General features: G+C 41.2%; 1 protein-coding gene across 1 annotated transcript; it reads left to right on the top strand.

Annotated features, from left to right (window-relative positions):
• Window positions 1-9642: 9642 nt before the first annotated feature.
• On the top strand, window positions 9643-63573 carry URB1 (URB1 ribosome biogenesis homolog). Its single transcript, XM_037376343.1, has 39 exons — window positions 9643-9800; window positions 10132-10271; window positions 11641-11792; window positions 13857-13989; window positions 16428-16524; window positions 17971-18056; window positions 19782-19907; window positions 20684-20814; window positions 21954-22149; window positions 23339-23476; window positions 23858-24031; window positions 24603-24750; window positions 27286-27408; window positions 29550-29662; window positions 30854-30973; window positions 34315-34431; window positions 35098-35236; window positions 36057-36227; window positions 37445-37641; window positions 38207-38431; window positions 38957-39136; window positions 40178-41030; window positions 42242-42443; window positions 42652-42829; window positions 43993-44051; window positions 44799-44992; window positions 46694-46804; window positions 46896-46959; window positions 48733-48904; window positions 49479-49581; window positions 53903-54063; window positions 54428-54539; window positions 55516-55622; window positions 56131-56274; window positions 57036-57145; window positions 58320-58496; window positions 59382-59623; window positions 61160-61762; window positions 62389-63573. Exons 1-39 carry the CDS (start codon window positions 9674-9676, stop codon window positions 62592-62594), a joined length of 6831 nt encoding a protein of 2276 aa, XP_037232240.1. The 5' UTR covers window positions 9643-9673; the 3' UTR covers window positions 62595-63573.
• The last annotated feature ends 2070 nt before the right edge of the window (window positions 63574-65643 follow it).

The raw sequence follows: 65643 nt of genomic DNA, 5'->3' as shown, positions 1-65643 counted from the left end.
ATTGTTACAACCTGCTAAGCCACCTTCAAATATAATTCAGAGCTCCTTTTAAGGTATGGGGGAACAAAGAGAATAAATCAGGACACACATTTCCTAGCTCCTGTAAGAGCTGCCCTCAGGAAAGAGAGCCTAAAAGCAACACTGGAAACAGGGCATGCAAAGCGTCTTCTGCCCTGGGGCTGTGCTTGGGTACAAAGTGGGTAGCAAGAACATCTTGCTCTTAACATCCTGGCAAGCATGTTCACACTGATTTTTCTCCTGAAAAAAAATCAACCATGGGTGAGTATGATGACGGAATCAAACTAATGTTGTTAATTCTGTTCCTCTCCTCCTGCTCCAACTGAAGTTGGATAGCATCCAGATTTGAATTTCCAAACTTTGGCACTTCTTTCTGGAGGTTACACTGAACTTTGACCAGTTTGAACTTCATGTTTGAATCTGAATCCACTTTCTTTCCTCACACTCTCCCTCTTCACACACAACAACAACTGGATAACACATACATTATAATCATGCTTGCTTAGTCTTGGACAGATAAGAGCAAACCAGATTTCACATGCACCTGCCTGAGGTCAGGGACATGCCATCGATTTTTACTAAACTTGGATAAATGGGATCAAAGATGCCAAAAGAACAGGATAAAATGGAATAGCTCTGAAGCATCTTCAACGGCAAACATGGATGGGAAGAGAGAACAGTAGCTCTGCCAGGTGTGCAAAAGCCTTCCTTCTGGCTGCTTCAGATACGGACAGTGTTTGCTTCTGAACTGAACCATTACCCTGTGCCTTCTGGCTGTGGTACCGGAAGGAGACTTGCAGGAGTCTTCTGCCAACTTCTCTCATCACTCCCCTTGATCTTGCCATACCTGGTCATTTAATCGAACATTTTCTGAACTTGCTGTCACAGGTTAGTTCCACCAAAGGCAGAAATTAATCCCAGGGGAATGTTGTAAGTAGCACTGATTTTTACCCTGCCATAAAAGATAGCATTTGGGGGCCATACTCGGATCCTCTAGAAAGGTGTTTAGATGACTACAGTGAACTTACTTGTCTACCCTAACTTCATACCTACCACGTCTACCATAACTACATATCTACCATAACTTCAAGTGAGTGCAGTCAGATGATCTGTGGCGTCACAATGCAAGACCCTCATGCCCTTATGCAGTCAATGGAAGTATAATCTCACATTCAGGCCACCTGCTATAGGTCTAACAGGTTCACCTCCTCCTCTCTGAACTGCTCATTGATCCCTGAAATATAAATGTCAATGATGGCAAGTCAGCCTGACGTATGTGACTCTGAGTAGACAACAAATCTGTGAAAAGTACACAATCAATGCAGAAGAATACATAAAACATCAAAAATCACTGAGAAATACCCTGTACTCATGCTTGAAAGGCTTTGAATCAAGTCTTATAATCGGAAGACCCCATGGGACTGTTTGCCTTATGAGAACTTGTGAATCTTCTCTTTCCAATGAGATAACATTGTTTTGTTCTATTCCTGCGGTGCTGTAAGGAAAAGACCATCCAGTGGTGGAGCCTGGTATGCTTTTGGCACCATGCAGGTATAACCTAAAGGCAAAGACGGTTTTCAAGTGGAATGACTGAACTGGGAGAGGTTCAAAACATTGTAGGTAACCTCCAGGGAGGTGAAGCAGTGAGAGCTGAATAACAACACTAGAGGCAGCTGACTGCTCCTATGTGTAGGAATCTGTGTTTTAGGAAAGCCTTCCTATGGGGGAAAGCAACTTATGGACATTGCTGCCAACAAGAATTGAAGACATGTTTTCAGTAAAATGGCACTGACAAACACCACCTCTCTCCATGGGGGCTACTTCGCTATTCAACGTTAACCTAAAATCTGTAATGTTTTTGGTAATCCCTGCTATTCCCTGCTACGGGTAGTGCTTAAATTGTAAACTTGGAGACAGCAGTGTAAAACACAAAGCTAAGAAGGAAGAAAGTATTACCCTGATGTACAGAATGTGTTTCTTTGCCATAGCCTTGAAAGCAGCTTCTACAAGCTGGCAATGTTCAGTAGTTGGAAGACAAAATAACTAATCCAGACATGTTCAGCATGTAGAATCTCTCAGCCTTGGCCTTTCCTTATAAGCAACATGAGTGAAGTTCATTTTTTCACCAAACAAAAAATGAAAGGCTGTAAGTTAGAATCCAGGCTAGATACCATGTCTGTTTCAAACAGTTTCTCTCTTTTGAACCTGGGGAGAAGAGAAATAATTTCACAATGTCAAAAATGCAGGAACTGTGGTGTTTCATGGAAGCTTTGCAAGAGCAAAGTCAGAATCTGCTTTCCCAATTTCTTTTTTCTCCATATCATTCATTTTCCTCCAAATTTCAGACAAACTGCCAGTATGAAACTCATATCATGGCTTGATGTATGGAAATTCAAATAAAAGTAGTGCTGTCAGTTAGGAAATAAACAATGTGAAATAATAGAAGATAGTTGAGTTAGATGGCCTAATTTTTTCTATTAGTCAAAAAAATCAAAAGATCTATAGCACAGTAACAAAAATAATTGGAAATATATAACCTCAGAAATACTTTTTCACATATATATTAATACATATATACACACACAACCATACATCTCCCCACTACACCTTCTAGCGCTTTTTCTTTCTCTTGTCTTCCCAGTAAATTCATTGGAAGCTGATACATGTAATTTTCATTCTCTTCCCCCAAAATAATAAGTTTACTAATTTTCTCTTTGGCTTTTGGGGTTAAAAACCAAAAAAATCTAAGTACAGAACCCCAGGCTTTTCCCACATTTTTAAATGCTTTATATTCCTCCATTCTGACACAGATGAAATCTAGAAGACAGTTCAAACAAGTGGGCTGCTATCCTTTCTCTGTTTCTATGGAAATGAGTGTCAGAGCCATTAAAACAAAGCACAGGCTTTACAGTAATCACTATATGGCAATTATTTGAAATAACATAGCAGTTTCTTCCCAATTCAACTCCTATTTCTATGGATACAAGAATTAAGACAGTGGTAGAGAAGCCTTTCTTGTATGTTTTGAATTCTAAATGTGTTTTGGATGCTCTAAGTTCTCACGGGGTGCTACATATTTTAAGTTCCAACAAGATCTTCAAGTGTGCAGTAATTCTGCAAGGACCAAGTTGGGAAACATTCTCATGCATATAAGTAGAAGTCTGAATGAATACAGAGCACAGAACCTCACCCAGCAGGTTTAGAAGGAGGGAAATTATTTGTTATTTTCTGCCTTTTTTTTACTCATTTCAGAGACAGCAAGGTTAGCTAACAAGTTTTGAGTTTTGTGGTCATAAGCTGCTTTCTGCATAGCCAACTCTTGGCCAAACTCATTATAACATCACAGAGACCCTGATCACTTCACAAAAAAGGAGGGTGTAACACATGAAGTTTGTAAAAGTCTCCTCGTGTTTTATTCCATCCAAATGACATCTGATTCCAGCTACCTCACCACATGTAGCAGGAAGGTCACTACTCACCCTCCTGCATGCTGCCAGTCTTACTGGCACCTCTCCTGTATACAGATTTTCTCTAGCAGTACACCTGGGCACTTGTATAGGCATGAATTAGGAGACATGCCCCATCTTAAAGAGCTTACTGCTGGAAACAAGAGAAAAAAGGATCTTAGGTGGAGAAAGAATAAGCACACCAAGAAAAAGCTTCTGGCTTTGTTGTTCTTGCCCTCTTAAAGCACATAAATCACCCCTGGTCACTTCCTGACACTAATCTGCAAAGACAGACTGGAAAAGACTGTGTGTCTTGCCTCTCAGTTTAAGAAGGACATTAGGACAGAGCTGTTGGGTGGACCACAATCTTGGAAATCAGCCTGTTTACTTGTGAAAGCGCCTTATTATAGGTTTATGAGCCTGTCTTTTGGCTTGTTGTTGTCACTTTTTCTCCTTTAATATGTATTTAGGTTAAGATTTTCCAAAATGACTAATGATCTTGTGTACTTAAAATTCAAGACAGCAGCTTTTTAAAGCCACAGAATCAATGTCAAAGCACTGAAAAAGCAATGGCTTTTCCAAAAGCCTTGGAAAATGAGGTCTCAAGGTCTCTCGAGTTAGGTGTGCAAAGGCATGCAAAACTGGCAGTGTTTCAGAAAAGAGTAGCCCATATCAATATCTCATCAGTGAGAGTTAAATGGTTTTGAGATCCAAACCTCACACTAATTCAACCTGAGCACCCCAAAATTAGAAGCAAATAACAAATTTTGAAAATAATAGTGCATTGTTTCCAAGTGCTTGCTTTTTCTCTCAGGACCATAAGGGTTCAGCACTAATTTCTGAAGAGATGTTCAGTGACTATATTAAACTACCTCAGGCTTGATGACGGTTGAAGATTGTTCCATGTGTAGAAGGTGGGAAGGATTTCAGAATGCATAGAAGATACCCTTTTTCCACCTCTGGATATAACTGTCCCATAGTGCCAAAGGTCCTGTTCTGTACATTGAACTAAAGAGTTTATTCAGTTTATTGCAAATAAATACCCACAGCTGCTTTCAGCTTATAGCTCTTCCCAGCCTGCTCACTGACCTTCCTGCTCTTCTGGCCTCTTCCCTTCTGTACTGATCTTTCCATCCATCTTCAGCATCTGGGCAAGCAGCCTGATTCCCGACTCATACCGCGCTCTGGCTCAAACCCCTGGTGCTAATGTATGTTTGTACTGCTGACGCCGCAGGTGAGTTAGGTCCTTTGATATCGATAGGGCTCTAGTGTAATGGTAGGGAAGATAAACTGTCATTAGTCAGGTTTTAAAATGCACTCCTTTAGCTATTCAGAGAAGTGCTGCTCCAGCTGAAATAACTAAGAGACTGGAGAAGGAGGGGTGATTTTGTTTTTTCAACAGCAAGAGCAAAAGTAAGTTGTGGTTTTACTAAATTGCTGTAACTGCTTATGCCAGAGTGGCATTGACATTGCAGGGCGGTTTCACTAGGGTTTATTGCCTCTGCCCAGCCTGCCCACTCAGTTCCTGAGTCTGTACACCATTCTTGACCATCACTGAGACCCCTTGTTTCTGAACTTCTGGAATTCAAGCTCTGCAATGTCTTTATCTCCAAGTGTATGAGCTGGCACTGGGCTGATCTGAGTGAGGACAGTGGGAGTGTGGGGCACAGAGCATTTGGACACGTGATGATGAAGAGCTGATAGTGTTGGGCTGTGTTGGGAGTTTTCCCTTCTTGCAAGGCTGTGTTGAGGAAGTGGTCCTGATGCTTAGCCCATCTCATGGCAGCATCCACCCTCTCTCCCTCTGTGATCCCGTGCCTTCAGGTGTCAAAGGCTGGAAAGAGGAAAGATCTGATAAACAGCTGTATCTCACACAGGAACTTTGAATTTTGGGAAAACTGAAGGAATCTTTTCTGTGAAATAATTCTGTAAACCGTGAAAGAACATTGAGAACAGCAGTTTTAAAGATGTGATTTTTGATGAAGTTCAGTTCCTAGGAATGCTTTCTATAATTAATTTATATATCAAATGAAAAAAACATGATAAGAAACTATTGCATTTCCTACATGCTCTGGACAAATGTTAGTGTGGAGTAGGGAATCACAGAACATGTATGGTCATTAAGTGATGGCCGTACTTAAGCACCACTGACAGCAGTGATGGTGCAGTGGTACTGTAACTGGCAGGGGCTCCAGTAAACCAAACAGCGGTTTTAAAGGTCAAGTCTGGTCTGGGTTTAGCATCGGCTGTTTAGGTATGGCTCTGTCAGCAGCCCTACTTATAGGGATAGTCACTCGTCTGTAGTGTGAGGTTGCAGGCCAGGAGGTCAGGCTGAATTTGGTAGGGCTCACCAGGACATGGTTAGGGAATGATGTAAAATCGTCTCAACTGACTTAAGCTTGAGGGCTGGCATAGAAAGTATTGCTGAGCTATAGCTAAAGGTTAGAGATAGGGGCTGGGTGAGCAGGACAGGAGCGTTTATGGCTGAAATCAGAAGATAGACCTTGATGAAGCTATTGGGTAAGAAGTGGCTTCATTTGCCAGGACAGATTTTGCCTTCAGGATTGCATGAGTGAGGATCCTAGAGTGAGGAATAACGTTCAGGTTTGGGAGGCAAGGGAAAACTAGGCAGGACTGCAGGGCTGGGGGATGTTACCTTGGACACTGTTCAAGCTGGTAAAGGCTTCAGAGGTAGGATTATGACTGATGCAGGAAAAGGTCACTTGGCCTAACTATTTCTGTTTGTATCTGGAACTGTTCATTGAACAAAGGCACGAGCTAAGGTTCATGTGAGGGATGGGGAATTATTTTTTGGACTTGCAAATGCCGAAGGGACGATGTGTATCTTGGATATGATTATATGTTCATCTGGCAAGAATCACAGAAGTATATTTCAATTTACTGAAAACTGGGAAGCTCAGAAATTAATACTTGACTCATTCACTGCTTACATCTGTTAATTGTGTAGGCATAACAGAACAGATGAAATTTGTCTAAGCTTGATGTCTCATTCTTTGATTGGGTCTCCATAATGGAGCTTGCCAAAGCACAGACTTGGGGGAGGAAAACTGTCATAGATACAACAGAGAAAGAAAAGGACAGGCTTCAAAGTACACTACAGCAAGAACATGGAAATAATCTGGCTTGAAGTGAAACTAAGTCTTCCTTACCATCCTCATTAAGGTCTATGACAGCTACTCAGGCAGCAAGAAGAAAGAATTGAATTTAAAGTTGTAATTAAAATAATTTTCAGTAGTATTTTGCAGCAATATTTTTATACTAGATGTTCTATGAGAAATGGTGTGATGACAGTGATCAGGCTTGTAAATCTGACAAACATGACTTTTACCTGGATGGTATCAGTATGGGTGCTTTAAGCCTTTTAAAAGCTGTGTGAAATAATATTTTTTTTTACTTCTACCAGCTCTAGTCTTCCTTTTCATCCTCTCAAAACCAAAACAACTCCCTCTTGAGAATGTGATTTACTTTCCATATTATGTGCCCCACAGTTTCTGGAATTGCAAATATATTTGTGTATCTGCATACCTTCAATTAATTTTCAAGAAAATGGTAAATTTGAAACAAAGGATTCCCCTCATCCAGAACAAACCATCAATAATGTCTTATGAAAGAACTGAACAATCTGTGCCTTTGCATAGATTTTGCTATACTATGGTGAATCTCAAATGAAACTGCCATCAAAACAAACAGAAAAATAGTTGAAATCTACTGAGTTAAAATTTAAGTATTTCTGGAAATATCATGAAATAGCAGAGTTTGGACTATGATGTAACTAGCATTAAGACACTTTCTAGACTTGTTTTTCTGTTACTTTAAAAAAGCCCTCATACCTAGTATCCAGTAATTCATATTTTCACATTGCCTTTTTTTTCCAGTCTCATGTAGTCCTTTTATTTTACCCTTTTATGCCTTTTAACTTCACCTTCTTTTATTTTACTGCACCGTCTGTTCTTAAAATACTACAGCATCTTCCATCAACCTTAAAGCATTTGTCCATTCTGAATCTTAGAATGGCTGTTAATGTTGCCCTCTTCTGGATCATTTTTTTTTTAACAGTATTTTGTGGAAAAAAAACCCCAACCAAAAAAAAACCCAACCCAAAACCCAGACACCAACAGTTTTAACAAAAACTTGTGTCAGGAAAAACAGAAAAATATTAATGTTGCTTTTATTTATTACTTGTAAATAGGAAAAAGAATCCATTTTGGATAGATCTCTAACTTGATTTTAATTTTCTTTTACTGACATAATAAAACAATTTCTTTCATCTTCCACTACTGTTTCAACTGTTGGCATTTCATATCTAACAGCTTATAAGAACAAGACTTCTTCCATTCCTCCTTATTGCTGCGCTTCTCCTGGAATAACTCTTGCTGAAAGCAAAACCTCCGGTTTCAATTTAAGCTTAGAGAACGATGCATTTGGCCACCTTGAGTAATGTGTTTCACAGGCTGAGGTGACCAGTACCCTCGTACAGTGTCTCATTATTTGCTTGTAATTGTTAGTATTTATGTAAGATGTTTTAACCAAATAAATTTAAAAATGTAATGGAAAGACAGCCTGTTAATTGGAAAGCAGTTTATTGCTATTGCTTTTGCAGATGACAATCGTTTTACCTTTTCCCTAGTATCTGAAGAAGTTTTCTCCTCCCCTGCCTCCTGGCACCCTGTGCTTTCCCCTGGCACTCCAAAGTTTGTGTCTCCTTGGTTCAGGACTGCATGGGACTGCAATCCTGTGAAACTGTGATGCCAGTGGAGACACAAATCTGCTTGACTTTTCAAGTGGTGATGGATGAGACTGTTGCAGGGTGCTGGAGATCTGCTTTTGAAGTCCCCCTAGTCCAAAAGCTTTTACCCCTCAGCAGTACCAGTCGGGACTGTGTGGCTGCACTTCAAATGAGATGACTGAAGCATCCTGAGAGAGAAATGGGAGGCAATAAAAGGTGTGGCAACTGTTTTTAACTCCTTTTGTCAACTTGGGCACTTACTGCTCTGACAATGAAACACACACCCATGCATCTGAAACAGCGTGGCCAACAAACTAAGGAAGGGATCGTGCCCCTGCACTCAGCACTGGTGAGGCCGCACCTGGCATGGCGTGTTCAGTGTTGGGCCCCTCACTGCAGGAAAGGCATTGAGGTGCTGGAGCGTGTCCAGAGATGGGCAACGGGGCTGGTGGAGGGTCTGGAGCACAAGGCTTATGAGGAGTGGCTGAGGGAACTGGGGTTGTTTAGCCTGGAGACAAGGAGGCTCAGGGGGGACCTTACCGCTCCCTACAGCTGCCTGGCAGGAGGCTGTAGCGAGGCAGGTGTCAGTCTCTTCACCCAGGTAACAAGTGACAGGACAGGAGGAAACGGCCTCAGGTTGCATCAGGGGAGGTTTGGATCAGGTGTTAGGAAGAATATCTTCGCTGAAAGCGTGGTCGGGTGTTGGAAGAGACAGGCCGCTCAGGGAGGCCTTTAAAAAAACACATAGAAGCGGTGCTTAGTGACATGGTTTAGTGGTGGACTTGGCAGTCCTGGGTTAGCGGTTGGACTTCATGACCTGAGAGGCCTTTTCCAACCTAAATGGTGGAACACGCAAAGGGGTAGTTTATGCTTTTATGCAGGTACACGTACGAAGTGGCTTTGCTTTTTGCCCCGGGGAACGAATGCCCCACGGGGGAGGCGGGGCGGTTGGCTGACAGGCAACAACCGCACCGCACAGGGCTGTTTCGGGCAAGGAGGCACCAACTGAAACGTGTGACAGGGTCGGGTCCATCCACAAAGGCGAGCGCCCAAGTGCCCGCGGCTCTCTCACAAAACTACCCCCGTGCCAGCGAGGGGGGGTGTTCGGAGCGGGGCCATTTTCCACCAGGAAAGCCCCGAAGGGCAGGCGGGGCAGCGTGCTCACTACGAGCCGCAAGGCAGCTGGGGCAGCGGCGGGAGGAGCGGCAAGGCCGGGCGGTCTCAAGCAGAGAGATCAGCCCGGGACGGGCGGGGGCTGGAGAGGCCGCTGCTGCAGCCGGGCCTCAGCTTCTGAGGGCGGGAGAGCCGCGGCCCCGCGCCGCCCCCTCCGCTCAGGGCCCGGGCGCCCCCGCCCCTCGCTGGCAGCGGGGAGGCGGCCCGTTCCGCTGCCGCTTCCTGCCGGGGCGCGGCGCCGCTACCAAGGCCGCTTCCGGGGCGGCCCTCGCGGGGCGGCGGTAGCACCATGGCGAAGCGCGGCAGCGTGTCCGCGGCCGGCCCACCGGCGGCCAAGCGAGCCTGTCTTGAGGAGGAGGAGTTCAACGGCGCCCGCTTCAAGGCGCTGCTGCGGGACCCCGCCACCGCCGGGAAGGGTGAGGGGCCGGGCCGGGCCGGGCGGGGGGCGGCCGGCGTGCCGGCCGGTGCAGCGCTGTGGCCGTGCCCGGCGGTGCGGTGCGGTCCTGAGGTAAAGGCGTGCTCCGCCGGCGCAGAGCGGCTCCGCGGGGACCCCGGAGACTTCTCCTGCCCCCGGAGCGACGTCGTGGGCATGACGGCGGTGATGATGGTGGCGATTGCGGTTACGGTACCGCGGGCACGTGCTGCTCCCGCGGGGCGTGGGCCCGCCGCCGACCGGGGCCCTGGGGGCAGCTCGTGGCCTGTCCCAGGCCGGGCGGTGGGTCCCTGCCTGAAACTCTCTCACCACAGGTCTGGAGACCTTCGTCTCTGTTGCTAAGACGCTGCCGTCACCTGAAATATATGATGTCGTGGAGGGATACCTTAAAATTTCCATGGAGTGTGCTGAAATATTCAAACTTCTGGATGGAGAAAGGAAACCTGAAAATGAAGTAAGTTTGCCGTGGGTGTTGTAGTTTAACACCTGTCACTGTGCATCCCGACTGGGAGAGGAACTGCTGAATAAATGCTTTGCAGCGTGAATAGCTCTGGTGATGTGGTATGGGTTGGTTTGTTGGTGTTTTTCCTCTCCCTGGATGTCACAGTGGCAGAAGCGCTGATCCAGTGGGAAATGCCCTTTTCAGTGCAAAGATGGTCCTGGATTAAATGATATGCACAACCAGTAGTCTTGCCAAAACCAAGCTCTTGAGGTTCTCTAAATGTTATCAAAAGACCATCTGTGAAATAAGAGGGTCAACAGAAGCAGTTAAGCAAACAAACAAAAAAACCTAGTCCAGTGAAAGTAATTATTTTTAGATAACTAGACGTCTCCCTCATCAATATTTCTAAGAAGCCACTGGTGGAGTTGACCTCATATTTCTCATCTGAGCTGGGCACAGTTTTTGCTCATCAGAACATGATGAATGAATTAAGGAATTATTTTTTTTCCACTGTGGGGGGAGCATTATTAACTTAAGTCTACTTACAACATAAAATTGGATAGTGTTCTTAACCCCTACTTGTTGGTCCTTGCCTTAAATTATCATTTTTGTCTGTGCGATGACAATCTTTGTTATGTTTGATGACATGCTTGCTTCAAGACCCTTTTACTAAGAGGGGCTAATACATGTCATGAATACAGTTCCAGTGCCATGTGGACTCTGGATTCATCTAGAAGGACTCAATTCAAGAGTGAAGGAGCTCAGATGGTTTTCTCCAGCACGTTTCATTGTGCACTTAATAGCAGTTGTCTCTTAAAGCATTGGTTCATTAGCCCTAGGCCTTGGTCTCCAGCTTGAAAAGGGCCTTTAAGATCCATCAGCCTGTACTGAGATTTGCAGTGCGGTCTGTGTTTGCATCCCCAGAAGCAGCTGTTGTGCATATGTAGATAAATCATGCATATGCATGCAGGTCTCAATTCACAGGTGAGGAGGGACCCTTTTTTACATTCAGTTTATTTGTATAGGATTTTACAGGCCTTCAGTCAGCACGTTGGCTTGGTTTTCTAGCAGAAGTTATCCCTTCCGACTACTGAATTGCATGAGTTAAGCAACTGAAAAGAGGAGTCAGCTGACCTCCTGTGGTTCTCTGGTCTTTCATGTAGTATCTGTATAGGGGCTTCCTTGAAAATTTGCACTTTCAGAACTAATCCAAGAAGCATTAATTTGGGGGTGAATTCAGAAGCTAATTCCACCTTCATATGTTCCTCTTGTGGTGGGGTTACTCTTTTTTTTTTTTTAACAGTTTACTACTGTTTGCTCAGCTAATCATTCAAACTGGACCTGACACTGACAGATACTAACGTATTTCTGTGTCTTTCAGATGCTGTTAATCTTTCAAGCTCTAGAAGCCATTTTACTGAGGACAGCCAGTGACCTCTCCCATTTTTCTGTTGTGGGAATGAACATAGTAAAAAAGTTGATTCATTCCTACATGAGATTGGTCTATGCTGCTTTGTATTCTGAAAATCACAGGTAAGGCTTCTCCATACTGTTTTGGAGAATCTCTTGTTAGCTGATCGCGAGGGGCTGTATGGCTCTTGCACACGTGTACAAGATGTTGCAATATTCAGGTTGACTTATTGCTAATAATCCACTTTTATTTAATTATGCTGATGACATTTAATAGAATAATTGCACATGAAAGTCTTTGCAAGGTGGAAGCTTTGGTACAAGACACAATCTAATGCTATATAATACTTCCCCGAGGCTGTTGTTTTCGTCAGTTGCGCCTGTCCTAGTGAGAGGTAAAGTGGATGGTACCTTGAGTCCTGTTATTTCAGTGCTGCTTGGTTTGTGAAGTGAAATGTACTACATGGAACAGATAGGAGCAGGCTTTCTCATAGCTCACAAGGCTGAGCAGTCTGTCTTGTGATGGCAAGAAGAGCTGCTCTTGAGTCTTTTATTTCCCTGTATTTTTTGTAGTCAGATTTCCATGTTTATAGTAGTTTGCTTTTTTTCTTTTAGAATGGGTTTTCCTCTGATTTTCCCTGTCTCTTCAGTCTAAGGCCATTTAACCTGATTGAAGCACTCATGTGTTACTTAGTCCAGTCTTAAACAACAATTTTTCATGCTCCATGGACAGGGTTTGAGAAGTTCCAAGTGCCAGAGACGTTTTAATACAAACATGGGAGGAAGAAGAAGGGAGAGAAAGAAACAGAGACTGGAAATCACTTGTCTAGAGCCAATGATTTGTCTTTCAGTCTTTGAACAGGCCAGAATTAGAAAAGCGTTTTCTGTTTTCCAGTTCTTGAGCACAACCATGCTTCCTGCACCACTCAGTTTATCTTATTGTAACAAGCATTTTGACTGTACATAGAATCTCAGATATGGGTTGATAGGTATATTTTAAGTAAATTTTGAAACTATGCAAGATCTGCACTACTTAAGCATTTAAAGGTCACTGCTTTTGGAGTAATCCTTCCAGAACCTGCATAGAGAAGGCTTCAGATTTCTGGTGATATTCTGATCTGCTTTTTTTGTGCTACCTTTTTGATGTGCAAAGGGATTTTATTGTGGTGGTATGTCCAAATGGGATCTCAGCTTTAATCTACGGCTTTCTTGCAGATTGTTCATGACTGCAACATGATGGACAGATTCCAAACCCCTTAATGGGTAGTGTAGTGGCTGTTCAGGTGATAGAGGTCTGCAGACTTGTACCTAACAGCTCTGTCATGTTCCCATTGAAATAAATGGCAAACTTTTAAGAATTTATGAGTTGTTAATTTTTGGCACTTTCTTCTTTTATCCTACTTTATAAGGTGAATATCCAGCCTCTCATTACAGCTTTATTTTTGGGAAGAATATAAATAGACATTCCCTTTTCCCTTCTTCCCTTTCCCCTTCTTCCCAGTTGCCATCACTGCCTGAAATTATGTTTTCTGTTATTTTAACTTCTCTTCTATTTTCTCAGGCAAATTTTCCCAGTGGTCAGTGAGCAAGAATCAAAACTGAGTGTAGATAATGGAATTGAGTTCATGACAAGGCCATGCTTCATACTTCAACTGAAGAAAACCTCTGTCACGTAGCTAAAACACAAAAAATGCAGTCTTCAGCCTATGCTGTGGCATCTGTAACTTCAGCATTGGCTGTAGCTCCTGTGGACCTGATTGTGGCAGCAGACACATAAACATTTGCAGGACTGGGGGCTCTGTCCAAGACACATGCTTGCAGAAATAGACTGTTCACAAAGACAACTAAAGTTCTTTGTGAATAGAGGAATGACCTTTGTGTTTGGCCTAAATCTGTGTTGTGATTGCCGTTAAAATGGTTGTTTACATATTTATCTAAAGCTCCCATCAACTGCAGTGAGAGCTTTGCAGGGATGCTTTCCTAATGGTTGTCTTGGTTGCTTGTGTTGGGACTGACTTAGAACTGCTTCATGCCTGAAACTCCTGAGGGCTTGGGTGGGTATTGGAGGTGGAGTGGGGTCATTTCTTTTACAGGAAAAAGGTCTAAATTTTAATATCTTGATTTGACTGGTTGTATAGCTGTCATCTTGGAAATAACCTGCAGGTTTTCCTCTGCATTTCATTTTAGGATGAGCCGACTGTGCCTTACCCTGTTGTCAGCAATGGTGGCTCAGGGGCCAGATTCAGCAAGGGATGTGTTTAGCCATTTCGATTTCAATAATAAATTTCTGCCTGGATTATTGAAAAAAAGATGTAAGAAGGTAAATCAAGTCACTGTGTGCCATGAAATGCTATGCCATGGCTCCCAACAGTTTTTTTCTGCCAAGTATTTAAAACTAAGCTGTTGCTGGTCTGCTGCATTTTTATCTGCGGTAACTTACCTCTTCCCTTCCTGTCCTGTGTCAGGCTGAAATGCTTCTTGATTGTTTCTAATTGGCAGCAGAACTGATCTGTGGGGAGAGAGCTTCCTGTCTACTTATATAAGAAATCTCCAGGGAATGTTTCTGAGTATCTGCAATAATGGGAGGGGTGGTATGCACCCTTGAGGTGGAGCTTGCTTCGTCTTCTATCCCATGCTGCTCTTTCTCATCTTGTCAGGGTGCTGAGCTTCTTAGGATAACCTTGTTTCTACAGTGCATTGTAGAATTACTGCAACACATTGAAGTGCCTTGACTGTTTCTAATAAGCTGTGGTGAAATATAAATGCATAGTTTCTGTGGGCTACCCTTTTAATGTCTGAAATGGAGTGAAAGTGATGGTAAGCTTTTGAAAACTATTCAGTGATATGTTTGAGAAGAGCTCAGTCTTTTTTCCAGTGCAAGGATTGGACTTTGGTCCCACTGAAATAAATGGAAGTTGGAGGTTCTGCAGTTGTTTTAATGGGGAGAAGATTTTGCCCAATACTAGTACAGTCAGAGTAATTGCATTTAAAAATATAACCAAGAGTTTTAAACAATCTTTTGGTGCAAATGCTGAAGGAGGGTTTGTGAGTGAGTAGAAAAACTCAGCTCTCTTTTTCCAAAAAGAACTTTATTTCTTGTTTCCTCTCCATTTGCTAAAAATAATCAGAGTTGACCTGAAGCAGTGTTTTAGAGCAAGAATATTTATAAGTTATTCCAAATACAAGTGTATGTATAGTAAGTCTGATATTTTCAATGCTGATAAATTGTTTCTAGGTTTTAAAGATGACTTGCAGAATGAGTGTGTACATTTGTGTTGGGTTTGTGCCATCTGCGGTAACAAATGAGACTTTATATATAAAGCAAACAAGTAGAAGGCAAAACCCCAAACACTTACCTTTTTCCCTGAAACCTTTTAGAATGTCAGATCTCATGTTTTTTGACCTTTCTGCAGAATTTGTCTTTAGGATTACCTCCACCCCTTAAATTTAAATGCTTGGATGTAGCCTTTGACCACAAACTTGTTAGAGTTTGTGTAGCTACTTGTAGCTAGTAACCTACAAGAAAGAAAGTTTCCAAAAATGGATTAAAGGTCTTGCTCAGCTTTCAGTGAAATGATGATATCACAACTGGCTATCAGAGGTGAATTTTTAATACAAAGATATCAGGCCCAAAGCTTACAGCAAAATCTTTTTTCTTTCTCTTTATTTATTCTTTCAACCCTTCATGAGTTGCTTCTGCCTTATGTTTAGGCTAGTCAGTATCTTCTTTCAGGCATTTTTACACACAATTCAATTTTGCGCAGTATGTTTCAAAAATTATAAATCGGGAGGGACTCTTTATCAGGGAAGGTAGTGATAGGATGAGGGGTAATGGTTTTAAACTGAAAGAGGGCAGATTTAGATTACATATAAGGAAGTAGTTCTTTACTGTGAGGGTGGTGAGGCACTGGCACAGGTTGCCCAGAGAAGCTGTGGATGCCCCATCCCTGGCAGTGTCCAAGGCCAGGCTGGACGGGGCTTTGAGCAACCTGGTCTGGTGGCAGGTGTCCCTGACCATAGTGGAAGGTTGGAACTAGATGATCTGTAAGGTCCGTTCCAACCCAAACCATTCTGTGACTTTTTGTTCATATTCTACGATCCTTCTCCAGGCGAAGTTTTCACTGCTTCCACTGTGCCAGAATTTGTAGTTTTATAACAATTAGCCCCTTTTTAAAGGGCCTTTTTTTAGCTGTTCTAAGTTTACCTGGGTAGCTCCATGCGCAGCTGTGATAGCTGAGAGACGTGTGTAATGTACTGTAGCTCCAAGATGGCAACAAGCTGCAAGATTCCCCAAGGCTGACGTTGCTCTGGAAGCCTATATAGTAAGAAATGGCAGCAGCGCTACTGTCATTACTGTTCTTGAGTATTTTTGTGAATTGTCCTGTGTACCCAGTAGTGCATCCAGAAGTGAGGATGTTGAGTGGTGTGTGTACAGGGTTTGGCAGGGAATTACTGTTAATGTTTTTTTAATTTATTTATAACCTATCTCACATATCGAGAATTGAAAAATATGTGAACTAGGATACCTTCCTTTTTAATGTTAACTAACAGACTGTGATCTGCTTAATGCATGAAGTTTCTTAAATGAATGTACTGTGGATGTACTACATGTAAGTGTGTGTGTGGCTGTGTCCAACATGTTTACATTATTTTTTAATTTACCTGTTTATGGTACTTAAAAGTATAATAAATTGTTGCGGTATTAATTTTGCAGTTGTGTACAATCTGTATGCTACTAGTGCCTCTCATCTTTTTTAGGGGAGAACTGATGTCCGTATGGCCTATATTCAGTTTGCTCTCTCCTTTTTAATTGCTGGTGACAATGCGATCTTGACACAGATGCTGGAACTAAAAGGTACTTCACAGTTGCTTGTGTTTCTTTTTTTAAGGCAGGGTCTTTTATAGATGATAATAAACATGAGGTAATGCAAATTGTAAATCAGTTAAACAGCACTAATAAGATAAAAAGTATTTCTAAGATATATTCTAAGATATTTCTAATCTTACTACCTGACAAGCTTTAAAACTTCTTCAGTATTCTAGTGAGTGCCTCTTCTTGAGAATAATGCTTGTTATTTGCAAACACTGCAAGAATAGAAAGCCATTGGTGACAAGGTAAATGTAATATAACTTTGAGGCCATAGAGTTAATAAGCAGAAAAAAATTCATGACCTCCGGCCTTGCTTGTAGCACAGTAACAGTGGATACGTTGCATTAATTTTTTTTTTTGAAGTTTTAAAGATTGTGTGTCCTTTCTATCCTCATGCAGGGCAATTGTTGTGTATTCCATTAGACTGCTCTTTGTCAGTGATTCAGGAGACCAGTGTAATGTCCTTTGCATCCCCTATGGAGGCATTACATGGGAGTGCAGTCCAAGAGTATTACACCAATATCTCTTAGAGAAGGAGTTCAAACTGGACTGACAAAGAAAAGACTCCAGAAAGTTGAATCCTACATATACGTATTAATACTTGATCCCTTATGTGCTGAAGATAATGTAAAACTTCTCTTGACTTTAGTGATTTGAAATCTACTGCTGATGTTTCTCAAGTTGTGAATTGCAACCCTTGGTAAGGTTTTGAAAGAATTCAGAAGGGATCTAGAAATACTTAAAAAAAAAATAAAAAAGTTGTCATTAGCCCACAGCAATTCATTTCTTCTACGGTGAGGGGAGAGAGAACAGGCCATAATTATTTACTTCTATTGTTTGTGCTACCCTGGGGGCTGTGGATTTCTTTTAATTGCTTGCAGTTGTTACGTTCTTTCAGGACAGGGAGTGGTAGCGCACACCTAGATCCAGTCAGAACAGCTGGCTTTCATTCCCATCTGAGATACTTAAGTTCTCTATAAACTGAAGTTCTCTAACTTTGGGATGCACAGGTGAGCCAAAAGATGATGCATGTAGTTGGAGATGTAACCTCCAAATACTTGAGAATCACTCAGCAGAACAACTGTGAGTCCTTCAATGGAAAGGCTAGGCATTTACTCGGGTTAAATACTGCATAGCACCTTGGGGCCTGAAATATATTTGAAATTGACAGATACTGTTGCAGTAAGTGTTAATAACCAAGTTGGCAAATCAGCTAGTTACAATAAGAGTAGGTTTGGCAGCATTACTTGCTCAACACTGTAGTTACAGACTTGCCACCCTTCTGAACTCTGATTGCAGCCTTTTGGTTCATTCTTAAATGTAACAGGTAAATAATCTGACATTGAAGAGAAATGGGTATGAATTCCCTGAAGCATTTCAGTATGAAAATAGCTTTCATGTTTTCACTTAACATTTGAAATGTCTTCTTAGATTTCATTCCGGATATTTTTCGCTCTGAAATAAAGGAAGACAAAGTTTCTACCATCAATCTTCTACTTTCCACACTGAGAACTAAGGTACGATATACCCCTGAAACTGCATTGTCTCGTTTTTTATTTTCTTTGTTGCTGGAAACAGTTTTGCAGTAATTTTTCATGAAACATACAACTCCTTAAGATGTTGGTACTGTGCTGCCGCTGCTGCTGAAAGTTTGCCAGTGTGTCCATTACTGATAATATTTGTTGGAGGTTGATAACTTGGCTGTGTTATTGTTTCAGGATCTAAGCTTGTTATACTTTTCCAATGCCCATTTTTAAAGGAAGTCACCAAAATGGTGAGGTCAGCTAGGTTTGAGTAGGTTTGTTAGCTCTGAGCTAGGTAATGACATGCAATCTTCTTTCCAGGAGAAGAAAGATTTTGTGTGATTTTAGTATGGGGACTGTGACATGAAAAGGGGTTCCTAGGAGCTATCTGGTTGCAGTCGAAGGGTGCGTGGTACCATTCCCCAAACAGTCTTGGTGGGGTTCTGTTGAGGCTGCATCCTGTGGTCCTGGTTAGCTGTTCTTTGGACTTGCTTACCGTTGGGATGGCAAGGTTTCTGCTGCAAGAGATAAATTTGGTCAAAGGTATTTCACGGTGGAGGAGAGAAAAAGGAAAGTCTTATAAAACTGTCTTCCCAAGATCAGAGAAGTTTCTGTGAAAAAGAAAGGGTACATTCCACCTATCACAAAGTACTACTGGAGAGGTAAGTCTGCCCCACCTTGAAGTTTTTTTTTTCTGGTTCTTTCATAGCAGACAGAAATAACCTTGTGATACAGAGTGCTGAGACCAAAAATTTGAAAGCGGGAATTGCTGAAAGGTGTGAGAGTTGGTTTACTCTCAACTGCCTTTCCTGTGCTCTGTTGTTTGTTAGCTTCAGAGTGTGGCTGTGCCTCTTTCACTGTGATGCACCGGCTTGTTGCTGCTGTGGGTACAGCAACTAACCCAGAGATTTATTTTATTTCTATAAGAATGTTTAAAAAAATATTTTTAGTTCCAGTATCTATGATTTTTGAACTTCTGTTTTGAATTACTGTAGTGAACTGTATCAATGCTGCACATGCTGTTGTATGATCAACTGAGAGAATGAAGAAAAAATAGTTTCAAATTTAGAGTGTAACTATAAGAGCCTGCCTCACACTCAGGCTGTTCACAACTGACAATCTAAAGCCAAAAATATTTTTTCATTGTTCTGTTGCAATAACCTTAGAAGAAGAAAAAAACCCATTTAAATGTAAAATAAACCTCCTTGAAACTGTTTTCTAAATTAAGCTTTTCCCATTGGCAATCATACGTCATGTATGGATATGTTGTTGATGAAATCTAACACACTGTATGACTCCTTCAGTTTAGCAAGGAAAATGAGAAGTAAAAAACTGCAGACAGGAGAATGCAGTAGAACTGTTGAGAAGTTCCTGCACTGTGTTTTCCTTTTCATTCAAACATCTTTTGTAGCAAGTTCTACTATCTGCCAGCAGGTTTCCATGATCCTAGTCTGTGGCTGTGCTACTCTAAATAGGTTCTGTGCTCTGTAGTTGAACTTGAAAGTCTGTCCTGTCAAGTACGTGCAGTGTGTAGAAGTTGATAGAGTCCTATGGCTTCATCATGGTCCTACGTGTGAAAACAGTGTTAACAGGACAGGCAGCTGTAGTGAGGAGAGTGAGCTGTGTGTGTATGAGAATGGTGTTGCTAATTTGCCATTATTTAGTGATAACTTGCCATAACTAGAATTGCTTGTGGTTTTTTTCTCTTGTTGTTTTCAGGTGATTCAAAATAAAAATATCACCAAAACCCAGAAGGTGCGCTTTTTTACTGCGGAAATGTTGATTCACATTGCGTCACTTTACCGGTGGAATGGGATTACTGATGTCAGCCCTGGGGATTTGAAGGTCTGGTAATTTATTTCTTTGTAACTCCTAGTCCTTGTCCTGCCTTTCCACCCCCTGCGCGGCCCCCCCCCCCCCCCCACCCCCGCCAGCTCTTGCAGCCCACAAGTTTTGAAACAGCTCACAGCTCCTGGTTGTGACTGTAATGGCACTGATGCCTCACCTTTCCTGGAAGTGTTGGAAGTGTTGGCATGTTCAGTGCATTGTCAGCTATCTGCCTTTCTTGCCTGATATTAAAGTTCCATCTTCTGCCAAACTGGCCCAAAAACCACACGCATGCTTGTTTCACATGCTTTATGCTGAAGGCTTCAGTGATTTTTTTTTTTTTTTTTTTTTTGTCTTTTGGAACTTCCTTATAGTGAACCTGGCTTGGATGGTTGAAAGTTGGTTATTTCAGATTAAATACTAGATCCTTGACTTCGAAGTCCCAGGGTAGCCCTGCCGTATTTAAATGTTTTATATCACTACTTTTCTTTAGCTTGACTTTTCTCTGTCTTTTACTGTCTGACGACTTAGCAAATGCCCTGAATCAGTAATGCTCTGCAGGTAGTACATTTGTACCTAAATTTTTGAGGTTTGCTTTCCTTGATACCAGAAGTATTGTAATATTTAATATGTCTAATACAGAAATGGAAACTTGTTAATCTGAACAAAAGCCAAGCTGTTTTAGCATTTCTGTAAAAGGAGCTTTTTAAAATCTGGAGTGAAATTGGTGGAAGATTTTCCTTCTGTGATACCAAAAGGCGTACGCCTTTTTTACTCCTTTTTGATTTTTATAGGTGCCTCAAGGTTCTGAAGAGGTGGGAAGGATGATGGTACGGGAACTTGTTCATAATTTCTTAATGGACCTCTGCTGCTCCCTGAAACATGGTATAACTTTCTATGATCCAAGTCTTGGAACTTCTGGCAAGTAAGTCACCAGATGGCTGAGATTGTATGTGAGTTTTGTGCTAGGAACAAGAGACACCTCAGTAGTTATCTTGTCTGCCCTTCCCTTTGCAAGTAACTTTACTGAGTTCTGCTTCCATCTCTTTCTTCTGTGGCATACGGAAGAAATACGTTGGGCTTTTTGTTGTTTTAATTTTTAACTTCCTAAGATCAAACTATTGGATCTCCTTATACCTCAGTGTACTAGAGTAGAGAGCGCTCTGCCTGTTTGTAGGAGCTTAGGTGAAGGTTGTGTTTCTCTGAGCCATATCTGAGTATAAATAAATAGAAAGTCTTTTGTGATTTTGAAGCATAGATACTTATTTTTTTTAATGTGACAATAAAACATCAAAACTGCAATGTTAACCAGATGGTGGTAAAATACCTAGTCTAATTTACATTTTGTAGAACCAGGTGTGGTTTATTCTAGGTTTTAGCAAAATGCTGACGTGGATTCCAGTAGTGCCAGAATTTGGCCTGCAACCCTAATCTGGAAGCATCTGTTTACCCTACTGTTTCTATTTGCTAACTATTTAAAATATATGTGCACTAAGATTATGACTGCTAGAAAAATAATTGAGACCCTTGTAATTCCATGGAGGGATTTTCTTTGGGTGGGTTTGTGCTTCATTACATTAGCTGGGCAAAGAAGATGATAGATTGTAGTAGCAGGTACTGATACTGAGCAGTGCTAGAGCAGGTTGTTTCTTGCTTTGAGCAAAATTTTAACTGGTATTTGTCTGGTATCTGCAGTATTCTTACTTTGTTTAGGGACATAGAGATGAACACTTTAAAAATAAAAAGTGGTGGAAGACCACAGAAAATACTTCCAAGTCTAATATTAAAGTTTTAATTCTACATTTGTACCTTTGTGAAGCTTGGTTTGAATATTTCTGAAACATTGTGGTTTTAATTAAAAGTAATTAAAGTTTGTCATGCAGGAAACATGGCAAATTGATGTTCTTACTTTTCTGAGTATAAACTCAGAAATTATACTAGCAGTGTGAGAGGTCTTGCCTTGAATTTATCCCAGCAACAGTTAGAGGAGTTGCAGAGTTAGCATCACATGTAAAGTATTGAAATAACTATTTCTTTCTGAAAGTGTGTTTTTGTCTTTAATAGAGGAGGAAATGTGGTGCTTCTGCACTTTCTGCTTGGTTTAAAAACTGCAACAGAAGATGAAATGGTTGCTGATCTCATGGTGAATATTCTTAAAGTATGCCCAGATTTATTGAGTAGATACTTTAAGGAGACCCAGTATTCCTTTGTTCCCAGACAGAAGTCTGCCTGGATGGACAATATGAAGTTACTCAAAAAGGTAAGAGTATGAATGATGCACACCACCTCTCCACAGAAATATGCAATTCCAGAACTTTCCTCTCCAAAAATCAAAAGTAGTTTTTGTTAAACAGTAGTGCAGAATTACACAAAATTGGAATAGGAAAGAAGAAATTTCCATATATTCCTATAGAAAATTTGTTACAGTTGTTGGGTACTGTGCAGTACAGAGCCAGGCCAGCCTGTGGTGTGGCCATGTTAGGTATAAACTAACTCTGAATTCATTTATTTATCTGGGGTCTTCTAGTGCCAAAGAACAAAATTTCATTGATTTTTAGAGGAACTAAGCTGAGGATCAGGGAGTAGGTTTTTTTGGTTTTGGTTCAGAAGCAGCTGTTCTGTATCAGAGGAAACTCACATGTCTGAAGATGTATTGTGTTCACAGCTGTAAATGCACGGTGCTTTAGAGTTTATTGAAATCACTGGAAAGCAGACAGGCATAATATTTCATAAATGATGATTTTAAAAACAAACTAGTCCAGCAGTGGGGAAGTTAGGTGACTGAGGTTTAAGTGAGCTAAACAGGAAGGACTTAATGGTTCTGAAATAACACCATCAATTACCGTGGGTATGTTAGGAAAGAAGCAACAGGATGCTGTTAAATGTTGAAGATGGTAAATGGAGGGGGGGAAAATGGCATCCTGTTTTCTGTGGGTGCTGAGGATAATGAGCCATGGCTCAAAGCCACAGCTGCTTTAAAAAGTGTATACATAGACTGAGTTGGATGGTCTTTCTGTAAAAAGCTATACTTAGAGCAGGAGGCTGTATAAACATTTAACTAAATGGAGAAAGAAGGAATTGGTATAAGAAACAGTGGAAAACATCGTGATAATGTTTTTTGAGTGGCAGCAGCATTGAAAGTCAGCTAGAACTTTGTCCTTTCTGAGTGTTCCTTGGCCTCTTTGTTTAGCTTAAAATGGGCAAGTAGGATCTGTAGTCTTGTTTGTTGAAAAGGGGTGGCCTTTAGCAGGGATGCAGGTCGCGTACAGGTGTTCCATTTAGTTGAATAGGAGTCTGGGGCGTGCTCTGTAGCATTGCTGTGTAGAAATTGGTGTTTAGTGCTGTCATTACTTTTGACAAGTCAGAATGTTTCTGTGAAATGCTCCCCAGAAGAAGCTGTTTTCTACTGGACTATATCAATGTTGATTAAATTGTTATTTTTATTTCAGATCTATGAGGCTCAACCAGAGATCTCCAATTCTTTTAAGACTTCAGAGTTTATTCCTCTTCCCAGGTTGCTTTCTATGGTGATGGTAACAACAGTCCCTGCAGTGTGCAATAAAATAATGTTCACCCAAGGACTAAATGTAAGAGTAGTCTATAGTATGTCAGTGGATTTTTCTGTCCCAGTTAATATAGTTTAAGTGTGTCATCATCCAAGAAGTTTTTTAAGTTGGTTGACTGCATACATTTTATATTGTCTGTCCCAGCATAAATCTGGCTTGGGGAAGCACTGGAAAATTAATTAAACCCCATCGATACTGCTTCCAAGAGCCATTCTCAAGCACCAGTTCTGCCAATGCTCACTAGTTGTTTAGGCTGGGAATCTGAAAACCTACAGATTCTTTCCTGCAAGCCAATGTTTAGGAAATAATTTGTTAACAAATTTTAGCATATATTCATAGTACAGATTATGTGCAAAGCGTAAGAGAAAGCACTGAAATGTCATTAATTCGACTTCCTTTTAGTTACCCAGCACAGTAGTGAAGCACAGCATACTGTCACTCGTATCAATGGTTCTGAGAAGAGCCTTGAAGAATATTGAGTACTGTTTGAATGAAGAAACTTGGCAAAAGTCAGAAATCTTTACGCTGTCAATGATGCAGGAATTTGTACAGCTGTACAGAGAAGCCATCAGCAAGGTACAAAATAAAAAAGAAAATTGGGGTCTAACATGAGTTGTTTTGCAGCAGGTAACTACTTCTCTGCACTTTTTTCCCCAGTGGTTGTAGCCTGGGAGCCATGAGATAGTAGTATCTTTGGGCAAGGGGAGGGGAAGACTGTGGATTAAAAGGTGTTAATAACTAGTGTGGTAGTAGACTACTTTTCCTAACACAGCTGGCTGATGGAAATGCAAACAAAATTTTGTTGTGAGACAGATTTGTAACACTGACAGCTATTGAGCTGCAAATGAATTCCAAGAGCAGGCTCGGAAGCAAATTCTCTTCCTGGTTCAAGTAAATTGTCACCAGCAGATTTAGTTATTTCTAACTTAGGAGTTAGAAGTTACTAGACAAGTAGCACTTGAGTCGAAAATGTACCATGTGGATGAAGAACCAAACATAAACTGATTTTTCTGATTGCTTACAAGGTCAGTTACAACCTTTGTGAAGAGCAGCAAGTCCTTGTGTGTGTTGGTTGTGTGAATATTTTTATCACAGTAGCTTTGTGTCACAGAGGGGAGCTACTGCAGTTTACTATTTTTGCTTTTAGCTTTTACCAGACATGAACAATATAGTGGCAGTCTGGCAGTCCCTTCTGAAGCAAGGGAGACAACATGTTGGCCAAGAAGAGAAAAAGGAAAGTGATACCTCCACTACAAAGGCAATGACTGAGACAGCACAAGTCACTGAGCAGCATGGTAGGCAAAGCAAGGGGGACTTGCCCCTTCTTACATGTTTGTGAATGGGTGTTGTGAAATCGTCATTCCACGTAAGGTCATTAACTTCAGCAGGGTCCAGAAGTCACTTGTGCGTTTACTATTCACCTTTGCTTTGTTCCGTTCTTTGGGCAGTTTAATTCTGACCAGTGTCAGAATTGCTTAAGGACACAGGTTGACAAATAGGCTGCCGTTGCTACTAGGAGGTTAAGTAGTTTGGCTTTCTGCTATTACAAAATCACAGAATGGTTGAGGTTGTAAGGGACATCTTATCCAACCCCCCTGCCTAAACCTGGTTGCCCAGGACCATGTCCAGATGGCTTTTGAGTATCTCCAAGGTTGGAGACTCCAGCAACCTCCCTAGGCAGCCTGTGCCAGTGCTCAGTCACCCTCACTGTAAAAGTGTTTCGTGATGTTCAGAGGGAGCCTCCCGTGTGTTTCTTTTTGTTCCCATTGCCTCTGGTCCTGCCACTGGGTACCACTGAAAAGAGCCGGGCTGTGTCCGCTCTCCCTTCAGGCATTTGTATATATTGATGAGATCTGCCTGAGCCTTCTCTTCTCTGGGCTGAACAGCCTTCCCTCATAGGAGAGATGTTCCAGTCCCTTTATCTTTGTGAGTTTTTGTTGGACTCTCTCCAGCTTGTCCATGTCTCTTTTGTACTGGGGAGCCCAGAACTGGGCACAGTGCTCCAGGTGTGGCCTCCCTGGTGCTGAGTAGAGGGGAAGGATCGCCTCCCTTGAACTGCTGGCAGTGCTTTGCCTAATGCAGCCCAGGATACAGGTAGCCTTCTCTGCGGCAAGGGCACATCCATGGCTTATGTTCAACCTTGTGTCTACCAGGACCCCCAGGTCCTTTTCTGCCAAGCTGCTTTCCAGCTGGGTAGCCCCCAGCATGTACTGGTGAATGAGCTTGTTCCTCCTTGGGTGCAGGGCTCTGCAGTTCCTCCTGCTGAAATTAACCCTCCAGTCCTTGATATTCCTATGCTAAGAGATTTATTTTGCAGCCACACAATAGAACAGGCAGGGAAACAGATATGCCTGAAAAATAATTCTTTGAAGGATTTTTGTTTGGCCAAGTTATTTTACAATGAGATCATTTTTTTAGAAGCAGTTATTTACTATGGCTACACAAATGCTTGTGTTGCAGTAGCACAGGAATAGAAACATGCAAGTGCTGGAAGAGGTGGGCGAGGGGATTGCAGTTGAAGGCTTTGGTTTTCCTCTCTCACAAGCAGTGTCCCTCCTGAAGGAATTGCTTTCATAGTTGCACTGCAGGGAACTGAAAGTTTTTGATGGTCTCTGTGGCTTGGCTAGCAGCCTGCAATGTTTTGCTTAGAGACTGAAGATAAATCTGCACCCAGTTTCATGGCCTTCACAGGGCATATGCCACATATGCTTGGAGCAGAGAGTTTTTCAGTGTATGTTCTTCTGTGTATGGTTTTGGGCAGCAAAATAGTTGTCAGTGCTGACACTCCAAGCCTCTTCATTGGTGGAGTGCTTGCTGAAACCAATGGAGAAGCTAACCTCTAAAGTACTGTAGCTATCTAATTTCTCTGCATACTAGGATGATAATACTGTATCACTTACTCTCAGCTCACCTGTTATAGCTTTACTTGCACTATGGCTACTAGAGAATTCTTTTTTTAATGGGAGCTGAGACTCAGGCAAACAAAGACAAAGTTTATGCATGGCATCCATCCAGTTCTTCATAGCTCCCTGAGGGAGACCCGGTTAACAGGAAAAAAGTAGGTGTTAAAAAAATGTTTTGGCTGCCCTCCATTTATTTTGCTTCCTTTTATTAGTGATTGGATAACATGTAGCTTTTATGTGTCCTCATGTTATAAACTGAAGGAATATTTACTTGCTGAGATAGCTTTTCCTAAGAAGTAAACAGCTGCCTTAACTGGTTATGGTGTTTCTCTCATACAGGTATTTGTTGTCTTCCTTTTGCCAAGAGGTCACATTGAGGAAGTAGTATTTTGAAAGAGGGAAGGGAAGGGAAAGAAAGAAACCTTTAACTGAAGGAAGTAATAAATAAATAAATAACTGTACTGTCTCGTGCATTTTCCCAGTCAAACCTACCTGGCACTAGGTGACAATAGTGACCCCAGAAACCAGCATCATGACCGTATCCTTCCTTTTGCTTTTTTCTGTTGTTCAGACTTAAATTGAACAGCAGTGTGACTGATTGGATTCTTATTGTGAATGTTGAAGTGATGAGACTGTCATTTTATATGTGTGAGCACTTTCAAATCAAATTAGAAATTACAACTGTCAATTTAAGCACTGGGTAAGCTGATTCAGTTTTAAAAGTCTTCACGCAGGAATACCGGGGAAGGAGACTGGAGATTCTGTGGTTTTTTCCTGTTCTTGTTAATGAGGAAGATAACTGATCATTTCATAGGCAAGCCTATTGGAAATAGAATTATTAATTGTCATGTTGGGTAATGCAGCTCCTACAGTGTTCTCTCTTGGTATGAAGGAAGGAGAAACTAATCGTGTGAACACTTTGTTTAGGTTCAGATGATGCTGAGACACTGTTTCTGAAAGCTGCACTGCTTCAGGTCATATGCCTTTATCAGAAGGTTGTGCCCCATTTGGTAGCACGGAGCAACTTTGATTTTAGCAAGCTGCTAAAAGGTATGTGATGGGTATTTCTATTACCTTTGTTGTTTTTTCTGGCTGTTTACAAAGTCCACAGCAAAAGGGACTGTCTGCTCTTCTGTGTAGACAGAGCAAGAACTGTTTTCTAAAAGTAACCCATTTTAGTTTCTTCATTGTGTTGGCATTTATTGTTGTTATTTCTGCAGTGTTCTGGCACTCTGCCCTCTTAAATTCCATACACTTAGTTGTTTAAGTAGTAGGTTCTACTACAGTCTTCCTCTTTCTGTGTTATATTCTTGCAAATAATTGGCCTTTATGGGGTTTTAATTCTAATATTTCTGAGCAAGGTGTATGTCCAACTCTTAATGAGATTTGGGTGTTTTATTCTCCTAGACCTATGTCAACAATCCAACATAAGTAAATTATTTCTAAACTTGTATGAGGAATGGTACAGATTTTATTTTTTTACAGGATAGCTCACAGAAAGTTTGGGGTAGGGGAGAAGCAAGTACCAATTCATTGGTCTCCTCTGGAAAATTTTCTAACATTCAAGTATCTTTTCCCGTTTGCTGTGTTTTGAATTATTTTATCATAGTTTGGTGGTGTGTGGGGAGAAGAGTAGTATTCTGTATGGTATCATCTCCTGCAGAAAATCTATATCAGGAAGCACTTTAGCAATATTGTTGTATTTTTGTCTCTGATGTCATCTTCATGGAGGGTATTCCTCTTCATACAGCAGAAGTAAACAAAGACATTCTGTACCTGCTTAACGCAGCAAGGACGATGAGCCACAATTACGGGCTGTGGGCAAGATCCTCCAATATTGTTTGTGGTACAATAAATACAGCCATTTAAAATTGAGACTGGAGGGGACAGCAAAATGTTGTTTGGGCATCACTGCTGTCTTTGGGTCACCAAAGCTTGTAGGCCACCCAACTAGAGCAACTATTTGTGTTTTAGGCAGGTCTGGGATGTGTAAGGATGGGAGTTATGTAAATGCTTTAATTAAAGTCTGTCAGGGAAAAAAGGGGCTTTAAACAAAACCCCCCTCTAAATCAACTGTCTCATGCATGAGGTTTTTCCTCCCTCTGTCAAAGCATATTTAATTGGTTTGTATACTTGGTGACTCACCAAATCACACACCCTGTTTATCCCATTATTTCTTGCATTGGTCTGCTTTCTTCAAAGGGACAAAAGGCAGGACACCTTTTGTGAGTCAGAAATCTCTTTGGTGGTAGGTTTTGTGAATGTATGAAATAACAAAGTTGAACAGGCTGGAAATAAAGTATCATTCTCAAACAAATGTAATGAAGTGAGTCTGGATATTAATTTTGATGAAAGATGATGTGGTAGAAAATGATGGTGTAAATTAGCCATGAAGCTTCATTCTCTCAGATGCCATTCATTCCCCTTGCCCTGATCGAAACACATACTCCAAAGGCAGCATATTTTTCTACCTTGTAGCAATAAGTTGTTTAAACAGCTGGTACAGTTTTATTGTTTGGTCTTGCTGTTGGCTAGACTTTGTAGTGATTTTTAAAATTGTTCTCTCTCTGATTTGGACCACAGAGATGCTACACGGACTATGAAAAGCACACTGACAACAAAGCTTTATGCAGCTGATTTCTGTATGTAACTTAACTGTAGTTAATGTGTGAGCAGGTCAATTTCTGGAGCACACTGTGAGGGTCTCTGCACAGCTTTGTGACTTGTAAGGTGAATAATTCTGAGGTTATGCCATAGCAGTCATTAGCAGATGATAAAAGTGATGTATGGAGAGACACAAGTTCCATTGGCTGTAGCAAATATTGTAATGTATAAGTGTTAAGATTTGTTACTGACTTAAATTTTGTATTTTGGTCTCCAGTTTAAGCATCCTCTTTACTTCCTGTAGAACACAACTTCTCAGGGTTGCTAAGACTGATAGAAGAGATTTTGTATTCCCATGCACAAGCAATGTGCCAGGGGCAGGTATTAGACTCTCCCTGCTGAGGGCTGGGTTTCAGCCTTAGGTTGGCCAAACATAATCGTAGTCTGTCTGGGAATGTCATGGTACGAAAATGTGTGGATTGCCAGCTTATCTCACAGTGGTGGTTTGAAACCCTAAATGATTAGTGTTCTGAGATCTCAGGAAGATATACCAAAATGAAGTTGATTGCATTGCTTTCAAACCTCAGGTATTGTCACTGAAAAGGGCCTCCGAGAGGAGGTCCCTCCTGTTCTGCAGCACCACATACTGAAAGTGGCTTTGGAACTTCCTGCAAATAAATTTGCCTGGTTCAGAGTACAGGTAAGAGACTTCAAGGCAGAGTTATGTTTCTTTGGCCCGTTGTCCTCAAATCTTTACAGCTGACACTGCCTAGTTTTAAACTAGTCCCAGTCAAGTCATTTTAGGAGATGACCCTCTTGTAAAACCAGTAGGAATTATAGTCTTAGCTTTAGTGAAGGATCCCTTCTGAGCTGAAAAGTTTTTCTGCAAGGACAGAAATTTTTGCATCCCTGACAAGAGCTGGACAGGGTTCCTTCAGCTCTTCTTATCTTTGGAGGGGGCACAAGTGAGAATTTGCTGGTTTCCACTTGTCTGGAACACCTGAGATTTCAGACCAAGGAAATGAGCTGCTGAGGGGAGCCATCCCACCTATTCCCAGGGAAGATTCTGTTATCTGTTAAGTCTGTCCCTCCATATTTACAGGAAACCTTCAGGGCCCCTGCTTGCTCCTTTACTGCAGCCTTGTAAAATAAGAAAGCTGTAGAGTGTCTGTTTTGCATGTCTAGAGAAAGAGAGTCTGCTTTGCGGGGAAGCAGAGAGACCTATGGGCATGTGTGACTGTGACCCTGCCTTGTCAGCTGTTTCCAGCTGGCCATAAAGGAAAAGTGAGGAGAGTTAAGAGCCAGCAAAGGAAAACCTGGAAACAGGCAAAGAAGCTCCAGTATTTTCTTGTGGCTTCTGGTATAGACAGGTTTTAACAGAAAAGATAGAAGCCAGATCTGGCAATATTACAGAGGGTTGCGGTTGTTAGACATCAAATGCAAATCAGGGAGAAAAGCAGGGGAGGTGGCTGAAGGATTGTCATTTGATGTTCAGGTAGTGTGCAGCATCCCTGTGACTTGCATTGTTTTCTTGTTCTTTGGGGATCCATCTTTTAAATTATTACGTTTCTTATTCAGACAGTACTTGTAGGAAATCTGAATTCCTGGGGATAATAGAAGTAGAATGGATGATTGAGGAGGAAGGTGTGTTTTTCTTGGACCCTTGTATGAGTTGGTGTTTCTGTTACTCCTCTCTTCTTCCACTTTCTAAAAAACCCTTGTACTTGTTTTTCCTGGCTCATTGAATGCAAAGTAGTATAAATGGTCTCATTAATTTCAGGCCCTTTTAGGCAGGTCTATAAAATAATATAATTATATTACATACCTACTTGAGTGCAACATAATCCTGTACAGTGTTGCTGTACCAGTAAATATATATATTTTGTTTTAGGATGTCTCTGAGACAGAGAAGGTATCTGGTGAAAAGTCGGTATTCTATTTACTGATGAAAATGTTTGTTACAAGTAACCAATGTCATCTGAAAATTGCAACCAAAAAACTGATCATCAAGGTAAGCACTTGATCTGAAATATCAGGATACTCACTATATCACATTGGTCTGAAATTTCAGGATTGTAAAATTTTTTCTTAAAGCAGATACCATTACCATATAGTTGTGTGGCCAACTGAATCTTCTCTCCTGCTTTTTGTGACTTACCAGAATTTGCTGTCAGATAACTATCAATGAGCTAAATATTCTATGAAGGTAAATGTTGTCAACTGCATTTGCTGCAACAGTTGATGAAATAGTAAGGAAAATGTCAGCCCACCCCTCTAGGCTGAATGAATTCTGATACTGTAATAAATCAATGTAGTTTGTGTTTGCAAAGGTCTGGACGTTGATCAAGTGAGATGATTTTTTTTATGCTCATTTATTTAACCCGTCCTTCATCACCCTAGCCTTCCTAAAACCTTAGCTTGTTTGCTCTGGCCTTGCAAAATAATCCTATTTGTTACAGTCTGATACAAGCAGTACTTCTGTCTTAAAAATGAATTAAAATCCCCTTCTGTGCATTTAAATAAGTTACCTGACTTTTCAGAAGTGCTGATCAACTACAAGTCTCATGAAGGCACCAGTGGCTGTTGTTTTCAGTATCTTTTTAGAACTGGGCATCTTTTAATTATCTAAGTAGGGGTAGCAACCTAAATTAAAAGGAAACCAAACCAAACTGTTCCCACCAGGAGAAAATCCAAAAAGCTGTTCTAAGCCCTGAACAGGGCTCCTGGTGCAGTGTCCCGTAGTAATAGCAGCATATAAGTTTGTATACAGCTTTGTGCACTTAATTTCTGTGTTTAGCTTCAATTGCAGGGTGCAATTGTAACATTCAGTCCACTAAAGCAAAGTTACAGTCATTGAATTAGGTTTTAGTTGCCCTTGATCCCTGCAAGGGATTAAATTCTGGTTAACTTTGTCACATAGTAATGAATATCTCAATCAAAAGCTACCCAGTACAGTTTTTCTAGTGTATTTGGATTCTTTTGCTGAGTGGAGACGTAGGCTGTCTGACTCATTCTTGTTTCCCATTTTAGATTCAGTCCATTTCATTTTCTCTGAAGAGAATACAGGAGCAGTGAGGTTAGGGCAGTTACGTCAGCAGACAGCCTGCTAAGAATAGATGTTAATGAGTGTGTTTTGCTTATTTTTCAACAGTGCCATATAATCAGAAAGCATGTTTTTGGATTTCACATTCTGTTCCTGCCTGTTTTCATGAGAGCTGCAAGTGTATTTCTATTTTGAGACTCTGCCAAAAATAGTTAATTATTTAAAAATTAATCCTTTTTTCTTTTCTTTGTTTTTTTCTTTCTTTAAATGAATTGGCTTGTCAGATTCTTGTAAGCAGGAGTGTTGTTTTTATAGCTGGAGGTGGTGTACACAGAGTAAATGTAGAGCAAATGAGCTGTGATAGTTTCCTTTGTATTTTGTGTGTCTGGAGAAACAAAAGCACAGATTCATTCTGTATAATTACAGTCATTTAACATAGGTGCCAGAGTTAGGAAGCTGGTCAAGCTTTCCTCTTGTTGAGAATGAGAGGCAGTTGGTTCTACCATCGTGTAGTTCAAGTCGCCTGTCATCTGGATTGTCCTTCAGACAGCCGTTCCTCCTTCTCTTCTCCCTCCTCCTTCCTTTCTTTTACAGACAGTGCATAGGGCCACCAGGTTCCTAATTTAAATGCCTCAGATAAGGGCTGGAATTTTGAGAGCATGAAAGTGGGCAAAAATGTCTAAATATGTTAATGCCTGTTACTTGACTATGGTAAAATTGTGTCTGCCTCACTACCCACAGCAGCTGTGAGTATGCCTACGCTTTTCTGTGGATCAGGCTGTGGTTGCGACCTGATGTTCATTTATTTGACTGTTTACCCATCTGCCCAAGTCTTTTAAGCACAAGTAGCCTGATTAAATCTAATTTACAATGATTTTCCTTTATATCAGTAGTTTTCAAAAGCCCCCCTACAGGCTGTTTTTAAGGGTATGGCACTTTTTTTTTTTCTTGCTGTAATGCTATAAAGATGTACAACCCTCTTAGAGCAGTATAGCCTGCTCCCCTGAAATTATAAAAGTAAGATTTACTAAGGTGGGGGGAACAAATCATTGGTGTCCAGGCAACTTTGACCTCAGTAGGATTTGTGCTGGCTGCTGACTGATAACAGGAAGGACTTGACGTGGTTGAACAGAAAGTCCTGTCAGCCTTTACCCTGGCTCTTACCTTTGGCTGTGCCTTAGGGGGACCTTTCTTGCCAGCGTGTGAGTCAGCGTTGTAGTAGCCCCTGTTACAGGGCACAGTTTCGGGCCGCGTTATGGGACAGGGGGCACACCAGCTCCATTGAAAGTGTCCAACATACAAGGGTCTTTGCAGGCTGGGACCAGCAAGATGGATTGGCTGGGCTCTGTGCCATATCTGGCTTTCTCTCTGTGTGTCCCTGCACTGTAGGCCTTGAGCGATGAAGTGACAGAGAGGCTGCTGCAGTGAGCACTGCTGCAGGTAGCACAACAGCCTCTAGGTCTGGTGCATACTGCCCCAGCACGTGCTTGGTTCCTGTGTCACAAGTTCTTGTAGAAGTCTTGTATTCCACATGCATGGGAATGAACATTCACAGTGAGGTCGCCATGTGCTCGCTGCCCAGTGCGGTGAATAGGTGTTTGCAGCATACTTGGAACAAGGTACATATGGGATCCAGCCCATACACGTGGTCAGTGTGAGGGCAAGAACCAAATGAAGTTGTACTGGGCTTGTGCTGCGGACAGCAGGTGAGAGGAGGAGAGGCTCTTTGAAGACAGGAGCAGAAGGAGGTTTCTTGCAACTGGAAAAATCAGCAGGGAGTGAGTAAGGCTACATTTTGCCTCTTTGGCCATTCTTAAGAAGCCCTCCTTTCTCTGCCTCAGGACTGCTTTCCCTTTTCATACAGAGCCTGTGTGTGTCTGGCAGAGCTCGGTGGGTTTCATTCACCACCTGTAACATAGTCATGCCTCATCTCTTACTGCCTTTGCTGAGAGATCAGTAAGCAAACAGCCATGAGGAAGACACTAGGCCTTGGTCCTAGTTATGCTAAGGCCAGTTGATACAGTCTTGGGAGATTTTGTTTTAAAAAATACATTGTTTTACCCTTCGTTATGCAGTTAGAGTGGCACTGGAGAGTAGGAGTAAGGCCTCTTGAACTGGGGGGTGATGAGAAGAGAGTGACTAATAATTCTTTTCATCAACCTGCTTTTTTTTCTTTCGTTCCAAGAAGAAGAAAATATGAAGTTGCTATACAAAAAGATCTGTGCTTTTTATTTGTTTTGTATTTTAGTTGGTTTTGGGTTTTTTACACCTCACCCACCCCCCCACTCCCCCTTTGGTTTTCTGGACAGGTTCTACGTGACAGCGGAGTGTTTGAGTACACGTGGAAGGAACTTTCGGTTTGGCTGGAACACTTGGATAATACAAAAGAAGACAAAAAGGAAGCAGTGATTCAGTTTTTGGAAAGGGTAACAACTGTTCAAATTAGCTGGATAAACAATGCCAAGAATAGCATTAATGGAAACTAATTATTTTGTTGCTATTCTTGAGAACCTTGTCAAAGATCAGTGAATGAATTCTGAGAAGAGCAGTGTTTGTAATTCTTTATACAGAACTGACGTTTTTTCTTGTCTTGGGTGGAAGGACAGTGAAATGATTTGTAGGAAAATGCAATCCAGAAAGATAAGTTGTTATTACAGCACTGTTGATAGAAGGGTAGAGTGTTGTGTGTGTGGGGGTAGCTCTCACTCCTCTTTTCTTTATGTGGCAATACCTGCCAAAATTATCAGACCTAAGTAAACTGTAATCTTTTACAAGAAAAAATGACATTTCCTGTTTGCTTTTCAGGATGTTAAATGCCCAGTGCTTCATTTTCAATGCAATTTCCTCAGGGACTCTGGGTCTGTGGTAGCACTTTTGGTGCAAAATTGCAGTGGACTTTTCCTATCGGACCCAGTGTCCCATGTACAGCAGTAACCATGGGCAGATTCCTGCAGAAGTATATGGAAGTCGTCCTCGTAAAAAATTTTCCAGCTTCCAGCCACTTCTAGCACGTGGTCTTTCTTAAAAAGATAAGGTTCCCGAAGACATAATAGCCTGTGCACTTACATTTCTCTGTCAACCTTTGTTAACAGATCCTGTTGAAACTGGTGACAAATCCCTATCCATATACAGATAAAGCAGCAGACCTTGTTCAGGAAGCCAGTATGCTCCAAGTTAATATGTTTAAACAAGACTCTGATAATGTCAGCATCCCTGTCTCTCACATTGATGGTATGTGGCAATTCCCTTAACAACAGAGACTTCTAAGGCTTTGTAAATTTTCTAGCTCTATTCTGCAAACTGATAACTGATAGCTACAGAAATCCCACTGAAGTAAGGACCTACAGGATCCAGCCCTCCAGTTGTATTTAGTATCGCAAGTAGAAGTCTGAATTGCAAACTTACCATTTTACCCCCAAAAGTAATTTTGGATGCAGTTTGAATGGTATTTCGCATTTCTCTTCAGGCTCCTGCAGCAGCATTTTCTAACTAAAAAGAAAACTATTACCATTCTTCCTGGGGCTGCTAATATCTCTTCGTCCAGGAGGAATGAGCTGAGGTGCCCAGGGAACTTTCTTGCTCCCAGGCACACAGCTAGAATTTTGCTGCACCTGCTTTCTGGGACCAGTCGCAGCCCTACTGCAGACAAACTCAAGATTCTGCAGATGTGGACACCTTACTGTGTGCTAGCTGTTGTAACAGTCCATGTGTAGGATTTTGCAGTACATAAATGTAAGATAAATGAGGTAGTTTAACACTCAGTACCATATGGATCAGTTGCCTTGAGCTGACTGTATTACAGAGATGTAATGCTAGCACAGAATGCATGGTATCTTCTTTGTATGTTAAAGACTCATGACCAAGATTCGGTTCTCTGGCCATGTAGAGTTGAAAACCTCTTCAAGGACTGCTCAGAATGTTCTTTTAATGGGGAAGTGGCTGCTTCCTTCATACTTCCCCATACATATTTCCTGTCACTGTTATGTCCGTACTTAATATTGTTTTCTAGTTAGTCTGAACCCTCTGCTTACGTTTTTTCTTCGCTTAATAGATGTCCTGGATATGGTGGATGTCCTAATTGAGGGCAGTGATGGCTTAGATGAAGAAATTGGGTTCACTTTAAATGAAGACATGGTTATCCAAACATTTCCATTCAGTGCTGTTGTTCCTGCTGCATTAGAAGCCAGGAATGTACTGTTGCTTCAGACTGAAAATGGAACAGGTACAGACTTTTTTGTTTCTATGTATCATCTGTGCTAGTGGAGTGGAAATGGGATCATTGTTACCTAGTGAGTTCCTTGGGACATTTTATTATCTTCATTGCAAGCAGAAGGAGGTGCAAATCAATGGTGTTCCCTGCTCAAGAGAGGCATTAAAGCTTATGAGGTGCTTCTGTCCTTTTTTGCTGACCCTGAAGAAGCTTGCTCTTGGTTTCTGGAGTAGGGAAAATAGATGGAAATGCAGGCATTGCACAAACTGCCGTTTGACTCTAGGGAGCTCTTACTGTGGGAAAACAAACTTGTCCAGGTTAGAAAAAGAGAGCTCACCTTTCCCCGATGAGATGCAGGGAAGTGGAGGAGGAGAATGCACAGTATAGAAGGGACTGAGGAGCAGTGCACACAGTGTCCCTGCATGGACAGTCTTGGCATGGAAGCAGTTGCACTTCAGTAACAGAGTGTTTTAAGCACCAAGCACGCAGATCACGAGAGGAAGGTGGTTTCAGTGCCTGTAGCAACTCTTCCACTGAGACCAGTCACTAGGGGAGGGAGGACTGGGCTGCTGAATAGAAAATGCACATGTTTTCCAAAGACAGCTTCAGAGATGAAGCTGCAGGGGTGAATGTTGCAAAGTTCTACTGCCTCCTTGAGGAAAGAACTTGGTGGAGTGAAGAGTCACAGGGGTAGCAGTTGGCCTCAGAGCAGGATTTGCCAACCCCACCATACCTCACTAAGTACTATGTGTATTTGGCTGTTGAGTATCATCTGGGGTGGGACTGAAAGTCCCAGTTCTGAAAGAAAATCCTCCATATTTATACCAGTGCATCTTAACCTGGCTGTGTTTCCCCAGTACAAATGAGTTCTCTTAGGTAGTCCTTGGCTGGAGTCTTTATCCACCAAACTACAGACAAGTTTAGCAGAACAGAGTAAAGGCACTAATTATGTTTGTCTGGAAGGAAACAGGCCAACCTGAGCATGGATCTTGAAGGGGGGTGATTATTTACTTCAACAAGGAGTACTGTATGGAGGATTTTTCCAGATACTTCCGTGGGTCAGGAACATGTGTCTGTCTTATCACAAACACCTTTTAATCCTATTCAGTTCTTTTCTAAAGGATGCTGTATGGCCTGTTGCCTAGGCTTTAAGGAAAGAGGGTGGCCCTCATGGCTGTGCTTATGCAGATTACTTCTGTAAACAGAACTTGGTTTTTTTTCTTTTCTAGGTGCACACATTGTAGAGTATCTTGTTGCTGTTTTCACTGACCTCCTGCACTCTCAGAGAGAACCCCTTGCCCTCTGCTTGATGTTCCAGCTCTATGATAAAGATCTGCAGTCCCTGAAAGTTTCTAAGTACCCTCAGCTCTACCAATTTAATCAGTACTATAAACTCTGGATACCCCAGCAATCTCAGGAACCTGTGGTATGGAATACCAGAACTCACTTGAGCTAGTATTACTGTAAAACCTCACAGTATATAAAGGTTACATTTTCATCAGAAAATGCTTTTACACTAAGCTAATTCTGTACTGCTTCTTGATCACACTGGGACACAGATTTGCTCAAGGGCTTTCCTCTGTTGACACAAGAGGTCTTTGTTGTGGTTGGGAAGTGAAGCCAGGGCTCAAGGGTTGTACACAATCACCCAGATTACAGCTCCTCATCAGGCACAATGTAGCATAATGTGTAATGGGGCCCAAGGAGCCAGTTTACAGTGGTTGGAATTCACCCAGGTGTGGGTTGGGAATGCATGGACCACCTGTGCTAGGTGTTGATGTGTTTTTCTGTTAGCCCAGCAGTGACCTTATGCAGATTCCCCATGGGACACCTTTGAATAGCTCTGTGACAGCAGGACTGTACACATGTGCTCCCAGCACTTCAGTCCCGGTTTCAGCACAGAACTCATTTCAAAACAAAGGTAGCTGAAGAAACTTTTGATTCATATCTATCTTTATTTTTCTCTTATGTTTTTTTCCATTTTTAAATAGTTTAAAAAACACAGAGAGAGATGCAAAGAACCTTTTGTGGCCCTGGACTCTGTATTTACCACTTTGCTAAAGAAAGCCTATGAGAGAGGAGGCAATACCTTACTGGAAGATGATATCCAGACAAAACTGAAAGACTTGGCGTCCCAGCTCCCACCTGAACAGCTTTTGTTAGGAGTAAAGCATGTGTTGCTATACCTGAAATCCACAGTGGAGAACTTTGGCAGTGTAAGAACAATATGATGATATTGTGGGTTGGTTTGGTTTATTTTAATGCAGAAAGTACAAATGATTTGGCTGTTAGAACTGAAGGATCCAGTTCTGCAGCTTTTTCATGTGCTCAGCTCTCACTTGAAGCTATTGAGCACCAGACAAACCTGCACCTAATTCGTACACAAATTTCTGTCCTTCTAACTGCTAAGGAGTCTTGAATTTGCTTTGCATGGGTTACCTTACTGATCTTTGCGTAGTGCAAATAAACTCCAGATTTTAATCCAGCTCCTGGCTCTCCATAAGAAGCCTTTCCAGAGAATGAAATTTACTGTCCTCTGTTACACCAAAAGTCACAGTATACGTGAAAACCTATAAATATTTATTTGGTGCCCTGACACCTTTCTTAGAATCAGATGTCTACAGAGGAGAGTGATTGAAAAGGTTGTAATCTAGGAAGTTCATAATTTTGGTTCCTGTTGGATATCGTTCTGCTCCCATCCTTCTCTTTTCTCAACTTCCAAGGTGTCTGTATTTTCACAGCTTAGTAAAACTTTTGGTCCTCGCCTTGTTGACCTCTGTGTGGACCTCCTGAGCAGCTGCTTGTGCCGGGGAAATCAGATTGAGTTGGATAATCAGCAGAAACGAGAAGAGCATCAGACTGAATCAGGTCTCTTTATGGACGAGGAATCTCTGATTACAGAGGAGTCTTCAAATGACAAGGTACCAAATTCCTTGATACACAGGCCAGAAGCTGACATTGTTAGTAAACTTTGGTTTGATATATTTTCTAGGGAAATAGTCGTAAGTTTTTCTGAACCTTTAATTAAAGCAAATGATCTTAAACATGAACAATTTTTGAGCTCAAATTAAGTTGATACATTTTCACTGATCACCAAAACATGAAACTGGCTAAACGTGACAGAGAACAGGGGATGTAGCCAGGATCAGGCTATGTGAGTGCTGTGACTTGGTAATGGTCATGAGGATTTCTGGGTTTTCAGTTAAGATTAAAGTGTGTCTGTCACATGCTTCCTGTGTGAGGTATAGGACTGAATAGGATTTTACTGCTTTGTAGAAGTATTACTGTAGCTTTTGCCACATCCTCAGAAGGGCAGGGAGTGAACACGATATCATGCATTGTGTGTTTCATGGAGTTGTAATCGAATGGAAACAGGTTGATGCAGAGAGATGCTGGTGAGGTCTAAAGGAGGACTTAGGAACTTTGAGCATGTGGTCCAGCAGTCACAAAACTACTGTCTGGAGATTTGACCAAGCTGTATCATCGACAGTCTCACCCCTGATCTGGAATACCATCAGGAGAGGTCCTGACATAGATCTCTGACCTTTGCAAAAGAAATTCTATTCCCTAAGCCTTGTATAAAGCCTGGTTGTGAAAATCATGTACTTGAAGGAGGGACTTTTTTCCCCTCCTTTCATCTGTTCTGTGGACTTGTGGAGATTAGAATGGTATTCTATTGACAACCCCACAATACACAGTTTTCCCTGTAAATGTGCTTAGATGTGGAGAACGTTCAGTGGAGGCATGCCTTCCACATCATAAATGTTGGCAGAATGGTATTTATGTGCTTGCAATTTGTTAATATTTTTATCCTCTGACCAGTTAGTAGACAATTTCTGTTCAGTAATTGTAATTAACAAGCTCCAGGAAACAGGCAGGTGAATGATTTTTAGACACCGCCCCCCTAAAGCCCCCAGCTGTAATTGTCTGTTCAGTGATACTGTTACAACCATTCGTTACAGACACTAGAAGATACACTCATGTTGATTTTTAGACATCCTACGCTGGAGAGTTGGTTCCTGGCTTTAGAACAACGTTCTCTTCCTCGGTCCAATTTAAACCCTGTCACTGTGAAGCTCCTGTCGGCTCACCTCAATTCTGGTGTGCTCCAGCTGTTGAAAACGGGTGCCCCGATGTTGCAGAGCATGGATCGCAAACATGTGTTATCAAAGTATTTTGAAGCTATTACAAAAAGTGTCTTGAAAGAGCTACAGGCTGCAGGGAAAGACAGAAGCCATGTCTCTTCCAAGAAGTCTCGCCAGCTGGAGTCTCTGGAGGAGTTGCACACATACATGGCTGCAGCTCAGCTGAAAGAGATCACTTTAACCATGCTGCAACTTCCTGAAACAAGCTTGACTACTCAGAAATCTGAAAAATCCCCTAAAAAAGGGAAACAATTAAGCTTCTATGGACAGGTTTTGGTGCAGCTCCTCACAGAGAGCTACCAAATGCAGCCCCAACGAGAACTGCTGCTATCCACAGAGCACATTAAAGCTTTGGGGATATTGATGTCAGCATCAGCCAGCAAAGAGTTGGAGAAGGTTTTCCTTCAGGCTCTCCAAAGTGAGCCAGTCCTTGCACATGCAGTCAGCGTAGAGGTGCATGTTCACTGCCTTAACCAGAGGTCAGAAACCTCCCTTGCCATTGTGGGCATGCTGATAAAACATTGTAGGACTCACCTGCTGCAGTTCGAGCTGTGGTGTCTGAGCAGTGTCACCGGAAAGTACCTCAGAAAAAACATGGAGAGCTTTCTTCCACTCATTAATGTGTATTTGCAATGCAGAGACCACTATGATTTCACCCGACCTTCTTCAGGTAAAGTTACAACTAATCCCTCTTTGTGATTTGGGAGGCCAAATTTCCAGCATAGGCTCTGCTGGCCTTAAAGTCTTGGATACTCTGCACAATGAGTAAAGGGGATAAAATTTACCTAATAGCTAAGGATTCTCTTATAAGAACCTGTGCAGCATGAAAGGTAAGGAACTGTAGTGAAGGTTGACTGTTGGACTGAAGCAAAGTACTCTTACAGTTGTTGTTGCTCAGTTTTTTCTTTTGAAGCCCTTATTTAATACTTAGTGCATGTGAAAAATCTGTCTTTATGCTTATCTTGGTTTACTACAGGAGGTTAAAACTTTTTCTTGGGCATAGATGGATTATCTGTGTGAGTGGAATGTGATAGCCATATGGTTTTGCAGAATTTAAGCTTTCACTTTAATGAGTGTAAGAGTCCAGAACTTTCTTCTAAAATAAATCTCCAAATATAGCTTCCTACAGTAATGCCTTCCTAAGCTGGCAGTCCAAAACTTTCCAAATCAATGGCGGCATTAAATTGACAAGGCTGTTAAATTTTCTACAAGTTAGGATTCAGCTAAACAGAACACGATCTCTTTGATTTCATTTCTCTTACTGCCTATAAATGTAAATAGCAACAGAAACAGCCTGACTGTAGCTGTTGGTGGAGAATGCTAGCTTTGTCTAGGAGAAGTTCAAGTAGTGAAAAGACCTTGTTGGCACACAGGAGAGGATGGTTAAAGAACTAAAGCTTTTCTCTGGCACCTAATGCACACCAGTGGTTTTGTGCTTGAACGGAAGGGGGAAACTGCTGTCTGGCTGACTTGATTTATAAGGTATCTGCGTTAGCTGTCTGTTTATGTGAGAGAACATTTCCTTTGAGCCCAGGGTCAGTGAACTGGTGAAGTTTCATCCTTCCTGAGATACAAGGACAAGGTTTCTTATCAGGAAGTACCTCTTTTGAAGGTCTGCATTGTTTGCCCTTGTCTAGTCATTTCAGCTGTGTAGCAAGCAATTGTCTGGTACATATGTTAAATACTTCCTAATGGCACTATGGAACAATACAGAGTGCGCTTCTTTATAGCAGATTAGCAGCTACTGCAGTATAATTTCCTAGAAACTAAGTAATCTGGGCCTTGATTAGGAAAGTGGTTTGGGATTTTTGTAATTATAAGTCTGTTGTTGCTTAACACACTTCGATGGTGGAACCTATGTCCCCTGCTGTCTCCCAACAGTTGTCTCGGGGGTTAAACCTGTCTTGAGGAAAGCTCTGTGGAAGGAGCTTTGCAGTGTATTTCACGACACAGAATCCTTGCACGAGACCACTGTGAAACTGCAAGTTCTTTCAAAGTTGTTGCCATCTTCAGAAAGCAAAGGGCTGCAAAACCTTATTGATCAGCTTCCTGCTGCTCTTGAGAAAGCAGAAAGTAATGAGAGGTAGGCAAATCCTGTTGCCTTGTTTCGGAATTTGGTTTGTCTTATAAAGCGTTGTCATAGTATAGGCATGAATACAAATATTGTGAACAACAACAACATCCTCTTCTCCAAGAATCTGTAATTTATGCTTTGGCAGCGAGACATCTTTAACGTATACAAAAAGCATGTTACAACATTAATGAATAAATAAATAAATGTCTTGCTGCAGTTGGACAGTGGCAGATGCCATATCTAGAGTGCTTGAAAACTCTGAAGAGCTGCATTTCTGGAGGAGACGCCTGTTATCAGCCTGCATGAAGGGGTTAATTGTCATGTACAGCAGCAGTAAAGATGAAAGCAAGGGAGAAGCAGAGAGGTCCATGCTGCTGAGGCTAGAAGAATTACTGGTGAGACTTTTTTTTATCTGCATTGCCAGAATATGACTGTGTGTGTATATGTGTTATTATGCTCTTGTGTCTTGGGTAAACATAGATTGGACTTTATTTTCTATTTTTAATTTAATCTATTTTTATAGATTATGGCTTCTATGGGCTTTCAGTAGCTTTTGTGGAGTTAATCCTTTATAAGAAGCAATTTTGAGTTCTTTTTGATGGCTTTCTGCTAACAGGCTCCTTTTGAAAATGACAGTTTGAGGTGTTCAGGAGTTAAAAACCAAAGGTTGCCAATGGATGTTCTTATTAAAAAAAAAAGTGATAGAGACACTTCTGACAAGACCCACGTGTCATACCGTCTGAAGTTTGTGGCAGAAATCTGGCTGATAATAGGTAGAAATCCAGACTGTGATCATAAAGAACACTACTTGATTATTCCCTCTGTACTAGTTCAGTAAGGTAGGCAGATCCATGTAAGCTATAAAAATGAAGGTCTCTGCAGGCAACAAATGCCTTTGATGGCTTCCTGGCTTCTGGTGAGACTCCCTCTTAGGACATGACTGTGCAGGACAAGAGTCTTGCAGGACCTGAGGGGCCACCTCATAGTGTTCATCCTGATGGTGTTCACAGGCCTGATGAGGTTAGCAGCTACCACTATCGGGACTGCCAGCACATGCAGCTGTCAGTCTTCTTAAAATTGATTGTTGTTTTTTGTGGTTTATAGCATTTCAGGGAAGATCACTTTTTGTCAAGAACATGTACACCCAGCCATCCATGTTTTCCACAAAGGCTGATTAGCTTAAGCACATATGGTAGGTACACAAAACCCTAGTACCTGAGTCTATTGCTTTGACTTGCCAGCTTTTTATTCCTTTCACACTTTGGGAGTGTGAAGTTTCAAGGTTCTGGCTTTTTTGGTACCTACAGAGCAGCTTACTTTTTAATTGCGTACAGCCCGTATACTCCCTTGCTGCCAGGACCAACAAAACAAGACTTGCAGTTTCATTTGAATCAGGAGGTAGGATTCTTGTATCCAAGACCTTTCTTTCCTGTTATCTCACCTGAGTGCTTGGCGTGCATGTTGTTAGTGTGTCTGTTGAACAAAAATTGCTGGTCTTGATCTGCAGAAGCTCTCTGTGCTAAATGTAAATACCTGTTTTTGCTTACTGTGTGCACAGTGCTTTGTTGAAGAAGTGGACCCAGATGAGTGGTACAACCTTGTGAAGACAGGACTCAAGTAAGTAATTTTGAGATGCACCAAAGGTGCCGTAGGAGGTGCAGTTCTGTTCACTTGGCTTTGTCCTGTGTTACATACTATCTCCCTTGAATCCAGTCAGATTTGACAATGCTCCTTGTTTCTCAGGATGCACTTCCCGTCATACTCGTGGCTTCATTGGAGCCTGAACCAGCACAACTGCAGGCATTGGATTTTGTGCTTTAGTTAGCATAACTAACATAGCTAACTGGATAGCTAGACTATCTTCTTTTCAACTGGCATAAAGAAGCTTTATGCTCATATAACTTGTTTTTATTTAAGGTATTTCTTAAATACAGTTCATATGAAAACAGAATCAGATCTTTCACCTTTAAATGTAAATCATTTAAATAAAAGAAATAAAAATAGGTTAGGGTAGTCTTAGCTTCTGTGGAGGTAGAAGTGTTAATCTGAAGTGTTAATCTGTTCTGCCTGACGTGTTAGTAGGCAAAATTCCAGTACTTTATTAAGATCAGTGCAGCCACAAGTGTGACTGTGTGTTGATTCTCTTTTATTGTTTATAATTGGATGTCAGTATAGCTTAAAAAGAATTAAATGAGAACGGCTCAGGGAAAAAGGTGCATGTATTTTCTTTTTTTGTTTTTGTTTTGATTTTTTTATGTTTGCTTTCTTTGCAAAGTTCTCATTTCTTAAACAGTTTTTTTTTTCCAAGAAGTTTTCCTTGGGTTTGGTTGGGATTTGATTCTTCTGTGATCCTTGCTTCTAAAGGTACCGCTACAGAGATGAAGCATTTTTGAAAGTCCTGAACATTGCTATTCAGTTATTATACAAGAAAGAATCCACACTTAGTCAGAGCTTAGTCAAGCTCTCCAAACTTCATATGATGGTCACACAGCACTCTCTATTTTTGTCAGCCATACTGAGGTCAAGAGAAGAAGATGGCACAAACACACAGACAAGAGGTATTTTTTTAATCATCTTTCCTTTAACTCTATTTAGTAATTTTGTCTTTCTCACGTTATATTCTGTCCATCCAGTAACCTATCCACCTACATATACTTGCAGAGCTATTGAATGGTTCTGGAATATTAGCGTTTAGTTTTAAATTCTACCTCTGCTTGAATCCAAATGTTGCATTAATTTTATTACTACTGGTTTTAAACATGTTTCTAAAACTACTGAAGAGATGGGTTTGGGTTTTTTTGGTTGGTTGGTTTTAGTTTTGTGAACCCTGTTGAAATCTTGAATTGGTTCTTTTGGTTTCTGTGAGGATGTTAGCATAAGATCACAGAAGTGCATATAGTTCCTGTTAGAAATGTGTGTGACCTTTAAACCTGTTTTAAAATAGGTTGATACAGAAGATTTTAAGTTGATTTTGCAAGCTGTATCAAAAAAGTTAATTTTAATGATGTGTATTTGGTATCGTAACCTTTCAAGAGAAATATCCTTTCATGAGCAATATAAATTGGGTGCTTGTTCACATGTACGATTGGCTTTGTTTCTTCATCTCTGCCAACTGATCTTGAAGTAATCATTTAATCTACATACACTCAACTTTGCCCACTGTATGGGGTTTTCAGATTCTGTGACTGGACAAGCTGTATAAAAAGGGGAGGAAATTCTCAGAGCAGTATGTTGATAACCAGTTTTGTGTATATCGGTGAGCAACATGTAAACAAACTTTAAAGTTTTAAATCATCTAAAAAGAGCAAAAAGCCCTTGTGAAGTCACAAATTTAGTGAAATTAAAACTAAGTAATAGATTTTACTGCCTGTTGTACATGTTTTACCTTTTGAATGTGTTTCTGTAGGGCAGCAAGATGGATTCTTTGAGGCTAATGTCAGTAATTCAGAAGCTTGGTGTCGAGTGCATTCATTCAGGCTGTTGTCATTATGATCTGTTTTGTTTTGACATTATGTATTCCTGTAGATACTAGGGGGAAAGGCCCATGCCTTTTCAGGTACAGGGAGTAAAGAAAACTGGATTCAAGTCTTGAATCTGCCACAGATGCCCTGTTTGCCTTTGAGTAACCTGATCACTTACTTGATCTGTTTCTTAGCTAGTTACAAAACAAAGGTGGGTAATTTTTGTATGCCCCAGGGCAGAGTTCCTGTAGCTTGCTAACTAATTGGATTCTGCAGCGATGACCCCTGTTTCAATGCACAATGTAGAACCGTTTTGACAAGTTACTGCGGCTGGGGTAAGAACATAAAAGTTCATGCTCTAACTTCTTGAGTAGCTTGGGGAGGTTGCTGAGATGTCTGCCTTTAGTCTGTGCAACTCCTGAGCTAACTTAAGATGCCTTCCTGGGAGAGGAGGGAGCTATGGTATGGTGGGATAGGGTATAGCACTTCTTTTTAACCAGAGAGCAAACATGTACACATGGAAAGTTTCACAATGACATCTGTGTCCAGCTTGGAAATACTTTTTTAACATTGTTAAAAAAAAATTCTTCCACTTGAATTAAATGCATCGTAGTCATCCTTCAGTTAAGTCAGGGGAATGGGTTTTGGTATTTATAGAGGTAGATCTTGATCTAAAATACAGTACAGTACTGTGTGTGCATCTATTTAGAGAGGGCAGTATATGTGTGTGTGTGCGTATTTATATATGCACTATCTAACAGACAGAACAACAAAGCTAAAGCTGTGTGTTTATTTCAGAGGCCTTGGTGGATATACTGCTGACAGTTGTGAAGCTCAGCCCTTCTCTCTGTGAGAGCAGCCACCTTGCTGTGTTGCTGGGTGCCTACGGGGCTACACTGAGTGCTGTAGGTAAGTGTGTTATCCTGGAAAAGGTACTTCCTTCTAGATCTGGTTTTTGTCTTCATAGGTGACTGACTTTGGGGTTCATCTTGTTTTTTAGATCAGAAGATACTGCTACTACTTCGGTTATATGAGAAAAATAATCAAAGTCTTATAAATTCCAGGTAAGCTGACTACTTTCCTTTGTTCAATTAACTACACACAAATAAGCAGTCTCACAATTGGCATTTTTCCAGGGACTTATTTAACTGAGATAAGCAGCGAGCAAGGTCAAACCTAGAGGTGAATGCTGCTTTTGGAAACATTTTTTCTATGTATTTCCTATTCTTAACATAATTCTTGTGTGTTGCCCAAACTTTTGGTTGTCTGTAGGTTAGATGAGGGACTGTCTTATTTCAGTAATTGCTCATTCTCCACGGTAAGAGCCCACTATAGGGATTTCATCAGATGAAGGCCAAAGCTAGTGTAGGAATTCTTCCCTTTCCTTGTTCCCTTGGGATACAGGATTTGGCACTCAGCACAGTCTTTGCCCTTTTCAATAATCTTGCCCCTGTGTGCATGATATTTGGCTCTGGTGTTTTGCTGGAGAGGAGAGAAATATGCCAGTGGAGGAGTGATATGTAATCTCTTGCATTAACACGTGTATTGTTAGTTTTGGGGTACTAACATGGTATCAATGCCGTCCTTGTCTTTCACCAGTCTGGACTGTAGCTCTTCTTACAGCGCAACCTTGCAATTCATCTACATGCTTCCTAAGAGAGAACCATGTATTGTTTAAAATAACCAGTTCCTTTTCAGGCCCTGTGCCCAAGCAGTCCACAGGAAAGTCTGTTGCTAACAGTTATTACATACACTGATGTTTTTGGTCTGCCTTGCTGAAATGCACTTTTCTGTCTTTGAGGTATGGGCATAAATATTAACAGCAGTGCAAGAGTACTGGCTCAGGCAGCTGGAGCAGGACTGGACTCTGAATTAAGACCCTCCCTTAGCTTTGTCTGAGAATATAGATAATCCTTGCAGCCTATAAAGGGGGACAGGAAAGTTTTTGTTAGTAGGGAGTCAAAGAGGCTTCCAGAAGCCAGGGCTCTGGCCCTTGCCACATCCTGCATAAGTCTTCACTGAAGTGTTTGCAAATGGGAGGGTGTTAATGTGAGGAGGAGACTGATTTCAGAAGTAGTTAGATCCAAAAAATTTTGTAGCCTTTTTAAAGGAGAAACAATTTTATACTGTACCCTGAAGTGAATTGGTAGCCAAACACTTGGTTAGGTTTGATCCCAGCACTGAAGAGTTTGAGTGAATTTAGAGAACGTTCAGGAGTGCTGTATGTATAACCCAGCAGAGACCAACTTGTGTTACAAATGGGATCCTCCAGGGTCTGGATTATAAGAAGCCTAACATCGCCCCTCTAGCTGCTTCATTGACAGTGAGGCATGCTGCCGGCAGGACCCACATAAAAAATGACAGTATCATTAGCACTTCAAGCACAGGCAAAGTAAGGAGGGGTCCAAGGAGCAACTCAGAGGAGGAGAGTGAGGATTTGTTTTACTGAACCACTGTGATGCTGGTTTGAAATACCAGTTGCTTTTGAGACAACCTTGTATGACTAGGTCTTCATCACTGTCTCTTCATGCAGCTGCTGTCTTACTTACCTGCATTTATAGCTTAAATAAAAAAGCATTTTTTCTGAGAAGATAAGTTCTGACTTGGATTAACAGAGTAGGAAATAGTTAATGATACACCATCAGACTGAATTTGAAAAGCTTTTGGATGGATGAAAAAGGTGTTGCCAGGGAAACAAATTCTAGTTTCAAGTTCCCACAGGATAAGAAGTACAAGTGAAGGGAAAGTTTAAATACTAATTTATATCCTCTGTAATTGCTTTTCACTCAGTGCTAGCAGTCTGTTGACTAATGCCTTTACTTTTAACAATGTTTAAGAATCCTCCTATGGGGTCCAGCAGCTGTGGAGCATCACAAGACTTGCAAGAGTCTAGGGAAGTCACTATGGCAGCAGCCAAGCATGGAAGAGATTCTGTGCCTGCTAGACCGAGAAAAGATGATGAAGACAATTCTGTCTTTCCCTCAGCATCGCCGTCTTCTGTCATCACAGGTGCTTTGGTTCACACTGCTGAATTACCCTTCTCTTGATGTAGGAAAAGAGCCTTTCACTTTAGTAATTAATTTCTTGCATTCATGTAATACACTGCAAATTGTTTACATCAGGAGAGTAATTTAAGCTCATATGAGGGCTGGAATTAATTATTTAGGAGCACTTTTCAAATTAATTGCAGTATATGGACCACATCTTGTTGGCAGGTGTGATTGTACAGCAGTGCTGAGATTGCCATGTGTAAGTGAGACCAGAATTTGACTTTTAAACAGTTGTTAAATTTGACTGTGCAAGGATCCACTGACAGTGAGCTCTTCCGTCTTTCATACAGTTTGATAATGTGCTTCTATACCAGTTAGTGCTAGTCAGAAAAAATAGTTTTGGAACCATGATAGTGAAAGCCAGATTTAAACACAAGCATGTCTCACGCTGTGTTGCATTACATTTTTGCAAGAGTTATTGTTGACTGCCCTCTCCCAGCCCTTTATAATGCCATGAATTCGTTGGGGAAGTTTGAAACCAAGCTGGAAAGTTGTGTTGTTCCTTACAAATGCTGGTTTGAATTTGGTTTCAGGAGGTACAGGAGTCACTATATAGAGATGAAAGTGTCAAGAGTCTTGATGACTTCTATGATCCTTGTTTCCTACTTCAGCTCTTCAGTGAACTGACTAGACCAGGTAAAGTGAATGTTCTTCTTTGATATTTAGTGTCATTTTACTGTGCTGCAGGAGCTGTCTGGCTCCTTGTGTAGCGCTGTTATTCTTCATCTAAAAGCTAGTACCACAAAGACATTTGTGCCTTGCTTTGGAGAGAAGAAAGATACATCACTTAACTACCTACTGCATTGCACTGTAATTTTCAGAATGACTTAAAAAGTAACAAGGTATAATTGGCATTAAACTTTTGGGTTTTTTTTAAAAGCACTTTTCCAAGTAATGCAATATAACTAGTGAGATTGGGCTACTTCAGAAGCAGAGTGACGTGGCAGCAGATGGGCATTCCTGCCAAGCTGCTCTTGTTCAGATGACTAGGTGCTCCCTCACATCTCTGTTAAATGTGGTGGGTTAACCTATGTAGAGGGACCTATCTACCTAAGATGAGGAGGGGTTTTTAAACTGGAACTGGAAACAAAAGTAGACAAAGATTTATGTTCTCTGATCTAGCATTCTGTATATCACAAAATCCAGCACAATGTAATAAGAAAATTAAGAGGGATCAGCAGGGAATATTCCGTACTGGAAAGTTGTATTTTTTTTTTTCTGGTGAATGTGTAGAGCTGTATACTGCATCAGCTGTGGTGTCATAGCATTTTGATGAGCAAAACAAGCATGGGAGAGATGGTACCTTCTGCTGCTACGTGCAGTGCCCCACCTGCAGCTGATAGGGCTGCTTTGGGGCTGAGTTTTTGGGAGCCGTAATCGGCTCCTTCCTTTCAGCTGTGTTCTCAGTGGGAACTGGGCAGAGGTAGGGTAGGTTGGAGAATGTGCCCTGCAATGTTGTGGAGTTCTCTGGGCATAAAGCAGAAACCACCGTTTCTGGTTGGATCACCCTGGATCATCAGCCAGAATGAAGTTGTTTCCTGACCAGAGTGAATCTCCACAGGGGTGCTGCTTTCTGTGAGGGGCACTGTGACTGCGTTGACTGGAGAGCTGGCCTGTTGCAGGCTGTGGTTGTAGTACAGGGAAGCTTCAGCCAACTCATTTTCCATCAGATGGAGATGCGTGGAGTTTGTCATGAACAGGCCTGTGCGCAGAATTGTTGGAAAGTTTGGTGAGATCAACACGGTGCTTGAAAACTAGTTGCGTAGCCTCACTTCTCTTGTTTGACGTGACCCTGATTCGCATATGCATATCTCTGCTGTACTTCACAGGTACACTATTTAGAGAACGCTTAAAGATCAAAGTGAGACAAGTATCATAAGGAATTTCCTAACCAGCTCCCTCCCTATGTTGATTGGTTATGGTTAATCACTATGTAATTATAGATGGATTTGGCTTTCCATAACAATAATATCAGAAGCAATTGGCAAGCTGGTAACTGTCTTTCAGTGAGATCATACTTACAATTCTTCTTTGTTCACCTGTGCACTTGCAGTACAGTACCTGTTTTGTGTGTTCTTAGCCTATACTTATTCATAGTTGTAAACTGCTCTGTATAATTTTGACAACAGTAAAAAGAACTGTGTTTTTGTCTCCTGAGGGAAAAAAGGTACCAGAACTATTTGGCATTTTGCAGTAGGAGGGATCTTAGACAATCCAGTTAATGCTTGATCTTTGAGGCTGGTATAGACGAAGAGCATGGACAGTCAGTGTCTTTTGAACCTGGGTGTAATAGTTGGAAAAAGTGCTGCTGTCATGTACCTGTCATCACCCTTAGCCTGGAGGCCATCACCTTAACTGGTGGGAGGGATTTGGTGGCTGCAGGTCGGCCTTAGCAGTGCTAGAGTCAGCCAGGGATGATGACCACTTGTGTGGGAGCAGTGGGGCTGAGGGAGCTCTTGCACATCGTGTTCTTGCAGAGCTGTGGAGGCAGTGGCTATCCTGACATAGGCAGACTTTAAAACTGGAGAGGGGAAAAATAGTTCCCTTAACTGCGCCACACTAAGAGTCTGTGTCCTAACATTTTTAAAGGGCCCAAGTGATTTATGAGTTCAAGTCCCATGGTGCTTCTAAACCATGTCAGCTGCTTTTGGAATACCCAATTCCTCTTTATTTATTTGCTCTTTGTACTGGCTGCACAGTGCCCTGTGCACAGATGTTATGTAACTGCTAAATTTATAAACACAGACTTACTGCACAGTGTTTAATGCTCACTGAGTAAAGAATCTGGAGTTGGGCAGATAGTGAGTTCTGTCTAACTTTAGCTCTGATAAGCATCTTGTGAAAAGCTTTTCCATCATGGTTCTCAAGGTACTTTAAACAAACCGTATGTCAGACATAGAATTAACTTTTTTTTTTTTAATAATAGCTTGTTATTTTACGTTAGTTGATGAACACACTCTTCAAGGTCAGCTGGATGGAAAATATTTCCACTGCATGTTTTCAGTGAAAGAAAGTTTTCCAAATAAATCTTTCTGTGACCAGCATGAACTTTACTGCTGAAGTGACGACCTTGGATTTCATTATGTGGTACCACCCCATAAATTTATTCACTTTGTCTGTCTAGTTGGTGTACATTAGTGGTTCTCAAGAACTGAAGTCTGAAGGAGAGCTGTGTGGTGGCTTGCTGTGAAAGGGCATACAACGTATATTTGATTCTGTACTGAAGAGGGGATGTTGTACAGGTCAGGGCTATGTGTAAGATGTCCTTAAGCAATGAGGAAGCCTCTGCAGACAGACAAATTTTGGATTATCTTTGCATGTTCACTTAGGATTCAATAGAAAGCATCCATTTCCCAGTGCTTACCTTGCATCTTGCCTGAGGAGTGGGAGGTGTGGAGTTGCTTTGCCACAGGCAGAAGGTAGCAGAAGGCATAGATTAGGTGTCTTACTGGGCTCTGTTTCTCTTTCTCCTGCCCTGTTGTTGCTACTCCTCTCACCATTTTTACTTTGGTAGTCAGGAGGTGGCTTTGTTCAGTGTCTAGAGGTAGAGTGGGGGGTAGAGCTGTATCTGTGTGAGCTCTGGTAATGTGAGAGAGATCCCATGCTAACAAATTGAGGGATCTTTTTCCTCACTAGGAGAATGACTGAGGTGTTTTGCATTACGCCTGTTAAACATGATGTGCTTTGGTGAGGAGTGGTGTAGGGAAGTGTACAGTAATTGTTATTATTGAAATAACTTGTAAAACCACTTGCTGAAAAGATCTGTTATTGCAATTCAGTGATGCCTTTGCATTGGTCACGTAGCAGTGGGCTGGCTGGGGGGCAGTGCTGGGAGGTAGAGACCTTGCCACTGCCTGGCCCATAACTAGCAGAGCTGGCTATGAAACTGCCAGGCATGAAACAGAAGCAGAACTTCTGGCAGTTGAGGAGAAGATGAGAGAAACAGCCCTGCTGCTGGTGTGGGGACATAAATTATCTGTGTTTTTTACATAAATATATATATATATATTAGTTGTGTGTGGGTGTTGGTGGGGGAGGAAATCGGTAGGCCAAGTATACGTACGTGTCAGTAAGACTACAGCCTCTTCTTAAATAAGAATATGTCTCTTAGAAACGTCCTCTTGACTTTCAGTGTGAGTTACAAGAAAATATGTGAATATTGTTGCTAAATGGAGGACTGCAGTACATTTGCAGTTTAGCTGATAAAATACAACTGAGGTGCCGTTGTATTCCATTACTGGTAAATGGAACAGAAATAGCACAGGAGATACTCTGGAGTTTTTACATCAAGCCATTTCTAGCCATCAGTGGGTAGAAATGGCACAAGCTTTTCAAAACACACAGACCTTAAATGAGAAACTCCATAAATTCTAATGGTAAAACACTATGGAAAATAAATGTTGGATTCAAGGGTGTGTTTTCTGTTTGGCTGGTTACTGTTCGTTGCTGGATTTTGTTTGTCCCAGAAGAACATAGGGGTATAATTTAGTACTTTGCTTGGAACGTGCCTTACCAGCGGAATCACTCATGCCTGTGCAGTAACAGCTGGTGTGGCTAATGGCTTATTTATGTATTATTCTCCTGTACGCTTTTTTACGGAAGCTCTTTCTTTAGTGCAGATTGGCTTTTTGTTGGCTATGCTATCTTTCTTTCAGACACAGCCTTATCAATTGCCCAGAAAATGTTTTGAGGAGAATTTTCCCTCATGTTCTTCTTTGTACTTAATTTTTCTGAAACAGGTAAAAGAATTCCTGTTCAGAATGGTTTGTGGGATACCTTTGTTAGCTGAAGGAGCCTTCAGCTTGCGCTGTAATAATAGTTCGTAGGGGTAGATCTAGAAATTGGTGTTTATGAATAGAAGTTTTATTAAGGATTACAGTGCTGTTTTATTCTCTGTGACATGTCAGTATAATGCTCTGGGTGTTCTTCTTTCATTTTTTAACCTCTTCCCATACAGAGTGTGTAGTGGCATGTCACAAGTTTGTTGAAGTCAATGCCCTGGGCCTAACAGTAGCTGCCCTTAGCAGCTATGATTCCAACATGAGAGCAGTGGCGTATTTTGTCCTGGCTTCCTTTCGTTCTCATCTGGAAGGAGCTCGCTTTCGAGAGAAGAGTCAGGTAAGACTGAGCTCAATTTATAGTTTTGTCAGGTTAGACATTTTAGGTCATGGACACTTCAGGGAGAGTCCATCTACATACACACGGTGAAAGAGCTAAAAGAAACTTTTTATCCTCTGTTCCATTGTTTCTCCTCTATCGCTTTGTGTTTCCTTCTTTTGTAATCAATGGGCAGAAAAAGGCGGGAAAATGTGTTTTAGAAATTCTTGGGAATTCTGTTTGTAGGAATGGAAATCCTGATGGGATTGGTATTTGATTTATGGCTATGAAATATCCTAAAAGCTTATTTATGCATTCATGCTCTCCTGTTGTATATGTTTGGGTTACGGTTCAAGATTTTCTCCCCTGGGTTCTTGTGCTACAGTTGCTGTATCTCTTGGATACTGTGCAAAATGGAATCAGGCAGCCGAACCTCAGATTTACCTTCTCTTTGACCCTCTACATCGCTCGTGTGGCACAGCAGATTCTGAAGCCAGGTACTGTAACCTACTGTGCATGTTGTACTCCTGGGGTGAGTCACTGTGCATGGAGTAATGTCCTTGACCGATACTGAAAGATGAGATAGCTGTGACACTGGCAGGAGCCATGAAGTATGACTCTCCTGTGTTCCAAAAAAAAACTTTCAGTACTTGTGTAGACTGCTGTACTGGAGAAGTGGGAAGTGCCATTTTGATCGGTGTATAAAACCAGCCTGATTCATCAGGGATGAAGCCACTGCCTCCTCGTAGTTTTGGGTTGGAAGCGGACAGAGGACTAGATGAGTATGTGGGTCCTGTTCAGCAGATCAGAGTAGGTTGGCCCAAGTGTCTTTGTGTCCTTAGATGTTGAGTGAACGTAAGTCACTGTTGCAAAAGAAGATCATAGCACTGGGGAGTAGTTCAGTTTGGAAGGGACCTTGTGAGGTCTCTAACTAAACCCTCTGCCTGTGGCAGGGCCAGCTATAGAACGGGCCGCTTTGTGCAGGCCTTTATCCTAGAAAACCTTCAGACCTCTAGACTAATCCTAGAAAGCCTCCGAGGATGGAGACTGTATAGTCCCTCTGGGCAACTTGTTCTACTGCTCATTCAGGACATGTCTGGTCTGTAGGTTAAAAATTATGATTGCCTAATGTGAAATGCTGGTCTTGAAATGCAGAGAGATTTGCTTATCACTTTGCCATCGATTTCTGTTTTGTCAATGAAGTAACACTGGATTTGCTGAAATCAGTGCCATGTTGAATGTTTATCTTCTCACCTGCTTTGTGTGCAGTCTGAAAGAGATTTTCAGTTTGGGGAAGAGAAGAGGAGGGATGGCCAACAATATAATCAGCCTTAGAGCAGAAGGCGTTCTTGCTGTAATTAATGTACTGTTCTGACAGCTGAAACACTGGAAAATACAGGTTCCATTTATTTTTCTATGTGGTTGTGTATTGGGAATGTTGTCCTCCGTGATAACCATTGTTTCTTTTCACAGAGGAGCACATGTACATAAAGGTAAACAGATTCCTTCTGTCACACCAGTATTTGGACCTGAGGAAAGTACCAGGGTTTTTCCAGCTTTTCTACAGTTTTGATTTTGAGGTAATGAAAGAATTACACCTTTAGATATCCACTAATTCTTCAGAAAATAATAGAAAAAAGCCATTAAAATGCAATGAAATCTTATTCTAGAGGCATCTTTTTTGTTGTTTTATAATGGAATTAGAAGTCTTATTTCTGGGTTTCTTTTGTTGGTTTCTTAGTGGTAAGACATAATGAAATCATTAATTGTACTGTGTGTGCTCTGTAAGCACAAGCAGTATGTTCTGCCCTAGCTAGCTTACATTCATATTTGAGTTTAGATAATTAATGTTGAGTTTGACTGAGATATTTTAGAAACAAAGTTCCATTATCAGTGCATATTTGGGCTACAGAGTAACTGTTCCTGATGGATGTTATTGATTAAATTTGATAGGGATGAAAGTTGAGAAGTCCAGAAAAAGCTGTTAAACACTGTGCTGGCACTTCCAGGGAACCAGTTTTTTTGTGTTCTTACGAGCAGGCATTATTTCGAAGTGTCTGATGGTGGCATTTTTCTTATGGCTTCTAGTACAAAACAGAACGTGAGTGGATTCTCCGATTTCTTGGAGAAGGGCTGCGTGATAAACATTGCTATGAGCTTTATGACTACCAGAGGATTTTCCAGGTCATTCTTTCCTTTTTCAACAGTCCTTTGTGTGATGAGAGCTCCCAGGTAAGAATTAAAAAAACAAAAAACAAAAAAGACCCAAACATACAAAAGTTTGCATGGTTTGGAGATCTTAAACAAATGCAAAACAGAAAGGAGCAGTTAACTCTTCCCTTGTCCTCTTCAAGATCTGTTCCTTGTTGATCCTTGTGTATGTGTGGAGGGGGAAATAATCGCTTATGTCTAAACTGGAGTCACATCCTTGTCCACTGAAATTGGAACTGGTTCCTGCCATCATGGAACCTCACTCAGTTGCATCAACTGGTGGTCTGGCTCTAGTCATATTTCTACTGCTTCGTGGGAAATACTGCACATACGGCAGTTTTGCTTATAAGGTCAGAGCCTTTGCCTTTTTAGGTCTCCTTATTCCCTACCCAGCATGTTACCTGTACAGTGCTTTAGCAGGAAGAGGACTCACATGCCAGAAGCCCTCGTGTTCATAAGCATCCACCCTGAGAAATCCAGTCTGTTAAAAGTATCTCGGTTAGGTACCAAAATCTTGGACAAAAAAGAGAAAATTGTCTTGCTACCTTAAGACTTCTTTTTAAGATTAGCATCTGTGTGTATGAAGCCTTGAAATGAGAATGTTTTTTCTTCCCTGGGGTTGCTAAGAACATGCGGTGTTTGGTAATACTTTTTAACTTCAAGTTGATCAGATTCCAGCTACCAGTCAGATTGCTAATTATGCCCTTCTGAAAGGTTGGTAATAATTAGATCCTGACTATATTCTAATTTTGTAAAAGGACAAATTATATTTTCTGTTTCAGAGTCGTATTCTGGAGATATTACAAAATGCTGCCCGTGTCACCAGAGCTGCCTACGAGCTGATTCAAGATCACAGTCTCCTAACCTGGATACTGCACATCTTGGAGAAAAGGTAACTAGGGGAACACCCGTGAAATGGGAACAATTTTACTGTCCACAATAGAACAGTTATGCAACTGAGTATGAAAACAAGGGTGACAGATATGGAGATGGCCTGTCAGTGGTTGTGACATTTGGCACCTAGGATCATACTGGCAGAACCTGATGAACTCCAAAGCATTCCCTTGTTTTTCTAAAAATAAAATCAAGATGCTTTGAGGTTGTAGTAGGAGGGATGATGGGGGGTGGGGGCTTCATGCTTTTGATAACACTTCCTTGAAAAACTTAGAAAACAAAATGGCATCTTATTTTAGCATATGTGACTCTTTAATTTCAAATACTCACAATTCATAACTTGTCATAGGGCCTCCTGCACAGTAATTGGCACAATAATGAATTTGAGTGGTCTATAACATTTCTCCCCTAGCCTCTCCCTCACTTATGTGCACACATACACACACACGTGTGCATGCATGCACACACACAGAATCTCTTTTGCATAGATTCCCCTGGCAGGTTCAAGCAAGGTTTCAAGATCATCTACAGTGCGATTGGCCTGAACAGGTTCTCAGTACTGCTCCCCTGTCGTACACCTCTCTTTTGTACAGTTTGGTACATTTGGAAGTGAAAAAGCCTGGATTTGGCCTCTGGCACCCTGTCCTTATTTTGTGATTGTGCTTTTGAGAAGTATTGTTCTTTCATCCTGTGTACAAAAATGAGATTGCTCCCTCCTCCTCCTCCTCCTGTCCTTAGAATAACAAAGTAAATATGGCTCCTGATATTGTGCTGTAAGCATTGCTGTTATTATGTAAAGTCTTAGGAACATGAGGAACCAAGCTGTCTGAACAGAACTGCTCTAAAGAAATGGTGGCAATGGTTGCAATCTAATGGGATGCTTGGCAGAGCTGTGTAACGAAAGGTGCAAGTCAGACATTACTAGTCTCATGCAGGGGCCGCGATACACTGCTGTGTTTCCCTGGCTGCAGCATGGCAAGAGGAGGGCAGTCATCAGGGGCTTCAGAGGGGTGAGCTTTCATGCCCTGATGGGGTTCTGGCTGAGAGGCACCTATTGCCATTCATGGCTCCAAAAGCACACTAGAATATGGTCCCCTCTAGGTGATGGAGTGGTTCCTGGTTAGGCTCTGACTTCTGAATGAGTGTTTGCTTCTTTTTTGTTTGTTTTTCAGGTTTCTGGAAAACAAGCTGTTAAATAAAATTATTTCCTTACTTCATACCCTGTGGCTAACAAATTTAGGAGGCAAGAGAGAAAGCAAGAATCAATCCCAGCAGAACAGGAAGTTTCTTCCTATTCAGCTTGTAAATGAATTTCTGTACGTTTTGATCACATTAATCAAACACATTCGGTAAGTTTTTTTTTCTTTTTTTAATCAGTTTGCATCTCATTGTCTGTCCAGTTTGAAATTTATTAAGGCTAGAAGAATTTCTTGATCTCTGGTAGTTTAATGCTTTTTTTTCCCCTTCAGTCTGAATGTTTAGTAGCAAATTTTGATGAGATTTCTTTGACTGGAAGGTTTAGCTGTTTAAGTATGTGGGGAATGAAATAACAGCTGATGCAGTTACTATCAAGTTCTACATCCTTAATGACTGGCTATTTTTAAGCTGCTATGTCTTTCATACTGTCTGAAGGTTTAGACTTTCTGTGTCTGCACCACACGTGCAAATTGTAGGAGGAGAAGCTGTGCAAAGTTCTACATGACAGCATTAAGAAGCGCTCAGTCTCTTCTCTCCAGGTCTAGAGCACTTAATCTGCGTAAGCACAGCAGTTGCAGCAGGGATATAGTAGAGAGCAAATGGGTAATCAGTTCTGTTTGGGTTCATAATAGCACCTGCAGCTTTTTGTGCAGACAAGTGTTGCCACAGTCTGGAGAAGCTATGTTTATTTTTATTTCCTCAAAATTTTGAAAATTCATGTAAGATAAAGAAGCATAGGTAAAGTTGCAGACCTTTGGCCTTTTCCTCGTGTGGCATCTGCCTTTCCTACTTATGGGCAGCAGGGCAAAGACTATGTTTTATGGTCTCTTCTGCCAAACACTAATGGAGCAAAGCACTGGGGATTCAGTGGGAATTGAACTAATTATTACTGGCATCCTGAGAAACAAAAGTATATGTCTAGAGAAGTGCAGGAGAAAACTATAGGAAGAGACTGTAAGGAGAAAAAACCTGTGCTAATTTTATTTTATTAATTAGCATGCAGAAAAATTCATGGCACTTTTGTTTTCTTTTCACAGGACTAATTTAGATCTAGCCAAACTGACTGAGTTTTTCAGTACATTCAATTCTGTGCTGGAATATCGTGCTATAGTTGTTGAGGCCTTCAAAGAAATGAGCCGGTTCACTGTGAATGACAGTGTTCTGTCAAACAAAGAGATCCTGCTGCTGCTGCATAAGTGGAGTGTCATCGAAAAAGACCTGCAACTGCAAGAGGATGTGCAGACTCTTGCTCAGAAATACCAAATCAAGGAATTGCTTAGTAAGTACTAAAATATTTTGAAAAGTAATGTTGTTAAGGCTGTTACAAGCTAAACACTAATAACTTTTGTTGGGCAATCTGATGTAGCGTGGGGGAAGAGGACTGTAAATGGAAAGCCATTTTTCAGGTCTTTGATGTAGTGATTTCTAACTTTAACACAATCCTGGAAGCTTTGGAGGAACAGTTTTAAAAAGGGAAAGAGCTTTAAAATTAAGCTTAATTGCAGATCTAGTGTCAGGCCTCAAAAAATTGTATTCTTCTATGTGTGGATGGGGGATCTGAAAGTGAAATAAGAGTAAAAACCGTCAGTAAAGCAAGTGAAAATGAAATCGTTGATTTTTCTTATTGTCATCAGTGTTGAAAGAAAGCAAAAGTACATTTGGACTTGTATGACTTCTTTTGTTATCTCTGTGAATAAAATGTGCAAGGAACTTTGTAGTGGGAGGTGTTAAAAGCACTGGTTTCCCGCAAATACAACTGCTCTTGGTGTCCATAAACACTTCTATAGGTTTCTTTAAGTATTCTGTATCAGTTAAACTAATTATTAAATTCTTACTGTGTTTCAGGGATACTATGAGAGCTTCAGTTTTTCTGAAGTTTTTCATACCCTTTTAGTGTCTTTCGGAGGATTTTTAGAGCTACTATAGCGATGTCTGTAACTTACTGTATATGTGGTTTTTAAAAGTTACTCCAAGCCTCAGAAGCTTATAAAGCAGTTAGAAAAATGGATCCTTATCTGAAATTTTGTTTCTAAGGTAACAAGTCAGGAGTTGACCCCGTCCCCCACAGCGCCCGGGAAAAATGCTTAAATGCATTTAGTTCATTTTAAGCTGCAAAGTGCAACATAATTGACATTTCTGATAATTTTCTCAATGACTCCTCAGAAGCAGTTTGCCATAAAATGTTCTGTGTGGTATGGCGGTGGCAAAGTGGTATTGCTGTTGGGGAGCTTTGCTGCTCCCCATGACACGGGCAGCATCTAACGGAAGCCAGCTGGGCGTTACAAAGTTTGGCTCCCTGTGTCTTCCCTTGGGGTGCAAAAACTTGACGTGTCCTCGGTTGACAGCACCTCAGGAGGCAGACACATGGCCAGGATGTGGCTGTGCTGGAGGAAGGCCAACTGCACTGCTTTACCCTGCACTGTTCAAAAGCAATGTAGCTGTGCCGATACCTCCTTCCGTAGGCAGGTATGTTCCGTGCCTTCGCTAGCCCTGAGAGCAGCGGCTTGAGTGAGGCGGTGTAAATAATGTAGCCTTACGGGCAAAAGTGTGTCCTGCGCACCTCTGAAATGCTGCCTTGGCTTGGCCGGGCTGTGGGCCAGGCAACCCGGTTCAGAAAAGTTTCAGCCTGTGAGTCACTGGGAGCTGCCTGTAGCCCTTTTGCTCTGACATGCGTAGGCTCAATTAGGCTGCCAAATGAGGCTAGCACTTATCTTTTTAGCAACTGAAGCAACACAAGATACTGTCTTTCTTGCATAGTTTTGTACCAAGAAAATCCTTTGGAGTATCTGACGTTTGTTTTGGTGGCGTTTTACAGAAAATATTAAAGAAAAAAACAAATCTCAAGCCTCATCTCATGCATATCATCACATTCGGAAAAAGAATGAGATAGAAAGAGAAGATGACACTGCAGCAGACCTGAAAGTCTCTGAGCTGGAGAAATGCAGAGGTCATCTGAATTCCATATTTGCCCACTGGCAGCCTGTTTTCTCAACGCCACCTACCAAATGTGGAGGGGAGCCCCTCACGTCTGCTGATGTTGCGGATGAAACAATTGGTCTTACCTGCGCGTCCACTTACATAGTGACTAAATGGCTCGTAAAATCCATGGTTACGCACAGCCTTAATCTACAAAATGTTTCATTAACTCTGCGGTGGCTACGGAATTGCATCTTGCCACACCCAGCGGCAGTGCAGGAGATGCTCAGGGATGAGACACTGAGAAACGACATCTTCAAGTTTTACACCCAGGTCTGTGAGGCCAGCAGTGGGATGGCTGGACTTTTTGAAGAGCTCTGTTTGTTCAGTTTGATCATGCTTCACCTAATGGATGCTCAGGGCCTGACCAACAACAGCTTTCATGAACTTGTGAAAACGTTGTGCCTGTCAGCGATGACGGAAGAGGATGTGAACAAGAAAGGTAACTCGCCTTTTCCTTTTTGCTCACGTGACAAGGCAGTAATTTTAGAAAGTAGGTAATTCCATGGGGGTTTCTTAATTCATCAGTTTGAAGTTTGCCCGTGCCCACCGGTGCTCATAACTACACAAGGTAAAAGCTGTGTCTCCAGTGGTATGGGTACAAGGGTTAGTAGCATAGAACAAGGTCACACTGTAGGGGTTTCTAATCATACAACAGTCATACTCCCTCACAGAAAACTTTTTTTTTTCCTAGGACTAACATGGAGTTCAATGAAGTATAAAAGATAAAATACCAAGGGGAAAAATAGTCTGCAACAAACGAGTCCGTATGGGTATGGGTTCTGATCCATACGCTGTTCAATGTTATCATTTGATAGCAAAAGCTACAGGTCAGATTTCAAACTGAAAACGGTCAGAAGGTTGTTCTAACAAAAAACTGTTTTCTTTCCTTAGTGTGAGGAGGATCATTGGCTTTGTATGGGCAAAACCCCACAAATTTTCCATCTTGGAAAAGTTAGGAAACCATTTAAAAACATAGGTCTGGCACTAAAATGGTTTGGTTTTGTATTATTATGTGGAAATAGAAGACTATCTGTCCTGATTTTTCTCTTATTTTTTCTTCCACAGCTGTTTGTGTATTCCTGACTTCTGTTTACATTGGGGATATGTGGCTTGGAGCACAGCAGCCAGATATGTTAATAACCCATGTCAAATTGATCTGCGGTAGTACAGATGAGAAATTAAACAATGATGACTTGGAAACTTACAAACAAGGAGAAGAAACTATTATGCGTCTTTGCAAAACCCTTTACATGGCTACATTGAGGCAGTAATTCAGTGAACTGACACTAAATCTTCATTGTTATATGCTCTGCCATCATTGCTGCAAGCCATGAAACCCTCCTGAACTGTTCTCCATACAAATCTAACTTGTTTTGTCACAAAGATCAATATTTTATTACTGTATACAAACTCAGAGTGGGGAAATTTTATTCATCATCCCTCAGTGGAACACAGGCTATAATTTCCCTTTCCTTGAACAGTATGGGTTACTGAATGTTATTTTATATCAATTTTTATTACAGATGTTTTTAACTTTATGAAGAATCAAAATGGACTGATTAGTGCATTGCCTATGGACTGTATTTCAGTTCCCATGTAGTTAAAAATCCATCCTCTCTCCGATATAAGATGGGGAAAAAAGGCTGCACAACTTCACCACAATGTGGTATAAGTGCAAAGAAAGAACAGTCAGAGGTTTAGCCTCAATGACTTACTGTTTCCTGAAGAACACAGTTTCTTTCATAATACAATACTGAAACCAGTATCAATAAAAACTGAATGCTGGAATCATGATAGTCTGGGATTCTTTTTCGTTTTAAATTAATTAAAAGCATTTATCTCAGAGCTGGTCTGTTTTTATTCTCATTTCTGTTTTGGTTTGGGGTCTTTTTGTTGTTTTTTTTTTTAATTAAAAAAGGCCCTGACCATCACCACTGCTGGAACTTGCAACAAAGACCCATCTTCTTCTCCACTCTTAAAAGATGAGAGATAGAACTAAACCCCAAATGACTTGCTACTTATTGATTATACATGTTTTTGTTGGAAGTTCTCTGTGAAATCTGATAAATACTTCTTGAGTGTGGCCTTAAGGGCAGCTTAACATACCATTCCAGGTATGCAAACATACAGAGCCTGAACTTGAACCTTTGATAGGTAAAACTGGATTTGTTAAATTGACTCATGAATCTGTGCTGTGCCTAAGTACTTGGTACAAATTCTGTACAGTGGAAAAATCAGAAATGCACACTTTTTATGATGTTTATGTAGTTTGTGGTTTTTTTGTAAATAAATAAAAAAAAACATTAGATGCAAATAATGAGTGCTTCTACATATAAATATTTTTGTCCTGAAGAAGCCATAATATCAATATCAAGACTTCATTTAAAAATAACAAATATTTCTTGAAAAATCTGCAAGCCCATTAGAGGTTAAATTTTGTCACATAAAATCCCTAGGGTCTGACATCAGGAAGTCTTTATGATGAACAGAACTTATTTTACTTAATTAAAAAACCCCCACAAATCAACAGGCAAAATCAAACCAAAGGAGTCCCAAAACAAAAACTGTCTTCCCGTCTCATCTAACTTGAAAATAAGACTCATGACACATAGAGGAGTTTTTCAGCTGTCTTGAGGGACTGCGCACATCTAACAGTGGTTTATAGTATGATTTGCTTGAGAGAATTAAAGAAAGGAGGTGAGACCATTCAACCAACCTGACAGTAATGCAGAAATATATCTTAACTGGCAATAAATTAATTTAAATTTCCCCCCAAATGAGTCTGTTTTGCCCGTGATGGTAACTGATAAGCAAGCTCCCGCTCTTAAGCCTGACCCATGAACTTTTTCATCTTGTTTTCCCCCCTGTCCTGCTGAGGGGTAGTGAGAAAGCAGCTGGGTAGGCAGCTGGCAGCCAGCCACGGCGGACCCAGCACACCATGTAATGGGCTGTATGTGGCCCCTTCTGATCTCTTAATAAAGTAACAAAATCCAAATGCTAAATGCCACAACTTGGTTGCTACAAACTGTCCGACAAGTTGCAAGCCCAGAATGGTTTTGGGTGTGGGCTTGCATGCCTTGCGAGAGCCTTTCACATGCCCTTTGGCCCGTGTTTGCTTAAAAAAATAAGTTGTGTTTATACAATTTATTTATATCATGCAACTGGTACATGCAGGAGCAGAATTCATGTGTTGGAGCCTAACCAGTTGGAAGAGCGACTCTTGAGTGAGATCTGATTCTAGAAACGGGTACAGCAGATGCAAACAAGCATGCTAAATTACTTTATGCTTTTTCTGTGCTGTTTGCACACCGTGGTATTTTGCTCTGTGGCTGGAAATGGTGATTTCTGAATGCAGTTTTGTCACTGCTAAAATAAGAAAGGTAACTTTCAAGGCTGTAGTGGGCTTTAGCTAATGAGATGCACAGTGCCATGGAGGTGGAAAGTAGGAAACGGTGACAGCGACTAGGGCCAGTCATGCATGTCGGTAGGCTTTCCTTGCAGCAGTGCATCTAAATCCTGAGCAATGGCGCACAAATCCGCCCTAAGGGTTCATGCTAAAATGATGATTTTTCTGATGGCCTTAAGTATTCAGAAAGGCCCAGCAGTGAGTACTTTCTCCTCAGCTTGTAACATTTTGTTAGTGTCTCCAATACTATGCTATATTATTGCCAATATACTCCAGGTTGGGAGGAGAGGATTGTTCATACACACTCACTTTTCCTTTTTTTAAATGGTAGTTTGGGAAACAGAAGGAGAAAATGAATGCAAATGAGCTCACAATTTACTAGTCTGTCATGTAAAGGATACGTAGCTCCTGTGTGCTTATCAGTGAAGACAACGTAGCTGTGCATGTGGGAACTTAAAAATAAGGCTTCATCTCTCGCTGCCTCTGAGCATCAATATATTCTAGTAACGTGGCAATGGAAGGATTATTAGGAAGTCCTGGAAATAATGGTCGAGTATCTTTAAAAGCCGTAGATGGTTAGCAGTTGAATGATTTGTATATGTGAATTACTGCCAACATATTCAAAATGCATTTTAATAAATTCTATAGATAAAGTCATTATTTTAAGAAATTAGACTTGATTAAAATAAATTGTGAAGAGCGTTTGGAAATGGAAAACTTGCTCCATATATAGGCCTATGTTTTAAAACGAGGAGTTCTACTATTTAACGCATTACTCGCTCTGATGCTGTTGTGATGAGACAATGCAGATGAAGCTCCAGAGCGCTCTGCAGCAGGCCCAGCAGTCTGGGCTGCCCTCACAGAAATCGTTGCCAGGACAGGCCTTTTAAGCCATTTACTTAAAATTCACAAAA

The sequence above is a fragment of the Falco rusticolus genome, chromosome 2 (genome assembly GCF_015220075.1).
Source record: "Falco rusticolus isolate bFalRus1 chromosome 2, bFalRus1.pri, whole genome shotgun sequence".
Classification (NCBI taxonomy): Eukaryota; Metazoa; Chordata; class Aves; order Falconiformes; family Falconidae; genus Falco; species Falco rusticolus.
Note: the sequence above shows the minus strand (reverse complement) of the source record. Positions and strands in the feature narration are given on the sequence as shown.

Coding starts and splice junctions, on each gene's coding strand:
- URB1 (XM_037376343.1), top strand. CDS start 9,674: ATGGCGAAGCGCGGCAGCGTGTCCGCGGCCGGCCCACCGGCGGCCAAG. Junction 24,032..24,602: donor ACAGAGAAGCCATCAGCAAG/GTACAAAATAAA, acceptor TTTTGCTTTTAG/CTTTTACCAGACATGAACAA. Junction 55,623..56,130: donor TCTACAGTTTTGATTTTGAG/GTAATGAAAGAA, acceptor TATGGCTTCTAG/TACAAAACAGAACGTGAGTG.